Source organism: Lycium barbarum, chromosome 5 (genome assembly GCF_019175385.1).
Source record: "Lycium barbarum isolate Lr01 chromosome 5, ASM1917538v2, whole genome shotgun sequence".
Lineage (NCBI taxonomy): Eukaryota > Viridiplantae > Streptophyta > Magnoliopsida > Solanales > Solanaceae > Lycium > Lycium barbarum.
Window position 1 is genome coordinate 27,398,363 of NC_083341.1, and position 72,089 is coordinate 27,470,451.

The 72,089-nt window shown below is 36.1% G+C and overlaps 5 protein-coding genes across 7 annotated transcripts in view; 2 read left to right on the forward strand and 3 right to left on the reverse strand.

Annotated features, from left to right (window-relative positions):
* Positions 1–4,678: 4,678 nt before the first annotated feature.
* On the reverse strand, positions 4,679–5,167 carry LOC132639360 (uncharacterized). The gene has a single exon (XM_060355813.1). The coding sequence runs from the start codon at positions 5,165–5,167 to the stop codon at positions 4,679–4,681; it is 489 nt and encodes a 162-aa protein (XP_060211796.1).
* A 15,725-nt stretch (positions 5,168–20,892) lies between these two features.
* Positions 20,893–21,841, forward strand: LOC132639362 (uncharacterized). The gene is made up of 2 exons (XM_060355814.1): positions 20,893–21,316; positions 21,459–21,841. The coding sequence occupies exons 1-2, from the start codon at positions 20,893–20,895 to the stop codon at positions 21,839–21,841; spliced, it is 807 nt and encodes a 268-aa protein (XP_060211797.1).
* A 6,787-nt stretch (positions 21,842–28,628) lies between these two features.
* Positions 28,629–49,370, reverse strand: LOC132640779 (uncharacterized). Of its 3 annotated transcripts, XM_060357532.1 has the most exons (15): positions 49,063–49,370; positions 48,811–48,964; positions 47,152–47,765; positions 46,796–46,956; positions 45,213–45,273; positions 44,656–44,721; positions 44,458–44,543; positions 43,607–43,670; positions 38,859–39,071; positions 38,275–38,340; positions 37,915–37,994; positions 37,707–37,833; positions 37,199–37,257; positions 37,032–37,094; positions 28,629–28,718 (listed from the first exon to the last, which is right to left on the reverse strand). In XM_060357532.1, exons 2-12 carry the CDS (start codon positions 48,953–48,955, stop codon positions 37,719–37,721), a joined length of 1,671 nt encoding a protein of 556 aa, XP_060213515.1. In that variant the 5' UTR covers positions 48,956–48,964; positions 49,063–49,370; the 3' UTR covers positions 28,629–28,718; positions 37,032–37,094; positions 37,199–37,257; positions 37,707–37,718. The 3 variants fall into 3 exon arrangements, with proteins under 3 accessions (XP_060213515.1, XP_060213517.1, XP_060213516.1); XM_060357534.1 differs by lacking the exons at positions 48,811–48,964; positions 49,063–49,370 and adding an exon at positions 48,558–48,730; XM_060357533.1 differs by lacking the exons at positions 37,032–37,094; positions 49,063–49,370 and having other exon boundaries at positions 48,811–49,046.
* A 1,238-nt stretch (positions 49,371–50,608) lies between these two features.
* Positions 50,609–53,701, forward strand: LOC132640780 (small ubiquitin-related modifier 2). Its single transcript, XM_060357536.1, has 3 exons — positions 50,609–50,768; positions 52,990–53,139; positions 53,312–53,701. Exons 1-3 carry the CDS (start codon positions 50,697–50,699, stop codon positions 53,375–53,377), a joined length of 288 nt encoding a protein of 95 aa, XP_060213519.1. The 5' UTR covers positions 50,609–50,696; the 3' UTR covers positions 53,378–53,701.
* A 6,789-nt stretch (positions 53,702–60,490) lies between these two features.
* LOC132640781 (uncharacterized) overlaps positions 60,491–72,089 on the reverse strand; it is a 19,145-nt gene continuing 7,546 nt past the window's right edge. Inside the window, exons 6-10 of the mRNA XM_060357537.1 lie at positions 65,763–65,895; positions 62,441–62,507; positions 61,757–61,828; positions 61,589–61,654; positions 60,491–60,763 (exon numbers count right to left, since the gene is read on the reverse strand). Of these exons, the coding sequence (XP_060213520.1) occupies positions 60,629–60,763; positions 61,589–61,654; positions 61,757–61,828; positions 62,441–62,507; positions 65,763–65,895 (473 nt within the window). The 3' untranslated portion in view covers positions 60,491–60,628. The remainder of the gene's footprint in view (positions 60,764–61,588; positions 61,655–61,756; positions 61,829–62,440; positions 62,508–65,762; positions 65,896–72,089) is intronic.

Genomic DNA, 72,089 nt, shown 5'->3' on the forward strand with positions numbered 1-72,089 from the left:
TCCCGTATGGTATCTGCCGCAAAAAGAACACTGAACCCTAGGTGGCCTCATCTGACCAGAACCCCTATCTGTCCGCGAACCTGAAGCCCTGGAGCTCTGGCCTGCTCCTGAATACCCTGGGCTATCGAATCTGCGACCTGCAGGCTGGGGAGGCGCGCTCTGCGCCGGCTGAGATGAGAATCTGCTAGGCTGCTGCGGCTGTCTGCCCCGAAAATCTCCAGATGACCTGGCCCTCTTGGGCTGTCTCCGATCCTGGCCCCTGTCAGGCTGGTGTCCTCCTCTGCCCCGATCCTCCATGCCCTGGGCATGGGCCTGGATACGGGCAATGTCCATACCGGGCTGAGCAGCCAATACTAAGCAGCTATCAACAAAATACCGATCCAGCCCCATAATATATCTGTGCATCCGGTCCGCCATAGTAGCCACCACAGTAGGTGCATATCGGGCCAAGGAATCAAACTCCAAACTGTAGTCCCGGATACTGCGGCCCTTCTGCCTCAATAATAAGAATCTATCAGATCTGGCTCGTCGCAACTCTGGGGGCAGAAAGTGTCCAAGAAATGCCTGAGAAAAATTGCCCCAAACTGCTGGAGGAGCGCCGTCCCCCCTGGATATCCCCCATGACTCGTACCAGTTTGCCGCCACATCATATAACCGGTACGAAGCTAACGCGACTGACTCTGTCTCGGAAGCATTAATCAAATCTAGAGTGCGTCGCATCTTCCTAATAAACTCCTCAGGATCCTCCTCAGGCTTTGTTCCGAAGAACTCTGGAGGGTTACAAGTCAAAAACTCACGGGCTCTTGAACTATCACGCCTGACTGCCCGGTCACCTCCCAGTCCATGCCCCTGAACCTGCCCTGCCACAAGTCTAGTCAGCAACTGGACTGCCTCCCTCATAGACTGATCCTCAGTGCCTGGCCGTGGAGCTGGAGGCTCAGGTACTGGAACTGCGGGAGCTGGCAGTGGAGCCGTCCCCCGATCTGCAGCTACGGCTGCCCCAATCTCCTCCACGAGTGGCGGTGTAGAAGAACTCTCTGTCTGGGGCAAAGTCTCCGGAGCAATATATACCTGGGCCCTGGTAGTCCTCTGGACCCGGCTAGTCTCTCCTACGGCAACTGACTTGGCCTTTTGGGCCGCTGTCGCCTTTTTTGGAGGCATATCTGCAAATATAGCCACTCGTTAGGAAGGGGTCATCCTGATAACACAGCTCTATCGCACGATCTAAGACAGAAAGAAGGGTAGTATCCTAAATGCTCTGTAGCCTCCTGTTTATAGGCGTGGTGCACAACACACCGATAAACAAGACTCTACTAGACACGATCTGTAGACAATCCGAGGACGAACCGCTCTGATACCACTTTTGTCACGACCCAACCCCGTGGGCCGCGACCAGTGCCCGAGCTGGGCACCTATACGTACCCGATACCCCAAATTAGCATATTAACAGAATAATAATATAATAATAATATTAGTGGTCGCTACAGAATTTAGCAGAAAAGCAGACTTGGCACACATAGGCCGATAAGGCCATCACAGAACAGAATATCCCAAACATATGTACAGAACCCACACAGATGTATCCACAGACCTCTACAGAACATATCATAATCATAAGACGGGACAGGGCCCCGTCATACCCTGAACAAAGTACATATCCAGATAGCAGTGACAGACTGTACCAAAAGATGGGCTCTGTAGAAGAGAGCGCCCCAAATAGCAGAAATAGGATCCTAAACGTGTGGATCAGCGAACCTGTCGTCAGTACCTGCGCGGCATGAAAACGCAGCCCCCGAAGAAAGGGGGTCAGTACGAAATATGTACTGAATATGTAAAGCGGAATCACAGAAGTCAAATCATAATGGTTACAGAAAATGAGTACAGAATCCAGAGTGTCAAATGCATATTTCCAAAACAGACAGAATGCGTACAGAAACATATGTCATATCATATCATATCATATCCGGTCCCTGACACGGGACTCGGCAGACAGAATGTGGCCACCCTCCCGACGCTGGTGCCACTATACAGAGGAATCAGAAAAAGGGGCGTGGCCCCGTATCATATAATGTCATATCAAAATGGCCATACAGATCAGATCAGAATAGGCGGACATGGCACATCATACTCCACAGACCCATGTACGCGTATACCTGCCCCCTCACATCGGGACGCGGCGAACAATGCAGAGAATTTCGCTTGACAACATATCCTGGCCCGGGCTCAGTGTGGGAAACATTGGGACATCCACGAATGGAGTAGTGAGAGACTAATGCAATTTAAAAATATCATAAATGTTTTCAAAGACTCGATGAAGCGTATCAAAGACAAACCAATCCAATAGAGTCGGACGGAATCATAATAAATGTATTTCGGATATCATAATAAATTACAGAAGTATAACTTTCCCGAAGTCATTCCGAGTGTCAAAATAATTTATAATATTTAACAGAATATTTAAAATAATATTCGTTAAGCGATTAGTAGGGTAATTAAAACATTTCTTTCAAAAATCGCTTAAAAAGGAAGCTTTAACACATTAGGGGCAAAACCGTAAATAGCGGGCCCGCCTTGGGACAAACAAGGCGGCGGGCTCAAATTGTGCCCTCTAAGCATATAGTATCACCTAAAAAGGTTATACAAACATTCTATGACTTTCTGAATAATTTAGAGCAAAATTGCATAATTTCAGAAAAAGCGTATCAAAATGGTTCAATTCTACTGAAGGAAAAACTGAAATTTTGTCTTGCGGATTCCGAGGGCCAAGAGGTCCTTCGAGGCCCGGATCCGACCCTAATACACTAAGGGCATGCCAAGGGAAGAATTGGGTTTACTTTACATACCTTTCGCGCTCCTTAAGCCTTTCCAAACTCACTTCCCGTTTCGTCGAAAAACTGCAATTGGTCAAGTTTACCAATTGTGAATTATTAATGCCATTATTTCAACTTTAAGCATATTTGGCTACCGAAATTTCGGCAGCACTTCCCCTATACATATGACACCCCGAGAATTCAACTCGGCTATAAATCATCAACAACAACCCAAACGACAACAACAATATCAACAATGAACATTAAAACACAAATATCCTTCAACTAGTCATTTTTCTCACAAGTTGACATAATCTTCAATTCAACCCAACTTTCAACTAAGATCAATAATTTCATATTCAACAACCATCATGATCATCACCATATAAATCTAAAGACATCTCATACCATTTCCCTTAGGATATACACTTGATATACATGATATACACTTTTCCGCCAAAAGCATAACTTATGCAAAACATCAAATCTTTGGCATATAATTTCATAACAAGTTTCCAACTTCCAAATTCATCAACCATAATCATAATTCACATCTTAACAACTTCATTTCCATAATATCACAAAATTATTCTAAAGTGACATAATCATCTACATTCCAACTTCAACCAAAATTCATTCAACTTTCATTCCCAATATAATTTCCATCATAACCACAACTAGAATGCAACATAAAATTCAACTCATATATGTATACAACATATATACACCCATGGCTACATATATATATACATACCCACTTTGCAAACTTCCTTATTTCCATAATCTCTACTCATTTCCACATACCACAACATAAACAAACCTTCATAACATAAGAAAAAGGAATTGATTCTTACCTTTTTCTACAAACTTCTTCACTTGAACAAGTTGTCAACTTGAAGAAATAAGTGCTCCTTCTTCCAAAACAATTACACCAAGTTGTAGAGGACACTTAATTTAGTAGGAATTCAACAAGAAAATAATTTTAGAGGCAAGATTTTGAGGGGTGATTTTTCTATGGCCAAACCCGAAATGCCCTCTTTTTGTTCTTGTTTTTCTCTTGTTTTTCTTCCTATTCTTTCTCTTGAAAGTTCTATGGAATTTGGATGATTAAGTGGTCTTTTATTCATTGACCACATGACTTAATTCCATGGGCTTGGATCCTTTTTATGGACCATGGCCGAATGGCTCCTCACTTGGGCCTGAATTTTTTTTTTCCATTGTTTTGGGCCAACTCGGTTGGTCCCGAGTTGGGCCTAGCCCACTGACCTTTCGACCTTAAAACGTTCATATCTCCTTGTACCGACGTCACCTGGGAACCCACGACCTATGGATGGAAAGCTAATTCAATTATCTACAACTTCTATTTCAAGGTATTTTCGAAATTCCAAACTTACAATACAGTTTTTTCCCCCCAAAGTCAGGTCACCCGAAAACGTTTTCTTAAAAATATTCGTTTGGAGGGTTTCCACTTTGATTTGGTCCAAAGGTACTTCATGAGTTGTGTTTAACTTTACATATGTGATTCATATGACTTTTCAGATGTTCCAAAAAAAATCTCGGTATGTGGGCCCCACCCCAGCAGATGCTCCGAGGTTCAAAAATACGGGATATAACATATGTTATCTTAAGACTGTTATTTACGTCTGATAGAATATGATAAAATACTCCGAAGGTTTAGAATATCAACCTTTTTCCTTACTTCTTTTCCTAGTATTACTTTCATATCTTTTCTTTGCCGATTAGTTCCTCAGTAATACAATTATGGAGTATTTCAACTCCCCTTTCTAATAACGAAGAAAAATATGATAATCAACATCATCAGACGAAGATAATGAAAGAAAAAAATGAGAGCAAAAAGTGATATAATATTAGAAAATGTCGAGAATATCATCAATAGGACGGTTACAAAGAGGACACAAGCCTCTATTCAACCAAAGTTCTCTTGAACAAATCCTACAATAAGTATGTCCACATGGAATAAAAGCTGCACCTTTATTCCTTTCCATGCACACGCAACACACCGTATCAATCTCCTTCTCTTCTTTCTTTTCATCTCTACCGTCCGCTTCTTCAAACAATCTCATCAACGTCTTAAATTGTGTTGTGGGAGTCATGCTCCCCATTCTCTCTGCTTCTAATACCATTGCTAAGTTGACCCGACCCGGTCCATAATGGGCCTCGAATATGGGCTCTTCTTCTTCGTCTACGTAATATTGGGCCGACTCTTCTTCTTCCTCTACTGCCACATCGGATACCCTCGGGTTCCAAGAAGGCCCACAACAAGCAGCCAGCCCATTTAATCTTAGTCGTCGCTTCAAGTTCTTCCATAACGTCTTCGGTCTATCTCCACCGTCCATTTTTGTTCCCCCTTTTTTTTCGAGATATTTGTTTGTTCCCTTCTGTATGAAATCGAAATTTAGCTAGAGCCAACAAAAAAAACTAGAGATAATTATAGTCCAATGACTTTCGTGATCTAATTTACAGAATAGTCAGCAAATATATACGTTTTGCATATAATGTAATATACATATTGTATACATAAATATACACACAATACACAAATATACATATAATATATATAATACGTGTATATGTTTTGTATAAACCCTGGATACTCCCTCTATATTATCAAAAACAAAAAACTCCCTATGTTCCCATTTATGTGATATTTTTCGGATTTTGAGTTAAATTTTTTAATTTTGACCGTAAATAAATTCAAACATAAATTCTTCAAGTTTTTTGAAATAAAATTTGCATATTGGAATCTACATTATAAGTCGTAATAATTAATGATTCAAATATTTAAAGACAGATGAAAAGATTATGATCAAAGAAAAACTCGTTTGAAACTCGAAAACCGAAAGATGCCACGTAAATTGGGACGTATTGATTATACCTCAAACCTAAATTAATAAGAGTTGACAATATGAATCTTTTGTATCTATAATTTTCCTTTGTTGATTGTTATTGTAGCATAACTCTTATTAATTCGAGCTTGAGACCAACAGAAAGGATATAAAATAAATGAAAAACTGAAAATAAGACAAAATATTAGAAAATGTGAATCTTTAGCTCGTCAACCTGCTGTGCAATCCTTCTTCAATTACCAAAAAGAAAATGTAGAAAATGAAAATAACACAAACATTTGCATAGAATTAAGGAGATTACCTATGTGAATGACAAAAATTTATATGCACATGGTAGAAAACCTTGGAAAAATGATGATATTGAAGGTTTCTGGTTTCTCCAGAAAGAACCCAAAAATGATTTCTTCTTCTTTTTTCCTTTTCTTTGTAAGGAGAAGGAAGACGAAGAAAAAGAGAGAATGTGGATTTTAATAAAAAAGAATATGAGAAACGGAGGAATAAAAAACAAGGAAATGGGAGAATGAAGAGAAGGTTATGTATCTATGTATGAAGAGGTTGAAGATATTTGAAAAAAGGGACGTTTGAAAATGAAGAGGGGTTTGTTTAAAATTTTGGTAAAGATTTTGTGGTTAGTAAACAGGGCATTACAGCTCATTTGACTGAAAATGAGAATTTGGAATTAGGGGATGGATGATGTGTGGTTTTGTATTTCCCCCGGGGGTGGGGGGTGGACTTTTCTTTTTCTAATTTTATTTTTATTCAGTTAATAAAAAGAGAACAGTTAGGTATACAAAGTATCTGACGTTAGCAAGATTCGCGGAAGGACCGCACCCTAAAGGGTGTAAGTGTGATATAGACACTCTACCATAACGCAAGCATTAGTAACTGCTACCACGACTCGAACTCCTAACCTATAGGTCACGCGAAGATAATTTTACTATTGCTCTAAAGCTCCCCTTCTTTATACAGTTTATAAGATACATAAAATACAAATTCGAAGCAACATATCATTGTTCTCTTAACCATTTAGCAATTGAAATTTACGAGCTCGATTAAATGAAATCCTCATTGTAAGTGTAGGACATATTTAAGGGGAAAGTGTTACATTACTAGAGAATATTTTATTTCAGTGTTCGAACTTGAAGCATTTAATCAAGGGTGGAGAGATTGCAATCCCACCACATTCCTCAATTAGGAGCAGGTTTAGCATTGTGATTACGAGTTCGATAGAATGCAATAGCTCAGGCTCAAAATATGTCTGCGTATTAAAAATTTGTCTAATGTATATAAATAATTTATTCAGAATTCGAAATGTATAATTAAACAATCAATTCGTCTAAATCATGGACGGTTACATCATTAAATCATGATATTAGATTTCTATTATCTCAACTAATGAGTTATCACGTAGAAACAAGAGGTGCTTAAACTTTTGGTTATTATTTATCGTCCCTTTTTATAATAACACACTTGTACTAAAGAGTATCTCTTGGGGTTGAATTAGATCTAATGCCGAATTTGACATGGTATCAGAGCCGGCAGAGGTCTTTGGGTCGAATTTCACCGCTCATTATCAAAAAGAATTTTCACATGCTTGATCCATTAAAAAATAAAAAAATAAAAAATCAGGCCCGCACGACGCTCATGAGGGGGCGTGTTGAGAATATAATTAAATATTAAAAGTGTGCTCTCTCTAACAACTTAAGCTTTTAGATGAGATGGTCACACACTTCAATATGGTATCAGAGCCAATGCTTCAATCAATGTTTAACGATAAAGGCAATTTTAAGGCAGATTCAAATCAAATTGCAACCAATTTCACGATAATGAAGATTTTGGAGTGATGCATGTGGAGATGAGTTTTCAGCTATATTTTCAACGTTCCTGCTACTACATCTATGGAAAAAAAAAATTATACCACTTTTACCCAATAATATTTTAAACTTTATTTTTAACCATGACAAGCAGTAATAATGAGGATATGTGAAGCAGGAAGATGAAAATTATTTTACTAGAAAATTCAGGCTAAGGGGAGATTTGTTAGGGTTCACTTTGAATTTCCTACCTTATTTTAATTCTACGTAGTTGTGTTTTACTTCAAAAAGGTTTTGTTAGTAAAGGTTTCCATCCTTTTCTTGGAGGAAAAGTTTTGGACTTCTATAAATAGAATATTTTTCTTGTCATTCATAACATTGAAAATCATCCACAATGTAGTTCTTTAGAGAGTTTTGCTTAATGTGAGATTTATTCTCAATAGTTTTATGTTTTTTTTTTGTATTAATTTTTCAATATGTAGGTCACTTGACCACATCATATTATAATATTATGACTTTTTAGTATATTTTTATTTATCTTCTAATTTATCGTCGCTAAGGTTTGCAATTGAAAGCTCTCGCATGACGCCCCTTTTTGGACCCTAACAAGTGGTATCAGAGCTGGTAGCTCAAAAAGCTGAAGAATTGGTAGATTTTTTCTTTCTAATATTCGTATAGCTCATCTTCTTTTAGAAATAACTAAGGCTGGCCAGTGGGCCGGGAAAGCCCGATCCGGCCCCAGACCACCCCGTTTCGCTAGGAAAATAGGGATGGGGATTGCAGCTAGGTGGGCTCGAACTTGGGATGGGACCAGAGCTTGTCCCGCACGATCCGATCCCGCTCCAATCTCGACCCGCACCGGCTCGGGCCCATCCCACCCCGACCCTTTACAGTTTTAAAGGGTAAAATTAATCATGAGGTGAGGAGGTTCGAATGACCTCAAGAGCACTCACCTGCACTTTTACCAATTCGGCCACAATGCTTTTTGTTAAGGAAACTACATTCAATAATAAAATAGTTAACACAATATTTTTTTTTTAAATCTACCTGAATATAGCCATTGCACAAATGGCCATTTGAAATTCTAGCCGTTGACAATGGCTATAAACCGCCACTTTGGCCCCCCAAACACTCCCCAAAACCCTTTACCCCCTTAATATTTAATTTTAACCCCTAAGTTAGTATATTTACATTTTAACCCTATTTCCAACTACAAATACCTTCTCTTCTTCTCATTTTTCTCACAAAACTTCCTACCATCTCTCCAATCTCTCTCTCTCTCTCTCTCTCTCTCTCTCTCTAAGTCTAAATTGCAAACTAAATATTATTTTTTATTTTTTAATTGCTTTCAAAGATCGGAAATTGGGAGTGAAGTTAGCAACTAGCTTGAGGATCATCAAGTAACGTTTCAATTTTCAACCTCAATTACACCTCGACAATACGTTGGCGTTTGGTACACTCGTTCCATCTTTTAGTGTTGATTACGTACTTAATTTTTTCAAGTTTAATCCTTTATTTGCATAATTATAATGGAACGAGGTGGGCCTTTTACTAGTAGGGGTAGTAGGGGTAACAGGGGTAAGGGTATATCTTCTAGTAATCCTATTCCTAATTATGATGATTTCACTCACGTAAATGAAATTGATCTTTATAATATTGAAGTTAATGCAAATGTGCAATCATTAAATCATGAGGTTTTATCTGCAGCTTTTCCAACTATTGAACCTGATGGTGATTTAGAAAATGAATTAGAAGATAATTTAGATGACACACCCACTAGTGCAGCTCCACCTCAGGCTCAGACGCAGTCTCAGGCTGGAACTGGAATCCCTCCTATTCCCCCTAACATGAGAAGAGGCCCAACAAAACGAAAATTAAAATCATCTGCATGGGATTTTTTTGATAAGGACATTCCTAATCAGCTAACTATTTGTAAAATTTGCCACAAAGCTAATGAGTTTAAAGGTGGAAAAGGTCAAGGCAAGACAGGGGGTTTAATGAGACACGTGGAAGGAGATCACAAAGCAAGGTATAACCAATACATGGCTAAACATTTGGGTGTGCAAATGCCTTCTGAGTCGGGACATAGTTCACATAGTGTTCATGACCAAGTACAGGCTCAAATTAACCCAATGACGGGGGGAATTATAGGTCCGAAATATGATAAACACAAAGATCGGGAAAATTTAGCAAAATTAGTTGTTGTGGAGGGTTTGCCTTTTTCATTTCCGTCCTCTCCTGGTTTTATTCATTACATTCGAGAAAGATATAACCCTGCTTTTAACGGATTTCCTAATTCAACTGTTAGAAGAGATGTTTTTAAATTTGCAAATGAATATCGACAATATTTACGTTATGCATTGTATCATTTTGAGGGTAAAGTGGCTATCACTTCTGACATAGGTCGTAGTACTAATGGTAATGATTATTTAACTGTCACATGTCATTGGATAGATCACAATTGGTTTATGCAAAAACGTATTATAGCATATAGATATATTGATGAAAGGCACACTGGAAATTTTATTTCAAGAAATATTCATGAAATTAGTGAATACTATGCAATTAATGGTAAAATTATGACTATTTCATTAGATAATGCTTCTAGTAATTGTAAAGCTATAGACACTTTAAAAACCCGATGGACTCCATCTTTTCCCCATATTTTTCATGTTAGATGTGCATGTCATATTTATAACTTAGTTGTAAAGGATGTCTAAAAACTTCTTAGCTCTATTCTTGATAAAGTACAATTTGCTATCAACTTTGTTTTTAAAGGTAATAAAATACAAAGACGTAAAGAGTTTAAAAAAAGACGTGAGGATTGTGAATTACCTTTTAGGAAAATTCCAGAAGAAGTTGCAACTAGGTGGAATTCTTTGTACGAACAATTAGTTGTTGCTCACGAGTATAAAAGGCTTTTAACTTTAGTATTTAACGCCCATAATCAAAATCCTTCAGATATGCTTGTAGACGATGATTGGGAACAAATTTGGGAACTTATTGTATTCTTAAATTTTTTTCTAGTTACTAAGGAATTTTCTGGTGTTTATTATCCTACTATTTCATCTATGTTATTTTATATAGCTCAAATATATTTATTATTTAATGAATATAAGGAAAAAAAACAATTTACACCTCAGCTATTACAAAAATGATTGAAAAAATTAAAAAATATTTCTTCCTATTCCCACTATTTATTTTATCGGTGCTGTATTAAATCCTACTATTAAAGTAGATGGTTGTAATGCCCTTGTTGAAACAATTTATGAATGCCGAGAAATACTTGAAATGAAATTACCAACTAAGGAATATGTTATCATACAACCACAATGCAAAGCTATGTATATGTATTACCAAGAGGAAAGTGCAAATAATCAACCTACTTCTGTACTCTCTTCTTTTGAAGTCCAATCTTAAGAAAAGCATGCTATTTTACTTCAAGTATTCAAGGCCTTCGAAATAGAATGTCTTCATAAATTAGTGAGTTTGATGTGTATGTTTTACAGGGTGTTGTACTGTTCGAATCAATTGCTGATGAAAATGAACGTGAAGACTTGCTGAAATACTGGAGGGAGAATCAAAAGACATTTTCGAGTCTATCAAAGATGGCCCGAGATGTGTTGAATATTCAAGCGTCATCTACAGCTTCTGAAAGTGCTTTTAGTGCTGGAAGGTTTCAAATAGGAGAGCATAGACACTCATTGGCGGGAGACAGTTTGGAGATTGCAGCTTTATTTAGAGATTGGATTAGAGTGGAGCATAGAAGGTGCAGTCAACCAGAGATCAATGAAGAAGATGACTACAATTACAACACAATCTTATCCGAGGGAGCAGGAAGCGACGTTGAAGAATTTGACTAACAAATCCCAATTTCGACTGAAGATCCTCAAGAGATTATCAGAAAATTAGAAAAAGTATGGTTGCATATGTAATTTTTTTTATGCCAATTCTACTTTGTGATTTGCAACTTCTGAACTACAAAATAAAGTTGCAATTTTGAAATTGTATTAGAAATAAAAATCATATTTCTGCTAAATAATATAAGAGGCTATTAGCCTTTGGGATGTTTTTTCACTATCTTGTTCGATTATTTAAGTGTTTAAACATTTTTTTTTAAATTAAGCGTCCAAGAAAAGGTGAAAAAAATCCCCCCAAATCCCCCTTCCCGTCCCATCCCGTCCCCTCGATATTGGGATGTGGGATGGGATGGGACCACTTCCCATTCCCCCAAATCCCGTCCCCCTAATCTCGATCCCGACCCACTCCACCATCCCCCCAAATCCCCATCCCCTTAATCCCATCCTGTCCCATCCCGTTCCACTGGCCAGCCCTAGATATAACTAGGGTTTGTGTCTTCTACATAGAAACAAGAAAATATTATGCAACAATGTCAGACTATTGGCTGATTGGTTGTTGCCTAAAATTCTGACTGTCTGTTGAAAGACTTTTAAAATTCATGTGTGTATTGAAGTAGTGATGTTCTCTCATTTATTTTTTTATACAATTAATAGGAAACATGAAATAAAATTTCGGAGCAACATATTACTATTCTTTTAACCATTTAGTATTTGAAATTTGCTACCTCGGTCGATTGAATTTCTTGTGGTGTAGGACATACTTAAGGGGAAAGTGTTATCTACTAGAGAATACTCTATTCCAGGGTTCGGGCTCGAAGTATTTGATCAAGGGTGAGGGGATTTCATCCATCCCACCACATTTCTCGACTAGGAGCAGAGCCAACAATGTGATTATGAGTTTGACAGTACCCATTAACTTGCGCTCAAATTCTGTATGTGTATTAAAAATTTATCTAATATATATAAATAATTTATTCAAATTCGAAACCTATAACTAAAAATTCAAACTTCGTCTTTATCATGGACGGTTACAACATCAAAACATACATCTATATATCTCAGCTAATGAGTTATCATGTGAAAACAAGAAGTGCTTAAACTTTTGCTTATTATTTATCATCCCTTTAATAATAACACACCTGTACTGAAGAGAATATACTACTCCCTTCGTCCCATAATAAGTGTATAAGTGTCGTCTTAGCCAAAAACACGCAGATTAAGAAACCAATGATGAAGTGCGAAGTTTATCAAATTACCCTTATGCAAAAAAATATATATATACTTTTTCCTCTTAATGATTAAAGCATGCACAAGTAGTCCATTGGAAATCCAACCATCATCATTTAGAGCACTACTAATTCTTTTGCCTCTTACTAATCCTATCTTCCATAGGCCAAAACTTTCTTTTCACGTGAAATATAAGAACTTTAACATGCCAAATTTCAACTTAAAAATTGGAGCCAAAGTTCCATTCTGTTTTTAAAAAAATTAATTTTGTGTTCATCATTTAGCTTCCCACTAAAAATGTCCTATAAAAGAAAGGTTAATTTGTTCAAATGTTGGATTAAGAATGGCTGCAATAGAAAATCATCAAATTTCAGAGGTCCCAATAGATGTAAAGCAGTCTCATCAAATTTCAGCTAATCAATTTTTAATCGATTTAAATGTTGAACCAAATGGTCAAGATAACATACAACTGGGAGCAGGACTGCAATTTGATTTAAACACTAACCCAAGTATAGAAGATGATACACAAACAGAAGCAGGATCACGAGTATCACAAGAAAATTCAGACATAAATATTGGTAAGTTTATATTCTATTCGTATATCAAGATATGTTGAAGTAGTTTGAGAGAAGCAATTTAAATATAAGTAATGCTACAAACCAAATTACTTCAATGTTTTCTCATTTTTGCCTTTTCAATTTATAATAATTCATGCTATTTTAGTTCTACTCAAATACTGATGAGAAGAGTTTGTGTCCATTACAATCATTTTTATTTATGTTATCCTTATCCTTTTTTTCCATAACTTTTAGCAGATGCAAATAAAGGTGAAAGCAGTATAATCGAAGAATTATCGCAATCATCGAAGAACTTGAGTAATGATGAACATAGAGAAATCTTTGAAAAACTATTGAAAAAAAGTGTGGATGAAAAATTGAAAAGAGGAGTGATGAGCTCCGTGGCATCGTTTTTTTCAGTTTCAAGACGTACGGTTCAATGAATTTGGAAGCAATCGGACAGTGGTATACATAATGATGTATTTACTCGAAAGATCAGAAAAATAGTGGTCGTAAAAGAATTGAAGTTGACCTTAATCGATTTCAAGGGATTCCCACTACAACATTGTGTATCTATAGCTACAAATACATTGTAGCTAATTATAAAAATTTCCGTGGCTAAACACTTTAGCCACAACTTTTTGTTCTGTAGCATCCGTAGCAAAATGTAGCGTAGCTAAAAGTTAGCTACAAATTTTATATGGTCCGTGGCTTGCTACGATTTTTTTGTGTTGTAGCTATAATAATTAAAAAAAACCTTTTGCCACAAAAAATATACTTATAGCAATTGATTTTGTTCTTTTGCCACGACAAGTAAAATTTGTAGCTATCTTCATATTGTAGCCACGAGGTATTGTAGCAAAATATTTAATTTGTTTGCCACGCAAACTTAAATTTGTGGCTATTTTTATAGTCTAGTCTCGTGGCAATAGTACTCATATTTAGTTACGAATAAAAAATTTATAGCTATGATTTGAAGTATTTGCCACAAACATTTTTATATTATAGCTAAAATTCTATACCTTTAGTCATGAAATATATAGAATTATAGCTATATTATTTCTTCATTTGCAACGGAAAGTGAAAATTTATAGGGAAATTATATATAATTAGCTGCGCATTGACAATTCCATCACTACAAACTATTGAATTTTCTACAAGCATTGTTAGTAACAAGAATTTTATAATATAGCTAGGAATCCATTTTTTAGATTCCAAACCACGTTCCAAGTTACAGATAATTGAATTTTTTTTCAATTTCAAAATAGCCATAATACATAATTATTCTATGACACCATCTTGTTGAGTCCAAAGTTGCATAGTCTTCCTCTTTCTCTCCTTTTATGGTCTTCAACTGCACCTTAGATTGATCTAACACCTGTCTTAGTTTATCAATTATATGGTTTAATTCCTTAAAGGTACCTGTTAATAATTGTAAAGCATTTTAACACTAAGAATTAGAAACAACTAATTTTCTGTGAGTGTACATAGAATTTCAAAACGAAAAAAAAGAAGTCTTAGATAGTTCTATTACTAAAAATTTTAACAGATTAAAAAGAGCAACTACAAAGCAACAAAATAAGTAAACAGACCTGTTGACTTTTTAAACTTCTTAAAAGGATCTTCTCCCCAATATTTTAATATCACTTTGTTCTTGCAATCGACGAACTATGGTTCCTTCCAACATTATTACAACTTTAAAATCTTCAAAATTCCACTGAATACTATAAAAAATAAGGCATGATATTAATAAAATTGTTGGAATAAGGATTGGACTAAAAATGTAAGTCAAATAGGTGTAAGGCGAGATCCAAATATATATATATATATATATATATATATATATATATATATATATGAACATACCTTGAATATAGAAGTGGTGGGTTCTCTCTAACTTCTTTTGGATCTTTTTCGTTGTTGTATAAATTCTCACGAGTTAGTGTGGCGATCTAGGACTTCAATTGACTTGCTTTTGAGTTAGTGAAAAAAAGAAAGTAATTGTTGACAAGGGCATGGGAGAGTGGGGAAGTGGGGAAGGGCGTGGCTGGAGGAGGGATTAGGTTTAAGAATTCTCTTCGGCCAATTAGCCATTAATTTGTGTTTTCTTTACCTATTATTAGTTGTATATTTTTTATTTTTTTTTGCTTTCTTTTACTTTCTAAGATACAAAAAAACATCTAACGGATGTACATAATAAAAAGAAAATTAGAAAATTACCTACTGCAAAATAATACATAATAAATATGTACTTTACTTTAAGTAAATGGAAAAAGTCAACTATTTATGGAATAAATATTATTCTAAATTATGTATTCCTTTAAGACTGTTTTATAATCGGATATTCAAATTTAATTAAATATTATTACAAGTTTACCTAAATTGTATTTGAAACTTACAAACAAATACTTTATTTAATATGAATTATGATATACTAGTTACTTTTCTTATACACTCATCTATTAACCATATTTAATTATTATTTTTTAAATATCTTAATAATATCAATAAAACTGTTATAAAACTCAAATTTTATTTTGTTAGATTTAATTTATTAAAATTAATAAGATAGTAAATGACCATTACAATGAAATTAGTAAAAGACTATAGTTTTTATTGTTAGATATAATTTATGTTCTTAAAAAAATTGTATTCCTAAGTTATATGTAATACTTATTTAATAAGAATTATAATGTAATTAGTTTTCCTGTGGACTTAATTATCAACCGTATTAAATTATTAATTTGTGTTTTCTTTACCTATAATTATATGTATATTGTTTTTTAGCTTTCTTGTACTTCTTTATATACAAATTCTATAATGAAACTAACGTATATAACAAAGCAAATTACCTAATGAAAATAATAATTAAAATATATATACTTTACTCTAAGTAAATGGAACAATTCAACTTTTTGTATGACATAACTATTATTTTAAAATATGAATTCCTTTATAGCTTTCTTCATCCTCTATGATATTGTTGATTTTGTTATATACTCCCCTATTTTAATTCTATTAAATTTTTAATTTATAGTGTTTAGTTAAATTTATGATAATTCTTAAAATAGCATGAATTATGATATACTGGTTAGTTTTCTTATACACTCATTTATTAAACATATTAAATTATTTACTTTAATTTTTGGAAATAAATTTGTAATAATATTGAAAAAGTGTTATAAACTATCAAATAATAGTCACAAGAAATACAAGAGTGTTCATTATACAAATCATATTAAATTTTCAGTTGTTAGATTCAGTGTATAATTTAATTTATAATTAATAAGTGTAACACCCCGTACCTTTAACCTAAGTTTTGACCATGATCCTAGACTTAGAAAACCAGATAAAGAATGTGGGAATTTGAAATTTCCTCTTCAGTTGTAAGATGGTGGTTTACGCCCATGAACAGTGACCGTATTTCAGTATACGGCCCGTATTTCAAGTCGTAAACTGATACCAAATATTTCTGAGCATTCTGGAATTTGACACTTAGAGGTTACATCGTTAAATACGGACCGTATTTTAAAATATGACCCGTATTTCAAAATGTATTTGGAATTTGGAAAATTTCCTTGATTAAAGTTGTAGATCTTTGAAATACCTTTCCAACGGTATATTATGGGGGTCAAACAGACATCTTTGCAAAGAGTTATGGCCATTTTACTGAAGAGACGCAGTGCAGTCCATACGGAATACGGACCGTATTTCAAAATACGGCCAGTATTTAACTTTTCAAAATACGGCCCGTATTTTAAAATACGGCTAGTATTTAACTGAGTGTAAAATTTAATTTTCCAGAACAGTATATATTCATCCATATCAGTTCAAATCATTATTTTTTATTCCTTCAAGCCCTAGAACGACCTCCTACCCTCCTCCATCATCAAGAACACCAAGGTAGGCCTACTCTAATTATTCCAACTCAATTCTAACATATACTCTAATAATCTAAGTAAGAAATCATTCTTCCTAATCTAGGGTTTTCAAGAAAACCCATCAAGGTTCAAGAATCAAGATTTAGGAAATCTTCTCCAAAATTCAAGTCTTTAATTCAAGTTTTGGAGCAATTAAGGTATGTAGAACTTCCATCCACATGTGGGAATCTCTACGTTCTTCCCCATGCACCGTTTCTTGATATCCATGAAGTTCAAATCCTATGGCATTAAACCCAACATATTGGTAGCCCCTGTTTATGTATTTATGTACATGAATTTTGTATCTATATTCGTTATTGTATTCCTAATCTTCCATTACGGTTATTAGGAACCCTAGCTTAATCCATGAATCATGAATTCTTCCTCATGTGTTCTCATTATGTTTATATGAAACTTTATGATTTTATCTAGCAAGTTACAAGCATGTTTTCAAGTCAATTATATATATATATATATATATATATATATATATATATATATATATATATATATATATATATATATATATATATATATATATATATAATTCTGAACTATTGTTATTACTCATGAATCAAGAACGTGTTTGCAAGACTATGACAAGTTATCTCATGAAACCATATTACAAGATATTTCATGAAACCATGTTACAAGTTATTTCGTGAAATCATGATTACAAGTTATTTCACGAAAATCATGGGCTTCTTAGCCCAACTATATCATGTTCATGTTTTTTTGGGGATTTGCTTAGTTAACCGAGAAGGCTCAGTAAAGTCTGAAACTACGTAGCCACCGTAGGATAAGGGTTGTCAGCAAGGAGGAAACACCTTCATTATGCAGTTTGGATCCTTACATGCTTATTATTACTTAAATCTCATATCCCTGGCAAGGTGTGAGTGTTCTGCTGGTAGGACGCAAGTACCAGATCATGTTGTCGATTATACTATAGCATTCCCCACGTTACTAGCAGTTTTATATACATGTATTTCCATTGATTTACTGTTTTCAGACTTTACTCACGTTTCATGCTCATGTTCAAGTTACATTCAGTTTCAGTTCATGTCCTATACCTATGTTGTGCCATGTTCTTCATTTCAGCAGGTTTTACATTCTAGTACTATTCACCATGTACTAACGTCCCTTTTGCCCGGGGTCTGCACTTCATGGTGCAGATACTGGTTTTCAGGAGCATACACCTGCGCAGTAGGATCACCTCAGTTATCAGCTTATTGGTGAGCCCTACTCCTCCCGGGGTTCAACATGGAGTTTGCATTAGTATTCAGTTATGGTAGTCCAGGGCCATGTCCTGGTAGTTAGTATTCAAACATGTTTTAGAGGTTTCATATACAGATGTTAGTTCACAGAGTCAGTTATGTTTTCATGCTTGCAGACTATTACGTTTTCATGATTTTTCATGCTATGAGATAATTTCAAGACTTTATTCCGCAAATTACATTTTCATGATTCATTTAAATTGCATCATATAGATTATATTGTTTTGATGCCCATGTTGACAAGCAAGCCATGAGGTTCGCTCGGACACATGCAAGCAAGGCCCGAGTGTCGTGTTACGCCCAGGCCATGATTCGGAGCGTGACAATAAGATAGTGTATGCCCGTTACAATGTAATTGGTAATAATTGGACCTTACAACTAATACTTATTTAATATATGAGACTTATAATATAATTAAGCTTTACTATGACTTAGATATCAACCATAGTATTCTATAATATGAGTTCTATTATACCTTTTTTCGTCCTCTATGATTGTTGATTTTGTTATATACTCCCCTATTTTAATTTTATTAAATTATTAATTTATAATGTTTAGTCGAATATATGATAATTGGTAAAATAGTATTAGATCATAGCTTGAATAACTTCTATATTAATTTAAAATGAATATAATTACCGGTCAATGTAGATAAATACATGTGCATAGTTGTTTAAGTCCGTTTTGTAGTCAGATATTACAATTTAATTAGATATAATTACAAGTTTATCTAAATCTTATTTGAAACTTACAAACAATACTTTATTTAACAAGAATTATGATATATTGGTTAGTTTTCTTATACACTCATATATTAACCATATAACATTATTTACTTTAATTTTTTGAAATAAATCATAATAATATTGAAAAAGTGCTGTAAGCTATCAAATAATAGTCACTAAAAATACAAGAGTGTTCATTATACAAATCATATGACATTTTCATTTGTTAGATTCAGTGTATAATTTAATTTATGATAATTAATAAGATAGAGCATGCCCATTGCAATGAAATTGGTAAAAGATTATTGTTATTAATTAGATATAATTTATTGTTTTTAAAATTGTAATTAGAGTTTACAACTAATACTTATTTAAAATTGAATTCTTAGATTACGAAATTACTATAAATACTTATTAAGAACAATTAAGGACCATATGCATAATTCTCTGCAACTATCAAAGTCTTCAATATGACTACCTTTTTTCTACAATAAGTGATTAACATAAGAAATTACTCTAAGCTCTTATTTGAAAATAATAAAATAGAAGACATAAATAATTATTTCAATAACCATCAATTAAAATTTAATTGACATACAAAATTATATAATTAATATTCAAATAACAAGCTGCAATAAAATAAAATATGAAGTTGAAGTAATTTTTGAGGTTACAAGTATGTATACAAATGATCTATTATTGAAGATTACTTTTTTCATTTTATTGTTTTTATGTGAAAGTTAATTGATTCTCTAATTTATATACAATAACTTTTCTACCTTTTAGGAAAATTCTAAATTATATTTAATTTCTTTTCAAATTTAATATTGGTCGACCAAATCTCATCATGATTTTTGTAATCAATGCAAGAATATTTTTTTTTTAGTTACGATATTGAGGTTAAAATACTACTATCTCAATGATAACCTCATGTGTATATAAAAAAAATTATGGTTAATTATGGAAGTTTATTGCCGTCGCCCTAAATTAATAATTATTCATTTTGTCATAACAAATAATTATAATTATTAACCAAACTATTTTTCACTTTTATCTAAAATATAACTTGAAGGAAAAATATTCATTTAGCCACAAGTTTTTTTTTATTTTAATGCGGCTAAAAGATTATTATTGCTATAACAATAAATAACGATTAGCTACAGAAATTTTAGCACAACAATAAACCTGTAGCTATATATTTTGTCAAGACAAATTATTGTAGCTGCTAGTAGACTACTGCCACGGATCTTAGTACTTGAAGCATAAATATATATTTAGCCATAATATTTTGTTTAAAATAACTCTTTGTGGCTAAAAGGTTACTATTGCTACGATAAATTTCACTTGCGGCAAAAATAAATGATTAGTTACAAAATTTATTCATAGCAAAATGTTTGTAGCTATATCATTTAACTATTGCCACAATTGTTTATAAGTTGAAGTTAAAATATGTATTTAGCCACAACATTTAGTCTCAAAAAAGTTATTGGGGCTAAAAGGTTACTATTGCTACACTAACTTCTATCACGTGGCAAAAACTTATAATCAGCTACAAAAGTTTATTGTAGCAATACAATTGTAGCTATTTAGGTAATTATTGCCACAATTGTTAGCAATTATAGCAAAAATGATGAATTAGCTTTGTCAATTTAATTTTCGTAGCTAAGAAATTTTACAAATTTGTAGGTAGCCATGAAATTTAAAATTTTGTGGCTATTACTAAGTATTAGCCACGGTTTTTGAATTCATAGCTAAGATTTTGTAGCTATATATGGATTATGTTGTAGTGTCCGTTGCATAAAAGGACAAATATCCGAACTTTAGCTTGTTCACTGGGTATGCCGAAGTGCAGTTTGCATAGACGCTTCAAGCATGGAGATATACTAAGGCATTCGAGTGCCATAAAACTCCATCTAAGTGAAGAAAATAAAAAAGCTCGTCAGCGATTTTGCATATCAATGATTGAAGGTAGTAGTATACCACGTGATCCAATTTTCAAGAACATGTTTAACATCGTCCACATTGACGAAAAGTGGTTTTACATGACAAAAAAGTCTCAGTGCTACTACCTGCTATCGGACAAAAATTTCATCGCAAAAGTGATGTTTTTAATTGCTTTAGCTCGTCCGAGGTTTGACGATGAAGGAAAGGAATTGTTCTCTGGGAAGATTGGTTTATGGGCGTTTGTCACGCGAGAACCAGCCAAAAGAGCAAGTGCCAATAGACCTGCAGGCACAATGGAGACAAAGGCATTAACCTCAGGTAAATAGAGACATTTCACGGTCATACTTGATCGAGAAGGTCATTCCTTCCATCAAAGAAAAATGTCCAAGAGAGGACATAGGCTCTCCAATATTTATTCAACAAGATAATGCGAGAACACACATTTGTCTTGATGATGAAGAATTTCGTCAAGTAGCCACTCAAGACGGGTTCGATATTCGTCTAATGTGTCAACCTCCACACTCTCCCGATTTAAATATTTTGGACCTCGGATTTTTCAGGGCCATTCAATCCTTACAACACAAGGAGGCATCTAAAATAATTGACGAGCTTATTGGTGCTGTTGTGAATGCGTATGAATCTTTTCTAGCAATCAGGTCCAATCACATCTTTTTAACATTACAATCATGCATGGTAGAGATCATGAAAGAAAAAGGCTCAAAAAAGTACCAAACTCCACATATGAAGAAAGAGATGTTGGAGAAGGAAGGTCGACTTCCTATTCAACTAAAGTGTGATCCCGATTTAGTAGAAGAAACTCTCAGATATTTAGGTTCAGTTTAGTTTGTAGTTCGTATCTTGGTTATTAGGATGTGGTTGTTTTAGTTACATTAATGCTTCATTTTGACTGATGTCTGTGTACTGGTAAGAATGCCTCATTCAACTACTGGTTAGTGTCTTCTTGGGCTGCACATGTATGAAAGAGCCTAGTTTTTGCTTTGATTTTACCACATCTCAAGTCTCGACTTTCATGTACAATGGCACTCGGTATTACATTTAAACTTTTCGGTAAAATTGTGTCTTTAGCTTGTTTGGCATCATCCTTATGGAGCACTATTGCTCGGTATATAACTTCTTCATTACTGAAAGTATAGTTAAGTAGTATTACTACTTTCTTTTTTTGGTTGGAATAGTTAAGTAGTACTGATACTGTTATGCATAATGCGCATCTCTCTACAAACCCATCTAATGGCAACTTTGTACTCCCAGGCTCCAACTTTCTACCAATCATATGTTTTTATATTTCCCGTCCCTTCAATTTGAATATAACAAGTTCAAGTGGGTGAAGAAGTTATGACAAGAAATTATTCGATGCACTGTCCCATAATCACTAATCCAATAATAAAGCAACCAATATCCATTTCTAACTTCTACTCAACTATATGAAGTAGAAGTAAAATACAACAAATAATGCAAATATATGTTTTAATACTAAAGGACTAGAAAGAAGCCAAACAATACCAAATGATTATCCGAACAGAAACAAACATAAAGATTATAGATATAATTTCAAGTCCAAAAAGAATACGAAAAAGCCACTAGCAGCAACATAATTATCTTAGTAAAACTTAGGAAAAATCTTTTTTAACATTATCGCAAGTGTTTTTTGTATTTCTTTGTTCTCGAAAGCTTCATGTCCATCTTCAGGAAATTTATTCAAATCAAATTGACAACCCGAACATATTTCTATTGAATCTTCAACTTTAACATCTGTCAAGTTTCCATTTTTTTTGGCCCCTTCTTTTCTATTTAGTCTTCAACTTTACATTGATTTATAAACTCTCTCTCCATTTTTTACGATTTGAGAAAATTTCATTCAAGATTTTACTGTACTAGAGTAGAAGAGACTAGTGTTTATAGGTTGAAATAAATATAATAGACTAATGAAAAAAGAAATTCCACCTAATGTGAACAATTGTTGGGTTCCAAAAACTGAAAAGGAGTACAGCAGTGATAGTTCCAACACGTTGACTTTAGTAGGAGTAAATGTTTATTGAATACAGAAACTTGTCATTTTTTGTTCAAGGACAAGTTGGAAACAACTTGTCAATATATGTATTAGTTTCCTAAGGTGATACATATTATGGGACAAAACAATTTAGCTAAGGTGACACTTATTGTGGGACGGAGGGAGTACATCGTTGACGGACGAGAACCCTGCGTTCCTTACAAGGCTTGTGCAATCCTTCTCCCTTTAAGCTAGCTATTGGGGTTGAGTTAGGCCTAATGCCTAATTTGACATGGTATCAAAGCGGGTAGATGTCCTTGGATCGAATTTCATCACTACCTATTATTAAAATAAATTTCCACATGCTTGGCCCATAAAAAAAAAGAATCAGGCCCGCACAACGCATGTAAGGGGGCGTGTTGAAAATATAATTAAATATTAAAAGTGTGCTCTCTCTAACAGCTTAAGCTTTTAGATAAGATGGTCACACATTTCAATATGGTATCAGAGTCAATGCTTCAAATGATGGTTAACAATGAAGACAAGTTTAAGGAGGTTCAAATCAAGCTACAACCAATTTCACGATAATGAAGATTTTGTCAATAGGTTTTATGTTTTTTTTTTTTTTTTATATCAGTTTTTCAATATGTAGGTCATTTGACCAAACTTAATATTATGCCTTTTTAATATATTTTTCTTTATCTCTGATTTATCTTCGCCAATATTTGCAATTGTAAGCTTCTCCATGACTCCCCGTTTTTCAATCCCAATAAGTGCTATCAGAGCCGGTAGCTCAAAAAGCTGAAGAACTGGTAGCTTTTTTCTTTCTAATATTCATATAGCTCATCTTTATTCAGAAAATAACTAGGGTTTTGTGTCTTCCGCCTAGAAATAAGAAAAAATTCTGCAAAAATATCGGACTATTTGCATGATTGGTTGCTGCGTGAAATCCTCTGCAGGCTGCCTTTTAAAAGCCTTTTACAATTCAGGTGTGTATCGAAGCAGTGTCATTCTCTCATTTATTTTCCTCATGTCATCTTCACTCACTTATCTCACTCCCGATCGATCACTTTTAATGCCACTCCCCTTATCCTCCTCCGCCACTTCTCCTTCAAACCCAAGAAACAAGAACACTTCTCTGTCAACTTTGACTTTTCAAAAAATCAAAAATCTCACCTTACTTGCAGAACTCAAGTTTCCCTTCAAGACTAGGTCTGGATACCACTCTAGAGTTGTGGGTTTCTGTAATGATCTATTTTGCCTCTGATGATTTCTTCGGGAACACATATACTATTATTCTCTGGAATCCCGCTATTCGCAGAAGTATCACCATCACTAAGCCTCCGTTCAGTTTGGTTCATATGGGCCTCCCAAGTTCTGCCTTGGATGGATTTGATCAGAAAACTGATGATCATAAAGTAGTGAGGATAGCCTATTTGCATGACAATCATGGTGCTAATACAATACTGCTTCCTAAAATTGAGGTCTATATTTTAAGTAGTGGTTTGTGGAAAACAGTTAACTTAAAGGACATTCATTGTAAAATTATTGAGTGTTTCTATAGTAGTATCTATTTAAGTGGGGCTATTCACTGGGTTTCCTATATCGAGAATGAAGATGGGGAATTCACTAATATCATGTTGGTTTTTTACTAAGTAAAGAGAAATTTAGTAAAATAGGTTTTCCAGGAGAGCTACTCCATGTTTCCCTGCGGATTTGCTCGTAAGTTTGTGTGCTGGTCGAATTTCTATGATTTAGTTCAAAAAGGTCGTGATCATTGTGAATCGTGCGATTGTAGTGTTGTTTGGGTTATGGACCAATATGGTGAACTAGAGTCATGGACTAAGAATTTGTGCTGGTTCTGGAGGGAGGGATTTCCAGGGCCAGCCAGACCGTAAGGCAGATAAGGCGGCTGCCTTAGGCCCAAAATCTTTAGGGGCCCCAATTTTTGGTAATGAGTGTAATAGAGTTTGAGGTTTATACGTAGTAGGTTACTTTTTATTTAAGAAATATTAAGTACTTTAGTTTAAAGTAAATAGTAAGAGTTTTGTTATATAAAAAAAAAAAAAAGTAAGATAATTTTTTTGATATTGATTGAGGATTTAATGTGACCGTTTGAACTATGAATGAAAAAGGTTGTGAATGTAAACACCTTTTGCCTTTAGGTCAATTACTCCCTCCCCAACCCCTCTAAGTTCAAATATTGGTTAAGCTCTACCTTATGTATAATGTTTAGTAAAATATAAGAGCTGAACAATTCTATTGAATCATGATACTGGGCATTTTTTTTGATTTTTTTTTCACATTTCAAGTATTACAACAACTATATTGAAGCAGCCAAAGGTTATATCCTGATATTAAGTTTTCAACTTCTTAAATCTAAGCTTATATAATTTTTCATCTAAAATTTATTATTTTAAATATTTTTATTTTATAGGTGTATTTCATCTATAATTATTTGTTAGAATTTAAATATTATGAGTTGAAAAAGAATTATTAGAAGAAATTGAGTAACATTTTACATCTCAAAAAACTAAAATAATAGACTTCAAAATAAAACGATATTGAATTTTTTTTCTATAAAAACAATTAGGCCCCAAATTAATTTTGGCCTCAGGCCACAAATTTTCTTGAGCCGCCCTTGGGAATTTCACATACTATTGGGTTTAGAGGAAATGGGGAATCTCTGGTGATGGAGTATAATGGGGATCTTTTATCATATAATTCAGAGAGCATATAATTGAAGGGACTTGATATCCATGATGGGTGTTATTCATTCTTCATGAGAAAATACGCTGAGAGTCTAGTGTTGCTTGATGGAAGCAGTGGGGCTACAACTGGTCCTTCTGATTTGATGCTGAAGAGGCAACAGAGACGATGTTACAGAATTGGGATACACTTGGGAGTAGATGATGCACCAATTGGGAGAGGAAAATATAGTTAGTTGAGAAGAAGTTTGTTATGCTGTTAGCACGACCTATCTCACCCGATGTTGGAGGCCCCATATTAAATTGTCCATGCTCCAGATGTCCGACCCTGGGCGTGAGGTGGGGTGTTGAAGATCAAAAAAAAAGTTCACATCAGTGATTAATTAATGAGATGGTAGTCTCCTGGACTTGGACAATCCTCCCCTCATGAGCTAGCTTTTGGAGTTGAGTTAGACCCAAGATCTATTTCTTTACATGATATTTGAGCCAGACCCAGGCCCGATCCGATGTGGGCCCCGAAAAAAAGGGGGCGGAATGCTCCCCGAACCAACTGACTGGTCCCAGATTGATGGGGAGTGGAAAATGCTACCGGTCCATGAATGTGCACGCTCAGACCAGATAGTGGAACACCAAATAAAAGAATGTACGGATTTGGGCGTGGGGGGAAGGGGTGAAGAAAATATAACACATCGGTGAAGGAGGAAAACCCTGAGTTCTAGCTAGCTTTTGGGGTTGAGTTAGGTTTAAGGTCTAATTTTACATGTACACACCTTTTGTTTTCTTGTTATTTATCATGATGCATTCTCATTCATGAAAGGGGATCAATGCATTTTTTCCTTTTTTTTTTTTTTATTTTTTATTTTGCTCTTTCTCTGCACCAGTAACAATCAGAATCTCGATCCTTATTAAATATGTAAAGCAACTCTAGACTAAAAAGGCAATACAAGTATATAACTAGCTAAGAAGTAAAAGCTAATGTCATGTGCCCCATAAATTATATTTGAGCTTACTTAATTCACATACTGAGAAGGTAAATGTTTTGTCTCTCTTCTATTTTTAACAACGAAAAATGCCATTTTTTTTACGAAGAAAATTTGCTTCCCTCCCTCTCAAGTCTCAACAATTAGACTATAATCACAGAAGGTAAATGAACCTAAACTTTCATAACATTTTGAACCTAAATTTCTAGTTATTAGGCCAAGCTCTCATTGACCCAAAAAAAAAAAATGCTTGTCCGTTGGCGTCAAATTAGATACTCTATGAGTAAATTCAAAACTAGATAAAACAGAAATCTCAATAAAAAACAAATTAAACTTAGAAAGTTCATGTTATCTTTATGCCGAGTGCTGGCACGTGCATTTTCTCGTCCTATTTTAAATGCTTAGTGTCGTTCTAAATCTATCTAAACGCCATAGAGAATCACACATTTTCTTAATCAAAAAAACAAAAGAAATAGACCTTTAATTTGATCTCATTCCAAAGCTCCTAATTAACTTAATTAAACCAAAGAAACTCACACGCTTGGCTAAGAGCTATGGCTTTTATCTATGGGATTTTGACTGTTCATTTTTTCTCTGTGTATTCTTTTTCTTTTGGGGGCTCCAAAATCATTGTCAAAGGTAATAGAATATACAAGGAAAATTGAAAAAAAAAATGTAAAGAAAAAACAGGAGAAAAAGAAAGAGAAAACTTGGGGTGGGGGGTGCATATACAGTTTAGCAATTACTGTGCATGAACAATTTTCATCTTTGGTTTTGATTTGAGTGAGAACTAAAGCTTTAAGAAGGACCCAAAAAAAATAAAAATAAGCATGTGCATGAACCTTGATGATTATGATTACATTTCATTTCTACAAAGAAATTAAGACACCTAATCAAATTTTCTTAACCAAATGCCTTATTTGTCATGATGCAAGCCTCCATTTTCCGACAAATTTGAAATCATCCAAATATGAGGGCCCTGCGATATCTCTAAAGTCCACCATTAGGCAGATCTTATCATTGTTTAAAATTTCATTTCCTTCGACGAATTGGTAATAATTGTAAGACCATTTAATTTAAATTCGTGATACTGCAGTTTAAATTATAATCACTTCTAACTATTGAGCTATATCGACAGATACATCTTTCTCACTTCACTTCGTAGAGGTTAATAACAGCATTTAGTTTAGATATATTTTTCGTTCTTTTTGTTAGTAGACTAATGAACATACTATTGGCCTATCATATACTGGTAAATTTGTAACTTCCAAAAAACCTAAGATCCAAAATTTAGGTTCGAGTACTTTGTGGCTCAATTGTCTTTTTGAAAGGCATTTCAACACCGCTATAAGAAAAAGTGATAGTGATCCTTTTCTTTTAATTTGACTTGTGTGACTTTTTTTTTTTCATTATTAACCAAATATTATGAATAATATCATTTCATGTTTATTGTTCGAGAGACATAAGGATATACAGTCTTAGACTCTTAGTGGCGAAACCAGAAATTGCGTTAAACTTGGACAAAATTTAATATACAGATATCAAGAGTAATTTTTACCTATATAAATACACAATTAAATCTTCTAACGAAGGGTTCCATATATTTGGCTCTACCACGGTATACTTCTTTTTGCGCGGATTGCCCTTCATTTGAGGTGATCTTTAATTTTTACTCTTCATTTGCAGGCTGATCTTCAAGGTTGCCGCCGTATCTCTCTCTCTCCCTTTCCATTCCATTCCGCACCACCCAAAAATGAAATTAAAAAATCCTCCATACCAATTAAATAAAGGAAAAGACTGACTTCGAGTATTGAAGAGAGACCACCACCAAGCTCCAATAAAAGAAGTCCACAATTGACTGTGTACTTCAGTCTGGATGTTTCTAGGTCTATTCTTCACCATTCAAAATCTATGGTGGGGATGCTACATTTGACCGAAGAGGGGAAGAACTCAAAGGATCACAGATGATGAATGAGAACAATATTGCACCTAAGAAATTTGTAACAGCTCCAACCAACAGTACACTGCAAATGTAACTTTAGCTCAATGAATATAGAAGAGAGAAATCACAGTACTCTACACATCAACTGTAAGTAAAAACCAATGATGAAGCAAAAAATCAAAGCCAAGAAGCAACACCACACGAAGCATATGAAAAATGTTTCTGATAAGAGAATAGTAGCAAAACAAGTCATAATTAGTCGTTAAGGGTGATTATACACAACTTCCCTAAGGGAAACACCAAGTCAGTGCATGATATGTCAGTGAAAGTGTCAAACAGAATGCAGTTTCTCTATAGCACTATGGCTCTGGAAGCCAAGAAGCTTTAGCACAAGGAAATAAAGCAATATGTCAAACTGAAATAGCACTGACGGTTTTCTTTATCGGGAATTCTGGTCAGTTCTTTTAGAAGAAAGCTAGAATGTCCCTTCTTCTTCGCTTCCTTCAAACTTAACCCCTCGGTGTTGGCTAGGGCTGGCAAAATGGCTAAGAAAACAAGTAACCATTCAATCCGACCCATTAGATATGGGTTGGATAATACCATTTAAAAATGAATCAAATATGGTATTATCCATATTATTCACTAAAAAATGGATATCCAGATGGATAATATGTCCCACATCATTAAGATTTCACCTTTTGTGCCAATAGCTTTGAGTTCTGCCCATGAAATCCATCTATTCCCCCAAATTTGACTGATTAGTGAAGAATTCCATTCCTCAATTTTTGTTTCCTGTAAGCATATAATATCTGCACCCCATTTGTGAATAAGAGATTTCAAAGTGCTTCTCTTTTTCTTTTCATTAAGCCCCTGTACATTCCAGCTGAGTAATTTGATTCTCATCTGGAGAGAACCTTTTGAGACCTGCCCCTTTCTTTTTTCCCACTGCTTTCTTGGAGTCCCCAGTCCAATTTTTTGAGTTCACTTGCTGTTTATTTTTCCCCTTCTTGTTGGATTCCCCTGTTTTCTTGTTCTGTACTAGTAGCTGTGCTTTTTTCCTTTCCTCCATTCTCAAAATAATGTCGAATAATTCATGCTCAAAACCTGCAACATTCACTCCCAACACTTTGCATGCTTTCATCATAGTCAATTTAGTCCATTTAGAAGTTTTCACCACCTCCGGAATGTCAATTTTTTTATTGTGAAGCTCGCCATGCCAAGCTAGAGGAAGAAACTTATTGAAGGAGATTGAAGAAAAATCAGAATCAGAGGAGAAGAGTCTGAGAATTGGAGAGATTTGGACTGCATACACCTAACAAAGAGTCTGCCCTATCAGCTTCATCGTCTGCTTCCAATTGAGAAATTCCCCCCTCCATATTTTCCAAATCCTTGAGCTTCGAAGCTTGAACTTCCAACGCAAGGGTGTCTAAGGATTCTGTGATTTGAGAAGCTGACAGTTTAAAGCTGCATGGGTCGAGTTTGGACACAGATGCTCTCCAGTGTTTGGACACGGATTCTCACTTTCTTGTAGATTTGAAAGTCTATGTGAGGACTTCAAATGGGTTTTCACAGGTGTCTATGGACCTCACACTAATCCAGAAAGGGAGGATCTATGGCTAGAATTAACATCTGTTAGGGGTTTATGGTCTGATTTGTGGGTGATAGGAGGGGATTTCAATGTCTGTAGATTTGAAAAGGAAAGAATGAACTGCAACAGAAGATCTAGGGCCATGCAGGGGTTCTCTAACACAATTCTGGACTTGGAACTGATTGACCCTCCACTTCAGGGAGCTCAATTTACTTGGTCAAGAGGGGAGGAGCCTTTCCAAGCCTTAAGAATTGACAGGTATCTCATCTCACCTAAATGGAGTGAAATGTTCAATGCCATTAAACAGTACACATTGCCTAGAGTTCTCTCAGATCACAAGCCTATTATTTTGGAGAGTGGGGATTGGAAAGCTTCACCCTCTTATTTCCAAGTTTGAGAACATGTGGTTGCAGTCAGAGGGCTTCATTGAAATGGTAAGAGGCTGGTGGAACTCTTACGTTGTTTTGGGCACTCCGGACTTTGTTCTCATCTAGAAACACAGAAATCTCAAGAGGGATATAACTAAATGGAATAAAGAGGTATATGGGAAAATAGAAGTCCAAAGGAACAAGGCTCTAATGGAATTGGGGAAGCTAGATCAGGAGGCTGATCTTAGAACTCTATCAGAAGAGGAGAAAATGCAATCACTCAACCTGAAAATGCAACTTCAGCAGATTGCCATTGCAGAAGGAATTTCATGGAGACAAAAATCAAGATGCTAAAAGATGGAGACAAGAATACGAAGTTCTTCCAAAGAATGGCAAACTCTCACAGGAGGGGTAATTGCATTGACAGACTAAAGATAGGGGATGAAATGATTGAAGACAAAGGAAAGATCAAGGAGGGTATTCTGGATTATTTTCAACAAGTCTACGAAGAGACAGAAACTTGGAGACCTTCAGCTGTTTTTGAGGGACTTGCCTCTCTTAGCACAGTAGAAAAGGAGGAGCTTGAAATTCCTTTTTCTGAATTAGAAATCTCAGTTGCTCTCATGGCTTGTGCCCCTGACAACGCCCCAGGCCCGGATGGCTTCACTATGGCTTTCTATCAGAAATCTTCGGACTTTATTAAATCAGACTTGGTAGCAGCTCTCAATTTCTTCCATCAGCACTGCCAAATGATAAGATCCTGTAATGCTTCATTCATTGCTCTAATCCCTAAGAAGAAAGGAGCAGTGGAACTCAGAGATTTCAGGCCTATTAGTCTAATTGGCAGTGTCTACAAACTGCTGGCAAAAGTTCTAGCTGAGAGGTTGCAAAAGGTGGTGGGATCTCTAGTTTCAGGGCAACAGAGTGCTTTTATGAAAAATAGGCAGATTACAGATGCTTCTATGATTGCTAATGAGGTGCTAGACTGAAAAATTAAAAGTGGAGAGTCTGGTATCCTATGTAAATTAGACACTGAGAAAGCTTTTGATCAACTTAACTGGGCTTATCTTGTCAACATCTTGAAACAAATGGGCTTTGGAGAAAGGTGGATTTATTTCTGCATATCAACAGTAAATTCTCAATTTTAGTGAATAGAAGTCCAGTGGGTTTTTTCTCTTTCTCAAAAGGGCCTTAGGCAGGGGGGTCCTCTCTCTCCTTTCCTTTTCATCCTAGCCATGGAAGGACTCTCAAAGTTGTTAGCTAAGGCAAAAGAACTCCAATGGATTCAAGGTTTCCAAGTAGGTACTTGTCCCTCCACTTCAATAATTGTTTCCCATCTGTTATATGCAGATGATACCTTGATATTTTGTGGAGCCGACAACCAGCAAGTCTCCAACCTCAACATTACTCTCATGATCTTTGAATCCATCTCAGGCCTTCATATCAACATGCTTAAGAGTACCATTTACCCTGTTAATACAGTTGCTAACCTGGAGGAACTTGCTAGCATCCTCAGCTGCAAAACAGGTTCCCTCCCCACAACTTATCTGGGACTTCCTTTGGGTGCTAAAAATAAATCAGTTGGAATTTGGAATGGTGTTATTGAAAGAATGGAGAAAAGACTGGCAACTTGGCAGATGCAATACCTATCTATGGGAGGTAGGCTTACTCTTATCAATGGTGTGCTAGACAGCATCCCCACCTATTGCATGTCACTTTTTTCAATGCCAAGTTCAGTTCTAAAGCAGATTGATAGGCTCAGAAGAAAATTCCTATGGGAGGGCAACCGCAATACTCACAAATTCCCCTCGGTAAAATGGCAATCTGTCATTCAACTCAAGGTCCATGGAGGGTTGGGAATCAGAAATCTAAAGCTTCATAACAAAAGCTTGCTCATGAAGTGGTTATGGAGATATGGGCAGAATGAAGCAGGTTGCTGGAGGGACATCATTAAAGCAAAATTTGGCATTGAAGACCACTGGAGGCCAAAGAAGAGTAATGAACCATATGGTGTGGGGGTGTGGAAATTTATCAGTAGTCTGCAGGGAGACTTTTTTCAAAGTGTCTCTTTCAAGGCTGGGAATGGGCTCAAAATTAGATTCTGGCTAGATAGATGGCTTAGGGACACTCTACTGAAAGATTCTTTCCCCTCTTTGTTCCAGATAGCCTCTAACAAGGATGCCACAATTGCTCAATACCGGGACAACAACTGTTGGAGTCCAATTTTCAGAAGAAACTTGCAAGATTGCGAAATCAATGACTTCCTCAATCTTCTAGCAACATTGGAGGGCAAGCATATGGTGGTTGAAGATACAGATAGAATTCTTTGGGGCAAAGCAAAGGATGGAATTTACACTGTAAAGGAGAGTTATAACTACTGGAGCTCTCAAAATGGCATTCTTGACGAATGGCCTTGGAAACATATCTGGAGAACTAGGCAGCCTCTCAAAGTCTCCTGCTTCACTTGGACTGCTCTTAGAGAATCCTGCCTAACACAAGACAATCTCAAGAAGAAAGGAATAATTCTTATCAATAGATGTTTCATGTGTGGGCAGGACAATGAAACAGTAAACCATCTATTCTTACACTGTCCTGCAGCAGCTGACCTTTGGCATTTGTTCTACTCCTTAACTGGGCTTCACTGGGTAATGCCCTTATCCATGAAAGATGCCTATGCAAGCTGGTCACTGTGGAGAGTTGGAAAAACCATCAAAAGAATCTGGAGAATGATCCCTACAGTTATTTTTTGGTGTCTCTGGAAGGAGAGAAATAGCAGATGCTTTGATGGAATCTCAACTCCTATTAGTACTCTCAAGGCTAGATGTTAGAGTGCTTATTTAGTTGGCATTTTCTTACCCCTGTAAACAGTGTGGATACTTTTTTGGATTTTGTTAGTTCCCTATCTTTAGCTTAGCTTAGTACAATAGGCAGGATTCCTTTTGGCTGTTTTACAGGTTTTTGTCACAGTTTGCTTCCCGTTTTGATTGAAGCAGCTTCTTTTGCTCACCTGTAACCTTGCATCTTCTTGATGCTTTACTAATGACATTTGATTACTTACCAACAGATGGATAATATGGATATCCATATTATCAATACTCATTTGTCTACTTCTTTGTTTTTTTTGATATCGGTAACGACTTGTATTCACAGTAAAATTCAGCTTCAACTGAAGCTGAATTGTAATCTTTACAGCAAAAGTATAAGGAGCACCCAACAAAATCTTACACTTGTCCTATTAAATCTACCAGGCCTCCTATCTCCCCCCACAAATTTTGTTTACACCAAAAATAGAAAAGATTTAGACAATTCATCCTAATTTTCTGGATAGAGCTACTAGTGCCCTAAAAAAATTCTAGCGTTCCTTTCCTTCCATATTGTCCACCAAACACAAGTTGGGATGATCTGCCACCAATCTTCTTCTCCACCTCTCTTCCCTACACTCTTCCAGCATCTGAGAAGCTCAACAGTAGTATTAGGCATAGTCCAATTGATACCAAGGATACAAAAGAACATGTTCCACAGATTTGTAGTTGTCTTGCAGTGTAAGAAAAGGTGCTTATTGGTTTCACCATCTTGGCCACATAAGAAACATCTTGAACAAATCTGAAAACCTCTTCTTTGTAGTTTCTCGTGGATCAGGCATGCCCTCCTCGCAACCAACCAAACAAAACAAGAGACCTTGAAAGGGATTTTTACTTTCCAAATGAGCTTCCAGGGCCAAATCTCCATCAGGGTGGTACTATGGTTGAGGTTCCAGTAAACAGACTTAACAGAGAAAGTTCCTTTGTTGTTTAATTTCCATCTTAGTCTATCAGGATAAGCTGAAGTTCCTCCAAAAGAGGCTAGGAGCTGGAGCATATTGATTAAGCTTTCAATTTCCCAATCATTGAGAGCTCTTCTGAAAATAAGATCCCATCCTTGAGGGCTCCAAACTTGACTGATTTGTGCTTGAGCTTGGAGGCTTATAGAGTATAAGTCAGGAAAAGTCGATTGAAGGTTGTTATGGCCAATCCACTGATCTGCCCAAAAAGTAGTTTTTCTGCCATCGCCAACTATGATATTTACATTAGCCCAAAATTCATTCCAGTGGAACCTAATAGATTTCCATACACTAGTACCATAAGGGCCATTAACTTCTTTAGTAATCCATTGATCTAGCATCCCATATTTCTGGGAAATGAATCTTTTCCATAAAGCATTGTCCTCTGAATTGAATCTCCATAGGCATTTCTGCAACAAACTTTTGTTGTGCAACCCCAAGTTCTTAATGCCCAGCCCACTCTCCTTCTTGTTCAAAATGATTGAGTCCCATTTGACCAGGTTCTTGCATCTCCTTTCATCATCAACTTTATTACCTTGCCAAAGAAAGTCTCGTCTTAGTTTGTCAATCTTTTTCTCTACTCCTCTGGGGAGTGGGACGAGAGACATCATGTATGTAGGGAGGGCATCCAAGACAGAATTAATGAGTGTAACTCTGCCACCCAAAGAGAGGTATTGGGTTTTCCACCTTGCCAACTTCTTGTTACATCTCTCCAAAACTGCATCCCAGTTTCTTTGGATTTGTTTTTGGCACCTAGAGGCATCCCTAGGTACTTAGTGGGGAGGGAGCCCACTTGACAGCCTAGGTTCCATGCTAGATTCTGAAGATCATCAACTTGATTAATTGGATAGAGTGAACTTTTGCTCCAGTTGACATGAAGACCAGACAGGGCTTCAAAAATGGTCAGGATTGCTATGAGATGTCTGATCTGCTCCACTTCAGCATCACAAAAAACTAGTGAATCGTCAGCATATAGTAAATGAGTGATCTCCAGGTAGTTGCTAATGGTGGACTGAGAGTCGAAGCCCCTAATCCAACCATTAGATTTAGCTGTCCTAACCATGTGATTAAGACCTTCCATAGCAATCAAAAATAAGAAAGGTGACAATGGGTCACCCTGTTTGAGACCCCTTTGAGATTGAAAGAAACCTGCTGGACAACCATTTATCAGAACAGAAAATCTGACACTAGAGATGCAAAATTTGATCCAGTTTATCCACTTGTGCCCAAAGCCCATGTCTTCCAGGATCTTCAGCAGATAGCCTCAATTTACATGGTCAAAAGCTTTTTCGATATCCAATTTACATAGAATTCCCGGCCTTCCTTGTTTGAATCTGGAGTCCACTAGCTCATTAGCTAGTAAGGTTGCATCCATAATTCGTCTCCCTTTCAAGAAGGCCATTTGGTGTTCATCAATCAACTTCCCCATGACTATCTTCAGTCTTTCTGTGATGATTTTAGAGATGATCTTGTAAACTCCTCCGATAAGGCTTATAGGTCTGAAATCTTTAAGTTCTTCTGCCCCATTCTTCTTTGGTATCAATGCAATGAAAGTAGCATTGAAGGATCTCTCAAAGAATTCATTGTGATGAAAATTAAGAATGGTTTGCATTAGGTCTTCCTTTAGAATATCCCAACATTCTTTAAAGAAACCCATTGTAAAGCCGTCGGGGCCCGGAGCCTTGTCGATTGCACATAAAATGATGGAATTTAGCACTTCTTCTTCAGAAAAAGGTCTTTGCAACCATTGACTTTTCTCCTCAGTTATCTTGGGACAGCTAACATAATTCAGAGAAGGCCTCCATGATTCGGTTTCTGAATACAGCTTCTCATAATAATCAACCATAACTTCCTTGATATCAGCCTCAAATACCACTTCTTGACCTCCAACTATTAATCTGTCAATTGTGTTGTATCTTTTGTGTGATGTTGCCATTCTTTGGAAGAATCTAGTATATCTATCACCTTGTTTTAACCATAAGACCCTGGATTTTTTCGTCTCCAACTTGCTTCTTCATTTTTGGCTAGATCTTCCAATTCAGCCATAACAGTTGCCCTGATCATCTTTTCCTCTTCATTAAGCTCCCTATTATCCTGAATATGGTCTAGATCAGCTAGTTCATTCAATAGGCTGTTCTTCTTATTGACTAGATCCCCAAAGTTTTGCCTGCTCCATTCTTTAAGCTTGTACTTCAGCATGCTGAGTTTGAAATCTGGATAGCCATGGACCTCAAATTCAGTCCACCATTTTGAAACGAGTTCTTTGAAACCATCAACCCCAAGCCACCAATTTTCGAACTTAAAGTAAGAACCTTGGCTTTTAGCTTGTGTTCTCACCTGACAATTCCTGCAACCATGGATAATATGAATATCCATATTATCCGTCGGTTGACCCATTTTTTATCCGTGTTAAATATGGGTGGGTCGGATATATTATCCGTTTTTGTTTAACCCATTTTCAACCCGCTCATATCTGATCCAACCCGCTCGTTTGTCACTCCTAGTGTTGGCTATAACACACTTTAATAGATATTTATATTCGATGGCAGGTTACTCAACAGAAAACCTACTACTTCTACAGGATAGGGTAATTAATAATTGTCTTCAAGATTTACTTACAATTCTTTTAATGGTCAAAGGGCATCTTCATCATCGTAAACCATGAGCCTGGCCCCAAATTACCTGAAATGCAGCAATACAAAGCTCTTATTAAGTGTGATCAGATGAAAGAGGCTTGTCAAGAGCAAGAGTGCGGCTCCAGGAAACAAAATCTATTGAAGTCTAACCTTAGGTAAACATATATCCATCAAAAAGCTTGACCAACAGTAATTAATTCACCATATCCCTATTAGATCATAGCACATGGTATGTTAGCCGCCAAAAAGCATAAGGGAAATGACATAAAGTTGAATACCACATTAAGATGTAGAACTCAATAGAAATATTTATAGCTTTCTATATTTGTTTCTTACAATATCTTAGTGAGCAGGCGAATCATGTCAAAAAAGTATATCAGACACCATTGACTCAGAGTGATTCTAGAATATAAAGAAGTGAGATCACAACATCAATGAGACTATTCGATAGACATACGCTCACAAGACCAACAACAACAACAACATACCCAGTGAAATCCCACAGTATGGGGTCTGGGGAGGGTAAAGTGTACGCAGACCTTACCCCCATCTCGAAAGATAGAGAGGCTATTTCCGAAAGACCCTCGGCTCAAGAGAATACGTTCACAACACCCATAACCAAAAATATCCCGTTGGAAGTTTTATTAGAAATTATTACCTTGAATGACCTCTACTTGTATCCTACTTCTAACATCAGATGGCGATAGCTACGCCCACGTATAACTCGCTGCCAAAGAAACTGGAGTGAACTCTTTGAGTGCAGTTGGATTCGCTCTTGAACAAGCCTGTAGCACAACGAAAAGCGTAAACACGTGGATGCTTCTTACTTGTTCTAAAGCCAGGGTGAATGACAATGCACATCCTACCATCTAACAAGGCATCTCTGAATACCCCGAGAAACAGGACGAAGGAATGATGGATCCCGTTGTGAATAAAGCAGACCGACCTAAAAAAAGGTAAACATAAAATTTACAGTGTAAGAGGAGTGTCAACTTTTTTAGTTCTTTTAATATCTCCGTTTCCTCTTTGGACAGCTATTGGGCAGGTGGTATTCACATCGTTTTTTCCATATGGTGCCTCCTTTTATATTCATGGAATTATAGCGAAATATTGTACAGCAAATTTTGTAGCAACCGCAGGAGGAAATTCAAACTCAGAATAAAAATGAGAACCACAGAAAACACAGAAACATCACAATAGAAAAGGCATAATTGACTAATAAGTACCTCTAATAATGCAATAGCAGATGGATCATCAAAGATTTCAAGACTACAATCAGCTAGGTAGTTGACCTGCAAATTGGAGCAAAAAAAAAAAAGCCTAAGTATCTATGATACTAATGGCTCTAAGAACTGTAATCATATTTCATGTACATAATTTAGGAACAAGTTTTGGAATGTCTTCTTTCCCAATCACAAGAGCACAAAAACATGGAATCAGAACTTTTGTTTTCCATTTTATCCTTTTACACAGCAGTGTACCAAATAAGAAGCCACAATAAGGTCGATGTTTTACATAATGAGACATGTGGTCCATCACAAACAGGATGATTCAAATGTTTTTTCTGTTTTATGATGGTCCTGGTGTATTCATACTTTCTGCACTTTTTGATAAATTAGACCAGAAAGTATTGCAAAGAGCATCATTTACATGATTTCTAAGTGAAGACACAAAACAACAGAGTAGCGTGTAAATAATAGCTCTACAAATGATGCTCTTCACATTGACTAATTTAGTGCTATGCTTTATATTAGACAGTTGTAGCTAGCACCAGCTTATTAGCTTACAAACTAGAAAAGATGAAAGATACCCCAAATTCTGTATTCACAAGACACTGAACAAAGTCCATAAGTTGAATTTTAGCCCATTGACGACACAATGTAGGATCATCAGAAGACGGAGGGTGTCTCCACGGAGCACCAAAACTTAGCTTGTCCTTCAAAATTCTTCCATTTCGTGCATCAACTGCAAACTTCTGTAGAAGTGACAATGCTCTATCCATGGCAGGATTAACTACTGTTACCTACAATACAGGTAAGAATAGCAGAGGGCTTAGACTTCAGCAAAGATTCTAAACATTTGGAAGTTCTCATATGTTGGCCGTGAAACATTTTCGTAATTGAAAAGTCGAATATTATACAAATTTAAGAAGTCTGCTCGATTTCTATTTGCAGCTGCTGTGACATGGATATTGTCTTAATTATCTTATGATCCCCAATCCAGTGTTTTTCAGCATTTAATTTTCTGTATACTATTTTAATTAGCTTAATAATCCGAACTCATGTACAATTTTTCCAAACTAAGGCACCAAAACTAGAGACACTTCCTCACATAATCGTGATATCTCAAGGATGCAAATTATATTCAGAACTCCTTAATTTTTTTTTTCCCTTGACAGTCTCTCTATCAGTCTGCATTCTGGGTCAAACAAATCAAGATGCAAGGCACAACTCTCACTAAGTAATGAAATATATAGCTCGAAAACTTTTAACTAAATGGAAAAAGACATTTGACTTTGTAATGAATTGAAAATCAACCAAGTTTCCTCGAGATAATTCAGCACATTACTCATTTATATCAATTGTATTCATAGATATCTGCCTATTCCTAGTTGTAGAGTTGTATAAATCTTTTTATATGGGAGAGAAAACTAGCAGCAATGAGCTTGTACGAAAGCTAACTTGAACTTTGTACATGAATACAATATGGCAAATAAAACAAGAATTAGTCATGAATAAAATATCGCAAATAAAACAAGAATTAGTGACGCAAATGCAAGCTCAAATAGTTGCAAAGTCCAATGTACCTATAGCTTATTTCTACTATTATAGAAGCATGGGTTGAAGACTCGGATCGACATGACTGCTTAATGTAATTTACATTATTGTTTAGGGCATTTCACTAATTTCAACTATGAGCTGTAAAACGTGATTCAAAGGCAAGCTCAAATGCAGTATCACGAATGCAAGCTCAAATACTTGCAAAATGTCATTTACATTGCTGATTGAGGGCATTTCAGTAATTTCATGTTTCCTTTGTGTGTTCAGCATTTCGTACTCAGGTGGTATCGCTCTGCAATTTACTTTCATTTTTTGTTTCTTCGTGTGTGCAACATTTTGCACTTCTATACAAGATTCAGTTGTACTTTCAGTTTTTGTTTCTTCGTGTGTGCAACATTTTGCGCTAGTATTACAAGACTCGGTTGTACATCCAATTATTAAGTTGTTTCTATTATTTTTTTTTATGAAGTAAGTGATTTCATTAAAGAAAAAAGCATCAAGAAGATGCAGTAGTTACAAGATAAATCACTGAAGCTTACAAAAAATATTCCTGGCTTCTATACAAAAACTGACTAAGCCAGAGCTAAAGAGCTAGTGAAGTCCAGCAACTGATCTGGACTATTTACTGAGGTCACACTGGACCAACTAAATAAACTAGAAATACATTTAGTCCTTAAAGAGCATATGGGAGTTGAGACCCCATCAAAACATCTCCTATTCCTCTCTAACCAAATACTCCAAAAAATGCAAGCAGGTATCATTCTCCAGATATTCTTGATGGATTTATCAACTCTCCACAAACACCAGGACCCTTCTATTTATCATGTTGGATTTTTATAGTATGACAGACATACCTGATACCATGCTTCCTATACCTCCTAATATAAGACCAGATCTTGTGAAGACAAGAAAATCATAAGATTTTCATTTGTTAACTACAATTGGAAAAGTGCTTCTAAATCAATTGCAAATATTAGTTTCTGCCAATATTTTTATTTATAGAGATTTTGTAAAGCCTCAACACGATCTTAATTCTCAGCATTTCACAGGCAAGTACTGATTTGAAGGAGTTGTTGATTGGAGGAACAATCGAGCAAATCATTTTGCCGCATCTCTGGACATTGTTAAAGAAGACTAATGTATTTCCTACCTCATCACTTGATAAGTGGTAGTGTTTTCGTTGGTGATTTATCAAGAACTTAGATTACTACTTGATTTAATTATGTGGATAAGGTTGTTATCTCTTCCTCTTACTCCCTGCTCCACACAGTTGTTCATTTGATCAGCAAGTTAAAGCTACACAATGAAATCAAATCATTTGTTGGCAACTTGGCATGTGTTGCCCGAAAGGTAGTTGAACTAATCTATGTTGCTCGGACTCTTCACTTTCGGTGCCGCACCTGTGTCGACACGACAGGGGTGTGGGTGTGGGTGTGGGTGTCGAATCCATACCCGATTTGGTCAACCAATTTTGGGTACTTCGACCAAAATCGGGGGAGAAATTCGGTACAGATTCAATGACGTTACGTAGTCAAACCAAAAGCTATGGTGAAATTGAAGAAAATGGAATAACTTGTATATAGAAATTTCTATGTCACTCCTTTTCCTGTTATCTCCTTCCGAGATTCTCTTCGATCAATATTTTCTCCTTAGGTTTTCTACATAATATCTCATAATTTAGGTTTTATAACTCTATTTTTAGAATTCTGAATTGCTTTTTGCTGAATCCCCGCACCCGTATCCGTACCTTAGACCCGTACCCACGAATCTTAAAATTTAGATCATGACGAATCCGACCTCTAGATCCGTACCCGTATCCGACGCCCGCACCCGAGTCCGAGCAACATAGGAACTAATCCTATGGCAAGACATTAGCTGACAATGATAGGGTATAGTTTGTTCTTAACTAAAGAACTTCAAAAAAGTGATAATGAAAGTTTTTATTTTATTCTCAACTCCTCGAGAGTGACAAATAAAGCTGTTCAAATATAAAGTCAAATGTCTGAAATGTATATTAGGGCATCCTGAATTGAGAATTATATTGGCAGAGTCAAGAATAGCAGCCATGAAAGTGGAAGTGTCATCAACAAATTAACTGAGCTAACTGGTAATCCTTGTAAACACCACCATGAGTTGTGGTGACACAAGTACATGGTTACAGTAAACAGAAAGAAAGCCATAACGCACTTCATTAGCCGTAGAATTTATAACAGAAAACTACCAACTCTTGAAGTCCGTCTCTTTTCACACCATACATGTCTTCAAAGAGTTTAGACCCCTTAACTGGCATCTTTTGGACTGATTTTGGAGGTATTCCACACTTGGTTGGTACTAATACTTGAGTTCTTACCTCTGTTCTGTTGGTAGACATGTGGTTAGGTTTACTATTGCTGTGATTTTTGTTGAGATATATACCTTAACAATTTCTACTTAAGAATTCAAAGTATAAAAGGTGAGATTTATAGAAGTGCATCACCTAATTTGGTGCATATTCATGTATGAACTCCAAGTAGTTCCTTCAAAATTGTCTTATAGTTACAAATAAAATATTGTATGCATTTAAATCTGGCTGTTAGAATATAAGGCGTGCGTATGTACTGAATTTCACAGGTCCTGTGATTAAATAAAAAGTTGGTCATCAACCTGGTAAGTGATGGGACTAACCAGTGATTTTTGTTATATGTTGAACAAATCACTTGGTAGAAAGGGTTGTATTGTTATTTTCTAACCTACTGATCATTAACCACATGTTTGGTTGTTCAGTTCGGCTGAAGCAATCGAGCATATGCTCTGTTTTGTAGGATCGAAGATAGTTGTTAGTGTTGGTAAAACACAGAAGCAAAAAGATTAAGGTTCTACAATGAGTATTTGCTTTTGCTTTATTAATATGGAAATACGGACATTGCCTCTTACATGAGTTACATCTGCATCTTTAGGTGTGTGTGTGTGTGTTTTTTTTTTAATAACATGGGAACCCGCAGCCGCTACCCTTCAGGTGCGCACAGGGTAAACCCAGCTCCTGTGTAATAGCTCGCAAACAACACAGGAGAGATAACCCGCACTAGGCAAGCCCCGTGCGACGAGCTCGACCCAGAAGGCAAATCCCCTGCTGTCGTAGGTAGGGGTTTCGAACCTGAGACCTCCATTAGGTGTGTTTTATTAACTTGTGTTTCTATTATTAGAGGTTGTAGACTTGTAGTGCCGTGTTTTTGCATGAAGTGCAGTCTAGAAACACGTGTTGTGCGCTGGCATGAATTGAAGTACGAGTTGCACTCTGCAAGCAATGAAGAAATACACGACCAAAGAATCTTGTGTCATGCTCGAACAATACAAATATTTCTTTGATGTATAATTTTGTAGTTTTATTTTATCCTGGCTTTAGTTTATGTTTTGCCAATTGGAAGTTGGTGTGGTCTGAATCGATGAAATGGCATTTAATCTATGTTTAGAAGTACGAAGAATTGTAATTCAATCTCAATTTGTTGGGCCCGGGTTTGCACGGACATACCACATCTAGTAAGTGATAGAAACTGAAACATGCCTTCATTTTTATGAACGAACTCAAAAGGAGCATCCTGATCAAAATCAACAGGTTTAAAGGAATCCCAAGATAAGAAGATTCTGAAAAGTTGGTTTTCCTTTTGTTCTTTTTTTTTTTTTCCTTAACATTTATCTGACTCACAAACTTCAGCTGATACACTTACAGGGGTAAAAGCTCCACAACTGAAACAAGTTAAAAACCAAAAGCAGTGAAAATTGTATTTATTCTGGAACTTACTTGAAGATATGCCAAGTATGCGTCCACGATATCCTCAAATTTACTGCTCTTCTCACTCATGACCCTAGATGCCACAAAATATAGGAGTGGCTTAATATGTGATTATAATTTAGTCGAGGATGGCAAAATTATCTAACAGTATTCCACATATGTTAACAGGAAATGACAATTTTCGCACATATCTAAATGAGATTTAAGTCACATATACAAGGAGAATAAAAGACAATATTAGGGAAAAGGCGAAGAAGGAATGACGCATGCATTGTAAATCACAAAGCTGAGATATAAGATGTATAAAGGAACAATACTTCAGCCAAAACAAAAAAGTAGAACTATGTAACCCCACCATGACAAATGATGACGGATTTAGAGATTGCACTGGAAATATCTAGATAAAGGGAAGTTGCTTTCTTGGAAAACATGGGATGTAAAGTTGTCTATGACAATGTTCCCTACCTTAGTCTATTTTCCCGGAGACCCCTTCCATTTTCCTTTCCAAAGAAAAAGTAATATGTGAATTGCTGCAGATTACATGCCATAGCAAGCTTTCCAGGAAGTTCCCAAAAGCTGTCCATTGGCACTTGATTTAAAAAAAAAAAACACAAAAATGACCAGTACTATTGGTCTCTCTTGGGAAAATGGTTTATTTTAATATACCCAAGAAACTGGTCAACCTCATTTCCCCTCATAGTGTAATGCATACTTGGAATTTCTATTGTTCTTATAAGAAAAACAACCCCAGATCAGCAGTTTATGAAATTGACTGGGTTTCACGATCTTTATATGACAATCGCGAGCTGGGAGCTTCTATTGCCGTAGATCAATTGTAATATAAGAAAATAAGTACTCACTTTTGGTAGTAATTACTTAGCTTGAGTGCATAAATCTCAAATAGATGTCTTGGATTTGGTCCTAGCACCTCAACAATCACATTCCACTGCAAAATAAGTGAGCTCAAGATCAGCCGAATGCAAAATCATCATCATGATATAATTTGAGCCAAAAAGCATATTTTTATGATTGTATATCTGTGGTAAAGAAGACTATACCTCTGATTGACTAAAATAGTCATCAACCATATGCATTTTAGCTTCTGCAGGAGTCCACCCAAAAGTCTGCATTTCCAACAAAGTGATATGTATCAAAGCTACTTATCAAAAAATAAAAATAAAGTTAGATATATCCATAGTTCACAAGAAAAAGCAAATTTTAGTAAGACGTGCAAGACAAACAGAAACCAGACATACACAAATTAAGTTGCCTATAAAATTTAACCACTACGAGAAAGATGGCACTATCACTTCAATGAAGAAACATGTCAATAATAAACAAAATAAAGAGGGAAAGCGAAGAAAATATGCAACAAGCATGCGCTTGAGAAAATCCTTCATAGTTTTATAGATCCCCCATCAAGACAAGGCAGTAGAAAAAGGTTTAAACTGCATCATAACACTTTTGTAGTTTACCAAAGCAATACATAGAAAAAATTGTGCAATAGCTTCACATCCTCTTTCTTTTTACTTGATAAGCTAATAAACAAAAGATTCATACAATCACACCCATTGAGAGGTGGAGAAGTAAGTTTAAATAATTCTGATGTGTTTACCTCACGTGAGATGAAAATGTCCGGAAATCCAAAATCCATATAGGCACGATAAGAATAGTAGCTGCAATAATTTTCTTGTTAAGTGTTGAATCTCCAAATCAAATTAAAAGGAAGCTAAAGATAGTTCTTCAGAGCATATAACAATCAAATATGAATATAACTACTGAAAGGCAGGTGAGACAGCAAGAGTATTTTATTCTGCAAAGCAAGATCATTATATTGCAAGTACATTACATGTGGTTATGGTTTTCTCATAAAGGGGCATCAATTCTACCGGTTAGACAAGCAACAGTAATTTTTTTGATAAGGTAAATATTTTTATTAACAAATGGGGAAATCCCCGTATATAAGCCGTATACCAAAAGGAGAGAATCCACCCCAAAATATGATTCTCAACAAAAGAGGCCCAATCCTCTATACAAATAGGGACCCCATAAGCACACCAAAAGAAAACTAGATATAAAACACTACTTTGCAACTTTAAAAAATCTTGCTCCACCCCTTCAAATGCCCTCCTATTTCTCTCTTTCCAAATGACCCACATGATTGCTAAAGGGACGACACTCCATTCCCTTCATCTTCTCTTCCCTCTTCTCTGATTCCAACTATGCAAAGCCTCCTTCATTGTGCCCGGCATCACCCATTGCATTCTAAACAAATGATGCACCAAGTTTCTTTGATGATGTTTGATGCCACAATGTAGTTTCACCTCCAAAGCATCCTAATCCCGTGCACCACTGAAGCTTACATAAATTCACATATTCAATTCAAGGGATGCATTTTGCACAAATCCAGGATGTAGATCATTCTTTTGGGACCTACTGAATGAAAAACCGACTCATACTGCCCCTCAGGACTTCGGTCTAGTGGTAAGAGCGCAACACATAATGCATAGGTTAGGTGCACATCATGAGTCAAAGAAAAAACCTGATATTTAAGTGGAGAAGGGTAGAGGAGAGGGGACCATTATATGCCGAGTTCAAACAGTGGCAACTGGCCCTCAAAGATTTCATGGTAATTGTAAAAAAAAAAACTGACGCATACTTTAGCTTTCCTAATTCATAGAAGATACAGAGGGTTTCCACGTTCAAACATGCATCAGATGTGCCAAGGAGGATAAGTAGCAGTTCGCACATACCACCTCATGCCACTTATATTCTTCTACACTCCATGCACTTCAACCACAAAAGACCTATCACCTTAAAGCCTTTTTTTTTTAAATAAGGTCATAGCACTTCACCGCATTTCTTCTATAGAATATGGAAGTTGGAGTGCTACACTTCTTTTTATCTGTATTCTGTGACTATTAAACTTGAAATTTCTGAACTAAGAGAGGCACCATGTATACCTGTGTGACTTATCTAGATGCTAGATATAACATGAGGCATAATGCATACATTTCAAACCCATGATGCAACTGAACATTATAAAATGAAAGTTTGACGATTTGATCCATTGAGATGCATGACAAATGCAGGTCCTAGACATAACACATGCATTTCAAACATGATGCAACAGAGCATTATAAAATGTAAGTACAACGACTTGGTCTTAGGCTAAAAGAAAATTTTAAGTGGCATTACCTATCAGATGTTACAAGAATAACTGGAAGAGATCTCTCATTTGCACCCAAGGCTATTATTCTCCATATCAGACTATCATGATACAAGGATGCACGGACTGTAGAATCATCCGTCAGTATTGCATTCTTTAGAACTTCAATATTGTTTATCACCAGCTTCGGCTATTCATTTTGACATGTCCAACCAAGAAAACATCATATTATATAAAGCACAAGACACAAGTTATTCGTATTTCAGGTATTAGCTCCCCATTTGTAATTTCCACCAATACATATAAATAGCCATTTTTCTTGTCCGATACCAATTTAAACTCCTATAATTGCATGAAATCAAAAACCCAACTTAATTCCGATTACCTGGAAATAATCTATTTCAGCGGCGGATGAAAGGAGTTCCAATAACAAACAGGGCCAATCAGTTGCTGAATTGGCCAAGGGCCTTGAAAACCCACCGGTCTGATTCAAATGCTTAATCGCGTTAGCTCTCCACTTCTGCTGCACCCTTATAACCTCTTTAGCCAAATTCAAAGCCCCCGTTGTTTCCCTATAATATGTATCCTCCTCCAAACTCAACCCACCCTTCTCTTGGGCATTTAATCGAACACTTGACGCAAAAACCGCCCTTTCCCATAAACTCAACACTGAATTATTCCTAACTGAAACAGCCTTTCTAGGGTTGGAATTACTACCATCTAGGATCTGTTTAAGTGCTGTATTGAGCCCATGCCATTTACTCAAAACAGTGAAAATCTGATGAGAACTTATAGTTCCAAGCTTAATACCTTTCTGGGCCATCGATTCCAAGCAACTTTCGAGTTGATTTCTAAGAAAAGGCAGCGAAGGAGGATCACAGTTAGACCAAGAACCCCATGGAAATGATTGGCCATGAACTGGGTGATGATCTTTTATGGATTCGGCAAAGTCCACGTAGCCTGTGATATGAGGGCCAGTGTTCCATTTACCCATAAGACCTGAAAAACATAGTTGTAGTAACACAAAAAAACCGATGTCTAGTTAGCAAGTTCAACAACAACATACCCAGTGTAGACCAACAAGTGGGGTCTGGGGAAGGTAAGAGCGTACCCAGACCTTACCCCTACCTCGTGGAGATATAGAGGTTGTTTCCGATAGACCCTCGACTCAAGTAAGACAATTCAAAGCAATTTGAAAAAGGAAATTCGGAAATGAAGGAGACATGACAACTAATAAGGAAGGCAATACATAGCATAGAGCGAAATAATACGATAACCAAAGAACAAAAAACTATGAGAATAGTGCTAATACTACTGGTAAGAAAGTAGAAACAGATACGACAGATATGGTGCTCCAAACTACCACCAAGCCTATCCCGCAAAGCGAGACAACACTCAACTAACTACTAACCTCCTACCCTAATCTGCAACCCTCATATCCTCCTATCCTCCTATCTATAAGGTCAAAAATTACTTATGCCAAAAATTAAAAATGTGTGTGTGTGTGTGTGTGTGTATAATACACTAAACCCGTTTGACTCTGAATTTTGGATTGGTAATCGCTAATATGAAAATATTGTGTAATACACTGATTGTGGGGGTAGAGAGGAGGTTTCCGATAGACCCTCAGTTCAAAGGAAAGGTATCCGATGCAAGATTGTAAGAAAATAGACAACACAATAGCAAGATACAAAACAAATGCAGCAATAGCTATTAATACACATCGAAAAATAAGTGATAACTGAGTACTAGTACTGAAGGAAAAGTAAATGAGGAGAATAAGTAACGCACTCCGGGTATTCCTCCATTGAAACCCCATTTCGATCCCACAGAGTGGGGTCTGGGAAGGTAGAGTATGCGCAGACTTTACCCCTACCTTGAGAGCTCAAGGTAGAGAGCATGTTTTCGATAGACTCTCGGCATAAGGACAACCACCTCCTACCCTTATGCCAAAATTTTAAAAAGGGCTTGTATAAAATACAATAAACCCATTTGGAGTTAATATAAGAATGAATAGTGTAATAGAGTGAAGCAATTAGCTTACGTTCAAGAATGAGGGTGGTTTTTCCGACGCCACGTGGGCCGTGGAGAAAAAGGGGTTGAGGGACACGGTGGTGTTGAGCGTGGTTGTTGAGGACTGTTTCGAGAAGGGGTCTTGGTATTATTCTCCATGCCTTGTTCTTCACCATTGATGTTTACTGAAATGAACGAGAACGAGTTTTGCAGTGAGAAGAGTAAAGAGCAAGAGGAGAATGTTGTGAGTGCTCAATGTGAAAAGAGGAAGAGACGAAGAAACCTGAAATGCAGATCAAGTGTTTGTTAAAAGTCCTCTTGTCAAATAATGTTTTGTTTGTTTTCTGATCACGTATTTGGCTCGACACACCTACTAAAAATCGAAAATAGAATGAAAAGTTTGTCATATTATCTAATTATTGCTAATTGCTTAATGATTGAAACCAAATAAGGTTTTCAAAAAAATACGCATCCAACTAATTAAGTAATTGATTCCGACAATTCACATATTCCACATAAAAAGTTAGTTGTTGAGCCAAAATTTCATATTAAGCCAAGCCAAGTTTAACTAGTATCATTTCAAAGTGTTGGAAAGCCAGAAATGCTAAAGTTTGTTATAGCAAAAAGGATAATATAGTTAATCTAAAACACAAATGTATATTTTTGCTTAATTTTTGGTGCAACGTAGCCTCGACAATAGTGGCGGAGCCTATGTTAAATATAGAACTTTGTATATACTAGTAATGAACAACTTTGATATAGAAACAAAGGATAGTCCAGCGACTAAGGGTGTGCAAATTTTTGCTCAGGACGCGAGTTCGAATTGCAACTGTGGCACAATTTTTTTATTTTTGCATTAGAGGCATTGTGTTTTTCATGCGTTGTTTTTTTTTTCCCCTCACACATCCCCTGTCCTAAAATATGAACACCCTTGCTGAAAATCCTGGCTCCGCCCCTGCTCGACAAATGTTTTAGAACTGAAGGCGTTGGCTGAGTTTCTTAGTTCTTTACACTCACCGTAAAGTTTATCTTTTAGATGTACTTCTATTCAGCTTTTTCTTAAAGTTGGCCCCCTCTTTACTTCAATAAAATTCTTTCAGTTACCTATCAAAAAAAAAAAAAAAACATTTCAAAGTGTTGGAAAAAGGAATTGACTTATTAATACTAAGTGTTAAATAGAAAAAAAAACTAGTAAATTATCTCTTGATTTTTGAAAGTAGACAGATAAAATTGAAAAATTATTTTTAATATGGCGGACAAGTAAAATTAGACGGAGTGAGTACTTTTTTCCTTTTATATTTCAATCAAATAATGTCAAAATGCCTGCTCAATTATTCACTTTTGAGGTTTCAACTTTCACGTAAAAGCATTTTTTGAGTAGCTTTTGTACATGTGTCATTTTAAGTAAGCGTTTGGGATGAAAATCAAATATTTTTTCACTTTATTTGGAATTTCGAAGTTGGAACTGTGTTTCCTTATAATTTTTGCAAAAAATATTTGATTGTTTGAACGTACAAAAAAGAAAAAAAAGTTTAAGGTGGAAATATGATTTTAGGTGTTTTCTAAATTTTGGATACAACTTCTAAGCCGTAAAGCAAAGCTGATTTCCAAACAAAGTGAAAAAAGTGAGAAATTCTCATGGCTAAACAGGTCCTTATTTGTTAGAAATTATTTTGGAATGTATTTGTTGGAATTGTTTTATTCAGAGAGAATATATTGTGGGATTTTTAACTCTCTTTATCTATTCCGATCCCTGGTTTAACTACATAAGTAAAAGAGATGCGTGATATTTAAGGCAATAGGGTTAAAGGGCTTGGGCCAGAGCAGTGACCCATACAAAACCAAGTCCAAATATAAAATGATAGAAATAAATGAGCATCATTTATTTTTGGATTCAGGGTTTGGGAGAGAAAAAGAATGTCAACAGAGGAAGACAAGAAGCCCACAGGCGATCAAGCTGCTCACATCAATCTCAAAGTCAAAGGCCAGGTATTTTCTCTTCCCTTACAATATGCTCTTTTACACATACATAGCGTATTGGACAACTAGGGTTTCCTTTGTTAAAAGTAGTACTTAGTTTACTTTCTGTTTCGATGGTTGTTACGTATTATTTCATAATGTATCGTATTGTACTGTATTGGTTATCATTTTCCGTCTTTATATAGTGTCACACACCACCAAATTTGAAGGATAAACCTATAAGGGTAAAGCTAGTATAAAAAGGTAGGATATATTTGATACTCTCTCTGGATCAAAAAGAGTGTCCACTTAGTCATTTACACAACCCTTAAGAAAATACTAACTCTTAGAACAAAAAATAGGTAATTTGACTAAACTGCCCTTATTTAAATTAAAATAGGTATTGGGATTTGATCACATAGCACTTAATAGGGGCAAATTTTGAAAAATAAGGTTAATTCTTTCTTGATTTGATAAGTGGACACTCTTTTTTTATCTAGAGGGAGTAATAAGCATAGACAAAATGAGGAGCAAAAAAAGAAGGTAACAGCCACGACTAGATGTTACCTTCTCAATTAAAAAAAGAAAACAGACGCGACTAGGTAAGATACAAGTGTAATAAGTTTAAGAAGCAACGTAAGGTTCCACCCAAACACACACACACACATATATATAATAAAGTGGAGTAATGGAGGGACGCTGCTGAAGACATTTATTAGCTATTTGAAAGCCAACTTTGACTGTTATAAATCCAAAGTGTTGGCAAATGAATTGAAAAATCTGGGTTATTAATAACAAGGTAAAATAGGTATAAAATGGTAAATTTATCTCTTGGTTTTCCAAATTGGACAAGTAAAAGTGAACATTTATTTTTAGTGTACTAGACAAGTAAAAATGGACGGAGGGAGTAACAGTAATTCTGTAATTTAGAAAATGTATCATGAGAATATTTTTTGAAGAAATGGAAGTATAAGATGATGAATTTTTGGCTCTAGAACTTTTTAATAGGGAATACGTCAAGTGTTGAACCCAATATTCAATTATTGGGTTGTAAACTTCAAGGAGTTGTTAGTTGGCTGTCCAATATTTAAAGTATGTTTGATTGATTTCAATAATTTAGATGACTTATAGTAATCATTATGGGTGATATATTAAAATTGTCATTTTATATATTGCTCCTTAAGGGGTGTGCCAAGTAAAACATGGACAAGTAAAATGGACCGGAGGGAGTATTAGTTTAGGCTTCTATTGCAAAGAATATAAGAATAATGTATCCAGGTAGTTTTTTTGGGACAAAACTTTTATTTTTCGTTTTGTTGAGAAAGGTAATAATTGTTAGTATAAAGTTCAGCACAAAGGCAGTGCTAGGTTCCATTTTAAAACCCACAGAAAACAGATCCAGTACTTCCTTGATTCTTCTTACAAGGATTAAAAAGCTTCTAAAATAGATTGAATCATCTGTATGGTATTCTTCTGTATGACAGAAGATCTCTCTGTCACTTCTGTTGTTTTGATGCTAGTTTTAGTTTACGTATACAACATTTGGTTCCTGCGGATGGTAGTGGTGTGCCACTTATTGTGGTAAATTGTCTTTCCCGAGATCCGAATATATGTTTTATCGATGCTAAAGCTTAAACCAACTTTAGTCTTGGTTAATATTGTGGATGCAAATGATTGTGTGGTCTTGTGTCTTTACAGTATAAATCGGCGGGTCCGGATGTTGCTTTTGTTTGTATGGTGGTGTTACAGAACTAAATGATTTTATGGATTTTGTAGAAAGTTGGATCCTTTACCTTACCTAAAACAAATGGATTTTGTAGAAAGTTATCAAAAGGATGGGAAGTGATGGTTTGTTTTTTTGGCTTTTATTATAGAGGACTATAGCTATCAACAATGATTTACATGTACCTATGTGGTTCTCCATGTTAAGTCAAGGTAAACCTGGGTTGGCTGGATAATACCATTAATTAGAAACCTACTCTTCTGTTTTAGGGTCTATTTCATTTTGCTAGTACTAACTACTAACAAGCCTGTCTTTGGACTGGAGAAATATAGTACGGTTGATCCCATATGTGCTTGTTAATGTTCTGTTAAGAACATTTTGGTTCCTTTTCTCTTCTGTTATGTCACGTTTCGTCTTCATGGTATGGATTAGGTTGAGCCTATTATTTCAGAAAAATGTGTCTATGCACATTACTGAGGAGGGAAATGGCCGACTGAGTGATTGATTTGGTTGGTTTATTGGTTGCAGGATGGGAACGAAGTCTTCTTTAGAATCAAAAGAAGCACTCAGCTAAAAAAATTGATGAATGCATATTGTGACAGGCAGTCAGTTGATTTCAATTCAATTGCCTTCTTGTTTGATGGCCGTCGTCTTCGAGTGGAGCAGACTCCAGATGAGGTCTCTCTCTCTCTATACATACAAGCAGAGTAACACCCCACCCCCAACCCCTAAGAAAAAAGAAAGGAAAAGACTGCGGGACAAAGAAAAGCGCACTCATTTTGCTTGTTTATGTGCTTAGCGCTCATAATAAATTTTCCTATAATCTAACAATTTTTCTTCTTTGCTTCAGCTGGAGATGGAAGATGGTGATGAAATCGATGCAATGTTACATCAAACTGGAGGCACAACTTTCTGAATCTTCCCTCTTTGTTAATGAACATATTAGTATGTGTTTTCATGATTTGAACTTAGATGAGACAAGGTTTTGCAACTCTATGTGGCCCGTATGATGTAATGAGATTGGCCTGTTTACTTAAGTTGCTCCAGCCGAGTTGAACTTAATTCTTATCGTTTACCCGACAAGTAAATCGTGAAATCTATCTTTTAGTTAGCTATATCATTAGTAGGAATGATATAAGTTTGAGATATTTTTCTGTTCTAAAATTGTTGTGTTTCTCAAATAGCTCCATCGAACTCTGCTGCACGTTCATGTTTTGATCAGTGTGTGGATTCCCATCTCTAGTCTAAAAGCTTTGTGTGGCAATATCTCGCCAGTGGTTTGTTTAAGAGCTTTCATTCACTTTCTTAGATGCTACAATAGGTTGATTGGGGTGATCGACGTCGTTTCTCTATTTGGGAATAGAAAATTTTTGTTGGTAAGATTTCCTTGATGTGATAAGAAGTAAATACTGATATCAGGAGGCTTGTTTGACTGATGATATCATTAGAGGTGAAACCAGTTCAAAAGTAAGAGTGATTTTATTATGCGTATACTATGAACTCTTTTTTATATGTACATGTATGTTGAAAATAAGGAGTTTAGTTAAATGCGTTGATTCGAGATCTGTCTGTGGTTCATATCCTTGAAATTACCATACGAAATGGCATCCAGACTGTGTGCTAAAACCCGGTGCACAGGAATAGTAGGAACAGTAATAGAGCCCGTTTGGATTGGCTTATAAGTTGCTTATAAGCTGTTTTCAGGTTTTTTGAGTGTTTGGCTGATCAGCTTAAAGTTATTTTGTGCTTAAAATAAGCTCAAAAAAATAATTGGGTCCGTTTGACTTAGCTTATCTAAAGCAGCTTATAAGCTGAAAATAACTTATAAGCCAAAAAAAATAAGTTGGACTACTCTAACTTTTTTTTTTTTAGCTTATAAGCTGTTTAAAATAAGCCCATCCAAACAGGCTCATAGTGAATTCAATAGGAGCAAAGTGCGTGCTGCTTGCGAGCAGTTTAGGGTTCACTCAGACAGTCGATAATATACAACAACATACCCAGTGTGATCCCAAAAGTGGGTTGTGGGGAGGTTGGGGTGTATGCAGGCTTTACGACCTTTGTAGGTTAGAGAAATTGTTTTTGATAGAGTCTCGCTTGAAGAAAATAATTTTTTAGAACAAGTTTGAAAAAAAAAAACATAAATACAATCGATAATAAGCTAAAGCTACGTAATTTGAATCAAAACTACACAACCCATTCAAGTCCTTAGTAGGCGTTTTGGCCATGCGTTTTCAAACTATGGTTTGAAACCATGACCCCAAACAAGCGTTTGGACATGCATTTTCACTCATGATTTCAAACCAGAGTTTTAACTTTTTTAAATATAAAATTTAACCCATAAGTTTATATTTTGTAAAAAATGACCCATAAGTTGGTAGATATTTTTAACAATTACCTCCATCAATCATTTATCAATCTCATTAACTTCCACCAACCTTTAATTTATGTGGGAGGATTATGTTGAAGAGTAGTTACATTACTATTCATGTTAAATTTTCGTTTTTATTGAACTAAAGTTTGATTAATTGATGTTGTATTTTTTAGAAAGGCCTTCTAGTAGTGTACTAATTTTGTTATGAACTATGACTTGCTCATTTGATAAGATTGTATAAGAATTGAGAATGTTTTGATAGTTTTCACAATCTCTGAGGTTTTATGTCTATAAGAGAAAATACAACTTAAAATATCCAAATTGCATGTCCAAACATGGTTTCAAACCATGTCCAAACAACGTCTTAGTCTTGATTGTACTTATGTTTGTGACATGCTCTTGCTACTTGATGCCTTATAATTAGTTGTCTCCTTTGTGGCTGCTTTGTAGAGCTTACTATTGAGTAATTTTCCTGGAATAGTAATTTATACAAGTTTTTAAATGATATGCGCTCGATTTAAATCTAATTTTTTTTTTTCCCTAAAATGGTTTAAGAAAATAATTGTATATAAATTTTAGATTGGATGCCTTCTTAAAATCGTAAAATTTGCAATGCCTTACAATCGGAAAAGTTGAATGCAATAAATATCTCTTACATTTTGAAAAGAGTAGCAATATTTGAAGAAGAAAAATTATAGATTAACGTTCAAACTCAACAATAGGGGAGAAAATATAGGTGGAAATTCTGGTTGCTTTTCTCTTTTTTCCCACTGAAACGTATTGTTTATTCTTTGGACAGATCAAACAATTATACTTTCTTTAGATGGAAGTCGGGGCCGCTGAGAAATATAATACTATTATTCTTTTTGGAGCTAAGTAGTAGTGTAATGAGTACAATCCTCTCTTGAGCATTATATTAAAATATCAAATATTCACCTAAAACTAGTAGAAAACACGAAGTCACAGTTACTCTGATCATTAAGCCAAGATTTGTAGGGAATATTTATATTTAAAAGGCTACTAGTTTGCAATTCTATCATCAAGCCTTTAACACCTCCAAAAGGATGTCCAATTCTACAAGATTTGTGAAAGATAAGCACAAGAGAGTAAGTTTCATATAAAAACTTATCACACCAAACTAATTGATGCACGACATATAGACTTCTAAAAATTCATTCATCTTTTCACTTTATTAAATCATTTAACTATAATAAATTCAATTGTTTAGATGAAGTAGTAGTAGCTTTCTTACGACCCCAATGAAACAAGTTTAGGAATTTCAATGCCTTTAGGGTTAAACGAGGAAACAAAAATATGAACTGAATCTTTTTTTCTCTATTTAAATAATTTGATACTTACCCCACCCCCACCCCCACCCCCCCACCCCCTCTCAAAGAGGCCAATGGTCGAACCCCCCAGTTTCTTGGTGGAAGTGATTGACAACTTCTATCTTATGTTATCTTAGAGCTTGTAGGTAGTCACTTTAGGAACAGAACCAATTGCCCCTTGATAGTTCACTTTTTGATACGTTGACATCAAGCTATGATAAGCACAAAAAGATGACCCAAGCATTACACTTGCCAAAATAGGAACTCTGGCAGAATTTCACATTGAGATTGAGAGTACTGGACCGGTGGTCGTTCAAGTTCGTGGTGTCATAAGTCCTGGCACAAAATTCGCATTCATTGCACTCATGCAGAAGAAGCATTGGACACAAATGGCTGTTAGAGATTATAAAGAAAATAACAAAGAATTCATGCAGTTACACCATGTGGCGTGCACGCAAAAAAGGAATAACCAACTTTGTCATTCAATCTCTTTCTCAGGTCCAATATGCATGGTACAACATGCTGAAATTAAGATAATTATACATCCAACTAATCTGCCAAAAGACGGAATGGTTCTTGATGAGCGCATTCCAAGAAATTGTGATAGTGCAACCTGAAATACAAAAAAATATCATTCAGCACAACCGTACCCAAAGAGGCCTCAACATAATACAGTAGGATAACAGAAAGCAAAGCTCGACTTTGACACACCAAACTTTAATGTATGGTCTTAAACAATTTTTTCCTACTGAAGGATTAAAACTAAATCATACTCGAAACTTTCAACTTAATTGCTTGGTAGGTTTTCTAGCAAAGAAAAATGAGTTTGCAATTGCAGTGAATCAAGTTCCATTCACAAGTCTCTGGTGATGTAGCACTATGCATAGTTGGATTGCAAAGAATTCCACACCCCCCCGATCCAAGAATAAACCATTCAAATATTTATACCTGCTAATTAGAGTTCTTTGAGTTTGAATAAAGTATTGAATTACGTGACCACGCCATCTAAAAGTTATGATAGTTTTATCGACTTAACCGTATCTCTAATATTGCCCTCAAGTGTGAGCCAGACTTTTTTTTTGAGTCAGTACATGGAAATTCTTTGATAATGATGCAGTGAGATTCGAGCCGTTGCCTGCTTCCACACTACATTGAATCATATGGCCACCTCATTTAAAATTTCACTCTTTTAGAGAGGAGATTTTTATTTACTTAATTCTAGCTCTAACCTAAAGAAAACTTCACTATTCTCCGTAAATGTCATTATTTATCAATATTATTCTGACAAAATTAGTAATTTGTTCTGATAAGATTTCCTTGATGTGATAGAAGTAAATACTGATATCAGAAGGAGCCTTGTTGGACTGATGATATCATTAGAGGTGAAACCAGTTCAAAAGTAAGAGTGATTTTATTATGCGTATACTATGAACTCTTTTTTATATGTACATGTATGTTGAAAATAAGGAGTTTAGTATGCGTTGATTCGAGATCTGTCTGTGGTTCATATCCTTGAAATTACCATAGGAAATGGCATCCAGTCATGTGCTAAAACCTGGTGCACAGGAATAGTAGGAACAGTAATAGTGAATTCAATAGGAGCTAGTGTGTGCTGCTTGCGAGCAGTTTAGGGTTCACTCAGACAGACGATAATATACAACAACATAGCCAGTGTAATCCCACAAGTGACGTGTGGGGAGGTTGGGGTGTTTGCAGACCTTACCCCTACGTTTGTCGGTTAGAGAAACTGTTTTTAATAGACTCTCACTTCAAGAAAATAATTTTTCAAAACAGGTTTTAAAAAAATAAATATAAATGCAGTCGATAATAAGCTACGTAATTTGAATCAGAACTACACAGCCCATTCAAGTCCTTAGTCTTGATGGTACTTATGTTTGTGACATGCTCTTGCTACTTGATGCCTTTAATCATTTAGTTGTCTCCTTTGTGGCTGCTTTGTCGAGCTTACTATTGAGTAATTTTCCCGGAATAGTTATTTACACAAGTTTTTTGAATGATATGCGCTCGATTTAAATCTAAAGTTTTTTTTTTCCTAAAATGGTTAAAGAAAATAATTGTATATAAATTTTAGATTGGATGCCTTCTTAAAATCGTAAAAGTTGCAATGCCTTCTTACAATCGGAAAAGTTGAATGCGATAAAAATCTCTTACATTTTGAAAAGAGTAGCAATATTTGAAGAAGAAAAATTATAGATTAACGTTCAAACTCAACAATAGGGGAGAAAATATAGGTGGAAATTCTAATAAGATAACATATGAAAAAAATTCCATTCAAATAAATTTTTGTGGTTGCTTTTCTCTTTTTTCCCTCTGAAACGTATTGTTTATTCTTTGGACAGATCAAACAATTATATTTTCTCTAGATGTAAGTCAAGGCTGCTAAGAAATACCATTATTCTTTTTGGAGCTAAGTAATGAGTACAATCCTCTCTTGAGCATTTATATTAAACTATCAGATATTCACCTGATACTAGTAGAAAACACCAAGTCACAGTTACTTTGATCATTAAAGCCAAGATTTGTAGGGAATATTTATATTTAAAAGGGTAGTAGTTTGCAATTCTATCATCAAGTCTCAACACCTCCAAAAGATGTCCAATTCTACAAGATTTGTGAAAGATAAGTACAGGAGGGTAAGTTTCATATAAAAACTTATCTAGATCAAATGTTTACACCAAACTAATTGATGCACGACATATAGACTTCTATCACTTAACTATAGTTAATTCATTCATCTTTTCACTTTATTAAATCATTTAACTATAATACGTTCAATTGGTTAGGTGAAGTAGTAGTAGCTTTCTTACGACCCCAATGAAACAAGTCTAGGATTTTCAATGAGTAAATTCCTCAGATGGTCATTGAAATTATAGAAAGTCCTACTAAAGTAACTTTTGATTTTTTTTTAACAATAAGGTCATCAAAGGCCCATATTTCCAAAAAGGTAAAACATTCCATTTTTGTAAATGAGACCCCTTGACTTATTTTTAAATTATATAACCCAATTGAATAGTTTTATTTTATTTTCAAAATGTGAAAAATATTAATTCAAACAAAAATTTTAGAATATTGCAAAACTGTGTCTAAAGTAGAAAATAAAAGGATATAGTTGAATGATCGTAGAATTAAGCACGACGCTTAATTATAGATTTTTTAATTGATTATAAATAATTTTTCCTAATATATAAAATTTTCGATTATCAAAAAAAATATTTACTATTTTTATTTTCTTGGAGATGAACTTGTAATATTTTGATTTTATTTAACTACTACAAATAAGTGGATTACAATTAATATAAATATTTTATATTTTTAGAAAGCATATATACAACTAATTGTAAAAATGTTTTCATTTTTACGAAGTAGTTATCCAACACGATTTTTTCTTTGAGAAAATTTATCCAAATATTATACATGCATCATGCATCTATATAACGTCTCATGTGTTTCAATTATGTCCAAGCATTTTCATTCAGTAAAATATTTAACTTCCTGCTTTGAGCAATAGAAAAATATTAAAATAGTTCAAAAGAAGTTGATATAACAAAAAAAATCTGCTAGCATACTTAAAGTTTGAATTGTGATATTGTTTTATTCTTATAATAACTTGAAATAATACTTTGATTTTTTATTATTAAAAATGAAATATTATTTGAACAAGAATTTCAGAGTACCGAAAAATTGTACCTAGATAATGAATTTTGTAATTTAAAAATGGGTTAAGGGGATTATGTCCAAAAATGGATTGTTTTACTTTATTGGAAACTAGGGAATAGTTTGATGACCTTATTGTCCAAAAAATATCAAAAGTTACTTTAATAGGATTTTTTTACAAGTTTAATGACCATTTGAAAAATTGACTCGATTTTCAATGCCTTTAGGGTCAAACGAGGAAACAAAAATATGAACTGGATCTTTTTTTCTCTATTTAAATAAATTGATACTTACTCCACACACCCACCCACCCACTCCCCCCCCCACCCCCACCCCCCACCCCACACCCCGCGGGGCTCAAAGAGGCCAATGGTCGTTAGGTAACAAACCCCCCAATTTCTTGGTGGAAGTGAAAGGTTCCCTATATTGACAACTTCTATCTTATGTTAGCTTAAAGCTTGTAGGTAGTCACTTTGGGAACAGAACCAATTGCCCTTGAGTTCACTTTTTGATACGTTGACATCAAGCTATTTATAAGCACAAAAAGATGACCCAAGCATTACACTTGCCAAAATAGGAACTCTGGCAGAATTTCACATTGAGATTGAGAGTACTGGACAAATGGTCGTACAAGTTCGTGGTGACACAAGTCCCGGCACAAACAGGCATTCATTGCACTCATGCAGAAGAAGCATTTGACACAAATGGCTGTTAGAGATTATAAAGAAAATAATAAAGAATTCATGCAGTTACACCATGCGGCGTGCACGCAAAAAAGGAATAACCGACTTTGTCATTCAATCTCTTTCTCAGGTCCAATATACATGGTACAACATGCTGAAATTAAGATAGTTATACATCCAACTAATCTGCCAAAAGATGGAATGATTCTTGATGAGCCCATTCCAAGAAATTGTGATAGTGCAACCTGAAATACAAAACAATATCCTTAAGCACAACTCAAAGGGGCCTCAAGTATGAGAACAGAAAGCAAAGCTCGACTTTGACACACCAACTCTAATATATGGTATTAAACTAATTTTCCTACAGAAGGAATAAAAATAAATTAGAGCGGAACTCCCAACTTAATTGCATGTTAGTTCTCTGGCAGAGGAATATGAGTTTGCAATTTCAATGAAGCAAGTTCCATTCACAAGTCTCTGGTGATGTAGCACTATGCATAGTTGAATTACAAAGAATTCCACACACACCCGCTCTAAGAATAAACCATTCAAATATTTATAACTGCTAATTAGAGTTCTTTGAGTTTGAATAAAGTGTTGAATTACGTGACCACACCATCTAAAAGTTATATAGTTTTATCGACTAAACCGTATCTCTAATATTGCCGTCAAAGTGTGAGCCAGACTTTTTTTTTGAGTCAGTACATGGAAATTCTTTAATGATGCAGTGAGATTCGAGCCTTTGCCTGCTTCCACACTATAATTAATTATTAGAGCCACCTCATTTAAAATCTAAACTTTTAGAGAGGAGATTTTTATTTACTTAATTCTAGCTCTAACCTAAAGAAAACTTCAATATTCTCCGTAAATGTCATTATTTATCAATATTATTCTGACAAAATAAAGCAAACAGGGTAGCATAATACTCTGATCTTCATCTAACAATTTGTGCAGATATACTAATAACTACTACTACACTCGGTCCATTATTGTGCATATTAAGCAATCAGACGTAATAAAGCTTCACCATACAAGACGAAACTCAACAAACAACATGATCAGATATATACCTCAATGAACAGGATATTGGCAACTCTACTGGTTTTCTCAAGCTGAAGTCCACGTGCTAAAGTTATCTGTGGAGAGTAAGGGGTTATTGGCGCAAATTGGAGGATGGGTCTAAGAAATCAGAGTCTGGATATTGGATCACATGACCAAATTAGAGTTCAGAATAGTACCTCTGCAAAGAAAGCTAGTACACCAAGTACAGCCATTAGAAGGAAAGAATAGAAACTAGGGAGTACAAAGTTCTGCATTCAACAAAATAAGACAATTAAGAAAAAGAATCAACTGAAAGCCGAGAAAGGATACTTAACTACTACACCGATAGAAGGTTAACAAGATAAGAACACACAACTCCGGTCCAACTTAACTCACGAATACAGAGAGATACAGGTGCCTATTGAACCTGAACTTAGAATATAATCCTTTTATTTTCCTCTTGCATGTCACTCTATAACCTTTTTTAGTACAAGAAAATTTGTAAAATTAACCTCTTCAACATAATGGAAGTGGCATTAAATATAACATTTTTACCAAAAAAACAAAAAAAGTAACAAATGTTGGCCATTCAAACTATCGCTCTTGAACATGCAAGAAGACCGTCCATTTTCTGAACAAAGTAAACCGGAGAGTGAATCACTCTATTCACCATGGAGAGGAAAGTTTCCAGTCTACAGTTATATCCGAAATATTTTCCACAATAGTGTCAATGTACATTTCATAATAAACATCTGTGAATGCTTAATGAATGTTTATCTCAGCAAATACCACATGAAATCTGCAATGGTTTTAATCTAACCAGATTATATGCGTTTGCCTCTTTATTTAACAAAGAACTAACAACATGTACAGTATCTTACTTCAAAGGCAAAAGTAGATATCGCAGTAGCAGGACTAGCAAGCAGAGCAAATGCAAGAACTGGAAGCCTGAAAGAAAAAGATTATTTGCTTAAGAAGCACTTTAGGGGAGCAAAGAGTCATGTAAGAAGAGCAAAGGAGCTTATATACTTTTAACATCTACATTGTTGTTCTTTTCCGGACGACACATGGTCACAATTGTTACAAAACCTTTGAAAAACTTGCCAAACCACCTCCACACATGGTGAGCTTTTGGCATCAAACGTTCAGACTTCGGATTGATCAAAGCCAGAATGGCAAAACTCTATTTTCTACAGGTTATTTCAGTTTTTAGAACATTTGAGGAATCCTGACTTATTGTAAGTTTATATCAAAGGTCAGGTGTGATCAAAGCACAAATGAGAATATCTTTCTTTTTAGTTGGTTGTCCTTGGAAAAACCACAATGTCTTACATATTAAGTATTAACAACCTTTTATGTCATGTCTGGAATTGATCAGTTTTCATGTCCTCTATGTGGTTTAAATCTGTAAAAGAAATTATTCCCTAGACCAACGTACAACAGAATTTGAAGGCTATGTTCCTCCATACACTACAATCTAATTACTATGCTTTTTCCTTCTTATTAGGAAAGAGAGAGAACAAAATTCTTCTACTCGATCTGTAAAATAAGTGTGAAGCCCCGTAAATTTTTAACATTAATTAAGCAATGTACGAGTACGACCCTGATGCCGTTTTGAAATAATCCCGGGGTGTGTACCGACCTACATGAGGGTGATGAGATCATTGGGACATGGTAACATAGGTATAGTACAAGCTAGGAAGTGTATTGAAGTGTCAATGTGACTACAAATATCAAAATAGGAAAGAGGATCAAGTCCCAGGTCATGCCATAGGCTTGCGCCACATGCCCACCACGAGCCCCCCCCCCCCCCCCCCCCCCGGAGGTATAGATATAAGTTAAAATTAGGGGGAGAGAGATAAATGAGTATTGGAGAGGTTGTTGAGAGCTTTTGAGGAGGAGACCCTGCCAAGCCATTACCATTTCAAAGGTGAGCTCTTTATGATGGTTTTGAGTATATTCCATTCATTTATTACAGGTAATAACACCCAAATCCCATGGAATCCACATAAATCTCAATATTGACCAGGAATCCTAATATCCTTCCAAGTTAAAATTTTATATCAAAGAGGCAATTTCATACTTTGAGATTCCATTATGGTGCTTAAATAAGTTTATTGAGATTAATTGTGGACAGAAGTTATGATTTAAACATGATATTGAAGTAATCCTAAAGATGAGGCTTGTGAGGAGGATGGTGATAGTAACCTAGGGTTAACGGATGAAATGGATAAATTGTTCTAATGCCCCCAATCACTTGAATATACCACGTATTGGAATTAGTGAACATGAATTAGATTTATGAGGGGAATGGGATTTGGATGGCTTGTTGCCAATGTATGAATCCTAGATGGGTTATGTTGAGATAGTTTGGATGGAAATTGATAGAATTCAATTATGAATATGTAGATTGATATCATTGGACTTTTGGACGTCGTTCGATTATTTTGGGAAGCTGAGACAAGGCAAATTGAGATGTACCTATCTTTAAGGCATTTTTTTGAAAATGCACGTCCTCTTAAGTCACGAAAAAACATTCAGAAGGTGAGTATGAGTTTTTAGGGGCAAGCGAGCTATACTCTCCATGTTTATGAAAATTTACATTGTGCTATCTTATGAACATGTATGTGCATAAACTTACCTATTTTAGCTATTTATTGCCTTATGATTATGACTTGAGGATAGCACCTTATGTATGTTGTAACAATTAAGCTAAAGTTCATGATCAAACACCATGTCTCCTTTGATTACTTCATTTCAAACTTATTGATGTTTTCAAGTACAAATGTTCTCTTAATGCTTACAGTGCCATGTATTAATCCCTCTGTTATAATTTATGTGGCCCACTTTCCTTCTTAGTTTGTCCGAAAAAAATGACACCTTTCTGTATTTAGAAACACTTCAACTTTAAACTTCCCATTTTATCCTTAGTGAGATTATTTATAACCAAATATCTCTGACTTATTTTAGACCACAAGTTTGAAAACTCTTTCTTTCTTAAACTCTGTGCCCAATCAAATAATGCCACATAGATTGGACAGAGGGAGTATTCATAAGATCAACAAAGGGCCTCGATCCCAAGGCTAAATGTAAACTGTAAAGGACCTAAAATATGGTCACATGTTACAAGTTCTATGTTTTGAGAGGACTTAGCAACTGAGAGGATATTAGCTTCCTACAAAACGTGTGTTTATATGTAGAAACAATACTTTCACGTGTAGGATTAAAGTTTATACCTTCTTGAATGGTGACTACTCTCAGTCTTACCATCCCTAAAGGAGGTATCATTAATGTTAGCATACATCATCAAACCATACAGCATCATGGTGAGACGGCTTTGTCGACTGAGTGTTGGTCGTCCGCCATATGTACACATGACACAATTATGACTGTGTCGTTGTCTATATGGACTTCCCAGTTAAAGTAAAGCATGTTCAGTTACGTTAAATGCCTGTGCACAGTTTTCAGTAATGATTTGCTTTGAAGTGTTTATTGCTTTCCACAAATGTATCTATGAAGTGTTTATGATATTTTGCTTATTATGCATGCTCATATTTTCTAAAGCTTCGCTCCAACCTTGTTGGAAGGAGTCGATGACAGTCCTATGAGCACAATTTGTTGGTTGTATTCTGGCAAATTCAGGAGCTCCCAGAGTTGACAGCACGAGCTAAGTGTCTTTTCCTTCCAGTCATTTTTTGTTAGCCCCGCCTAAGTCATCAGCTGGTGCAGATACATTATACTATTCTTTTGTTGAGCCCCCGTATCTTTACTCTTTCTCATTTACATCTTTAAAGGCTCCATGACACACACAATGAGAGGTCTAGTTATGTACATGGGATACTATATCTTTTATTTCTCATGTTTGATTATGTTATGATTCCACATTTATGATTATGTTGTTGTTGTTGTTGATTATGTTATGATTCCACATTTATGTTTGGGGCTTATAGCCAAAACTTGTGCTTTTCAATTCATAAGTTAGGCCACGTGAGTCATATGTTTACATTTAAAGTTATGAATGTTTTATGATATTCTGTATGCAAAGTTCACAATGATGGGTAGCTAAGTCTGGTTGGTGCTCAATGAAAGCTCAGGTGGTGGCTACGTGCTCCACTAGGTTTCGGGTGTGCCAAGAAGTCAACGCATATTAATAATGATACGACAAGCATCCCTTAGATGAGAGTAGCAAGTCAAAAATCTTACACAGGTTGATCTGCTGCCTTGGCTCCTGCTGTCGTAAGGCAGTAGGTGACTCCACTAGCAACAGATGAAAATAAGCCAACCAGAACAGCAAAGATGTGAGATTCACTCACTTCTATCGAACTTGGGAAAGCTCCTGCAAAAAAGTTCCATGCCGATACTATGAGAACTCAAATAAGAAACCAAATGACATTGTAAGTGTTTTCATTATTGAGAAGATCAATCTTTCCAAACATAAAAAGGTGCAATTCACCCTGTCACTCCTAGTGGGAGCAGTTCATTTTTCCTATAAACATGGTAATAAGGATTTGACAGCTAGCTTTATTAGAAGTGTGTGTGTTGGGGGGGGGGGGGGGGGGGGGGTTGATGGGTGAAGTATGACTATATTCCGGCTCAGGGAAGTGAGGAGGAATTCTCATTCTTTGGGATGAGAGAAAGGTGGAGTGTGTGGAGGTGAATAAGGGAGACTTTTTGCTAGGAATGCGGTTCAAAAACCTGGATAATGGAATGGAGTGGGGGTTCGGAGGTGTCTATGGCCCTGTTGGGGAGGGTTCAAGGAGATTTTTGGGAGGAGTTAGGTAATGGTTTGGGGAGATGGGATATACCTTGGGTGTTAGGAGGGGATTTTAATACTATAAGATTTCCGGAGGAGAGGATTGGGTGTAGGGTGGTGTCTAGGGCCATGGAGGAGTTTTCGGAGTTCATAAATAACCATTTTCTTATTGATTTGCCTTTAACGGGTGCATGCTTTACTTGGTCTAGATCAGAGGACTCTTCTTCTAGATCAAGACTCGACAGATTTCTTGTGTCTACTTCTTGGGAGGAAATGGCACCCAATGTGCTCCAGGTGCCTCTTCCGCGGTTGACATCAGACCATTATCCAATTTTGTTGGATGGTAGTAGAGGAAGACAGATGAGATCTCCTTTCAAATTTGAAAACATGTGGCTAAGTGTGGCTGATTTCGGGGATAGGGTGGCTAACTGGTGGAATAGTTATGTAGTGGATGGGAGACATTCTTTTAGGCTAGCCAAAAAGTTGAAATTGCTCAAAGCAGACATAAGGGTGTGGAATAGAGAGGTGTTTGGGAGGGTAGAGGTGAAAATAAGGGAGATCATGAACGAAGTAGGGGAGTTGGAGAGGGTAGAAGTGGGGAGGGAGTTAGAAGTGAGGGAAAAGGAGAGGAAAGAAGGGTTGAAAAGGGAGCTAGCTGATTTGGCTTTAGCCCAAGAGGTTAGTTGGAGACAAAAATCGAAGGCGTTATGGTTGAAGGAGGGGGACTCTAATACAAAATTCTTTCACAGGGTAGCAGTTGCAAATAGAAGGAGAAACTTTATAGAATCGGTGGAGGTCAATGGGGTGAGCCATGTGGGGAAGGAAGAAGTGGAGGGAGCATTTGTGGATTATTATGAAAATTTGTTTAAAGAGGGAGCAGAGTGGAGGCCTACTGTGGAGGGTATGGGGTTTAATCAAATCGGAGGGGAGGAGGGTGAGTGGTTGGAGCAGGCAATTGAGGAGGACGAATTAAAAAGTGCGTTGGAGTGTTGTGCGGGTGACAAAGCTCCGGGCCCAAATGGTTTCTCTTTGGCTTTTTTCCAGCATTGTTGGAATACAGTCACATTTGATGTGATGGATACTATTGTTGAGTTCCAAGATAGTGATGAAATCGAAAAAAGTTTGAATGCCTCGTTTATTGTCATCATTCCTAAACGGAAGGGAGCCACGAGCATGAAGGACTATAGACCTATTAGTCTAGTGGGAAGTATCTACAAGATTATTTCTAAGGTGCTTTCCATTAGACTTAAGAAGGTGTTGGATGGAACTGTTTCCAATCACAAAATGCCTTTGTGGAGGGCAGACAGATTTTGGATGCAGCGTTGGTGGCAAATGAAGTGGTGGATTCAAGGAGAAAGCAAGAAGTACCAGGTGTGTTGTGCAAACTTGATATTGAAAAAGCATATGATTATGTGAACAAGAAATTTCTAGATTCCATCTTGTTTCAAATGGGATTTGGAGAGAAATGGAGGAAGTTGATCTATTTTTGCATTTCTTCGGTGAGATTTTCCATGTTGGTGAATGGTAATCCATGCGGTTTTTTTGGGAGCTCGAGCGGTTTGAGACAAGGAGACTCTTTATCACCGAGGTTGTTTATTTTGGTTATGGAAGCTCTGAGCAGGATGATGGATAGAGCTATCCTGGGGGGTTACCTGAAGGGTTTTGATGCAGCGGTTGGGGGTGGAGGGGCAATATCGGTGTCTCACCTGTTGTTCGCGGATGATACTTGATTTTTTGTGATGCAGTTGAGACCCAGTTGGACTATTTAGGCCAAGTTCTCATCTGGTTTCAGGCGGTATCAGGACTTAAAATTAATTTGAGGAAGTATGAGATTATCCCTGTTGGGGAGGTGAATAACATTGGGTCGCTTGCTCGTGTCTTGAATTGCAGGGTTGGAGCTCTGCCGAATACATACCTCGAAGTACCGCTAGGTGCCTCGAACAAGGATCTTACGGTGTGGAATCCGGTTGTTCAGAGGGTCGAGAAGAGACTAGCAGGGTGGCAGAAAAGATATTTGTCCAAGGGTAGGAAGGAAATGCTTATTAAAAGCACATTATCGAGTATTCCCACTTATTACTTGTCTTTATTTCTTGCTCCAACTTCGGTCATTAATAAGTTGGAAAAGAGTCACAGAGATTTCCTTTGGGATGCGGCGGATGGGGCAAGGAAGTTTCACTTGGTGGGGTGGGACATTGTCATATCTCCTAAAAAATGAGGAGGTCTCGGAGTTAAGGATTTAAAAGTCTTTAATAAAGCTTTATTGGGTAAATGGATGTGGAGGTTCAGGGTGGAGGTACAAGCTTTGTGGAGGGGGGTGATAGTTGACAAATATGGGATTATGGAAGGGGGCTGGAAAACTAGAGATACCATTTTGCCTTTTGGTTGTGGTTTATGGAGAAATATCATGAAGGGATGGGATAATTTTGTGAAAAATATCTCATTCAAGGTCGGAGATGGGAGGAGGGTACATTTTTGGGGACACAACTGGTGTGGGGACATATTATTGAAATATGATTTCCAGAGTTTGTACAGAATATCTTGCCAAAGAGATTTGACAATTCAACAGTTGAGGGGGACTCAAGGTGGAGAGACTTTTTAGGATTTGAGATTTAGAAGGGATTTTCAAGATTGGGAAGTGGATGAGTTTCAAAGATTGATAGATTTGCTTCATAGGCAAGTCAACCGGGTGGATAATCCCGATGTGTGGTGTTGGGCCCAAGGAAATAATGGAGTGTTCTCGGTGAAATCTTTTTATGAGAAACTTTTGGTTAGGGAGGAAGTTGATTTCCCATGTAATGCAATATGGGTTCCAACTGTGCCGAGGAAGGTGTGTTTCTTCACTTGGCTAGCCACTAGAGGAGTGATTTTGACGGCGGAAAATCTTAGAAAGAGAAAGGTTGTTTGCGTCAGTTGGTGTTGCATGTGCAACAAGACGAGGGAGGACGTGAACCATCTTCTTCTACATTGTAGGTTTACCATGAGACTGCGGTGGGACATGTTTGGGTGGTTCAACACTTCTTGGGCAATACCAAGAACTGTGAAAGAGTTAATGGTCAGTTGGAAGAGCGAGAGAAGGAGGAGAAGACAAAGGGCTTGGAACATGGTTCCGCTTGCATTGATGTGGGTAGTTTGGAATGAGAGAAACAAGAGAGCTTTTTTTTCTTTTTGTTTTTGAGAAAGTAACATATTGTATATATTAAACACAAAACAGTACATGGGTTGTACTGAAACCATATTTACAAGTGAGCAGAAGAGAGTCAAACCAGTCTACAGTTCTAACAGGAACCTAATGAGTCTAGGATAGATATAGTATCCTCTGGGTAGATCTGGTTACACCAAAAAGAAAAAAGCTTAGTACAGTTAAGTTTGATCTCCTGCATTGTGTTCGTGCTGTTCTCAAAGCATCTAGAGTTCCTTCCTTTCCAAAATTGCCCACCAAATGCAAGCAAGGACCATCTTCCATCTGTTTATGTCATCTGCTCCAGCTCCAGCTGCCTCCCAACTAACTAGAGCTTCAGTAATCTTTCTAGGCATTGTCCAGGCTATGCCTCTGAGATTAATGAAGATCTTCCAGAGCTGATCAGTTATCCTGCAGTGCAAAAATAGGTGACCAACTGTCTCTATTTCTTTTTCACAAAGAAAACATCTTGAGCACATAGTCCAGTTCCTCTTCTTTAAATTTTCATGTGTGAGCACAGCTTCCTTTGCCAGTAACCATGAGAAGCATGCAACCTTGCATGGTATCTTGGTCTTCCAAATATGCTTCCAGGGCCAGTTGGTGACTTGAGGTGGTGGTTGGTTTATCATTTTATAGGTTGCATTAACACTGAATTTTCCACTACTATGTCCCTGCCATCTCAATGTGTCATCTCCGTTTTGAGTTCCTGTGAAGTTATCCAGTTGTTTGTAGAACTCAACCACTCTACTTATCTCCCAATCATTCAGGTCTCTTCTGAGTATCAATTTCCAACCTTGAGGTGACCACATTTCAGCTATAGATCTCTGTTGGTGATGAGCTAAAGCATATATGTCAGAGAATAGATCCTTCAAAGCTCCATTCCCCAGCCAATTATCATTCCAGAAGGATGTCCTGTTACCATTTTGGCACTCTGATTGAAACTTGACTCTTTAGAGCTGGCCATAGTACCCTTATAGACCTCCAAAGACTAACTCCATAAGCTGAGTTCACTGGTTTAGTCATCCAGTTGTCTTCTACTTCATATTTGGCTTTGATTACCTTGCTCCATAAGCTTTAACGGTCTTGAGAGTACCTCCATAACCACTTCAACTTGAGGGCTTTGCCGTGATTCTTCAAATTTCTAATTCCCAATCCACCTTGAGCCTTGCTGAGAATTACCTCTTCCCACTTGACCAAGTGATAGGTTTTTTTTTTTTCTTTTTTACCTTGCCACAGAAAGTTCCTTCTTATGCTGTCCAATCTTTCAATGACCCCCACAGGAATGGGAAAGAGGGACATCATATAGGTTGGTAGAGAGTCTAATACAGAGTTAATCAGAGTGAGCCTTCCTCCCATTGACAAATATTGACACTTCCATCTTGAGAGCCTCTTTTCACATTTCTCCAGGACATTGTTCCATATACCAGTAGATTTTGACGTGGCCCCCAGTGGCATGCCAAGATAAGTAGTAGGAAGAGTACCCACTTCTCCCCCCAATATCAGTGCCAAATCCTCCATGTTTGTTACTTCATTAATTGGGACGAGATGACTCTTTCTCCAATTAATATGCAGCCCAGAAATGCCTTAAAAAAAGACCAGTATAATTCTCAAAATTCTCAGTTGTTCCACTTCTGCATCACAAAAAATTAAGGTGTCATCAGCATATTGAAGATGCGTAATCTCCTGATTATTGTGTCCATTCATGGTTACCTCAAAGCCTTTAATCCACCCATTAAGTTTGGCTGTTTTGATCATGTTGTTCAAACCTTCCATGGCTATCATGAAAAGAAAAGGTGACAAGGGATCACCCTGAGACCTCTCTGAGCAGAGAAGAATCCTTCTGGAGAACCATTGATGATGACTGAGAATCTGACAGTCGATATGCAAAATTTCATCCATTTAACCCATTGCACTAAAAATCCCATTTGTTGAAACAAGCTTAGTAAGAAGTTCCAATTCACATGGTCAAATGCTTTCTCAATATCTAGCTTGCAAAGGATGCCAGGCTTCTTCTGTTTCTGTCTTGAGTCTACTGCTTCATTGGCTATTAGTATGGCATCCATTATTTGCCTTCCTTTTATGAATGCCATTTGTTGAGAATCTACCAATTTTTCCATCACCTTTTTCAGCCTCTCAGTCAAAGACTTTTGCAATAATCTTGTAAATGCTGCCTATTAGGCTTATAGGTCTGAAGTCCCTCAGCTCCTTTGCACCATTCTTCTTAGGGATCAAGGCAATGTAAGTTGCATTGAAACTCCTTTCAAATAGACCATGGGAATGGAAGTTGTGAAACACCCCCATGATGTCTTGTTTAAGTACCTCCCAACATTTGATAAAGAATCCCATTGTAAAGCCATCAGGTCCTGGTGCCTTGTCCGTAGCACACATTTTCAAACACCCTAAAACTTCTTGTTCATCGAATCTGCTTTGTAGCAAATTCTTATCTTGCTCAGTTATTATTGGACAATTCCCAAAATCGCTTGCAGGTCTCCATTCTTCAGTCTCAGTGTAGAGTGTTTTGTAGAAATCTACTATCTCATCCTTGATTCTCTGTGGTTCTGTGATTAATTCTTCCTGGATCATTAAGTGATCAATGTTG

Bases quoted from the DNA above. Each gene is read 5' to 3' on its own strand.
- LOC132639360 (XM_060355813.1), bottom strand. From the start codon at position 5,167: ATGGACGGTGGAGATAGACCGAAGACGTTATGGAAGAACTTGAAGCGA.
- LOC132640779 (XM_060357532.1), bottom strand. From the start codon at position 48,955: ATGGTGAAGAACAAGGCATGGAGAATAATACCAAGACCCCTTCTCGAA. The intron at 46,957-47,151 runs GTAATCGGAATT...CAAAATGAATAG, and splicing joins CTGAAATAGATTATTTCCAG to CCGAAGCTGGTGATAAACAA. The intron at 39,072-43,606 runs GTAAGTTCCAGA...CCTGTATTGTAG, and splicing joins CATACTTGGCATATCTTCAA to GTAACAGTAGTTAATCCTGC.
- LOC132640780 (XM_060357536.1), top strand. From the start codon at position 50,697: ATGTCAACAGAGGAAGACAAGAAGCCCACAGGCGATCAAGCTGCTCAC. The intron at 50,769-52,989 runs GTATTTTCTCTT...TATTGGTTGCAG, and splicing joins ATCTCAAAGTCAAAGGCCAG to GATGGGAACGAAGTCTTCTT. The intron at 53,140-53,311 runs GTCTCTCTCTCT...TCTTTGCTTCAG, and splicing joins TGGAGCAGACTCCAGATGAG to CTGGAGATGGAAGATGGTGA.
- LOC132639362 (XM_060355814.1), top strand. From the start codon at position 20,893: ATGCCGAAGTGCAGTTTGCATAGACGCTTCAAGCATGGAGATATACTA. The intron at 21,317-21,458 runs GTAAATAGAGAC...TTGATGATGAAG, and splicing joins GACAAAGGCATTAACCTCAG to AATTTCGTCAAGTAGCCACT.